Below are 72,089 nucleotides of genomic sequence, written 5' to 3'. Positions count from 1 at the left end.
CAAATTGTAAACTTATCATTTAGAAATGTAATTTGTTTTTCAGAATGGTATTCTTAATGAGGAACTTTACTGTTATTATGTTATTTCCCTAACATCCCTCCTCCACACTTTACAAAATGAATGTATTGTAATATGTTGAGCCCTGATGAAGGAATGGTGTTGCCCCTGAAATACATCGGTTGTCTTTATATATTAGAAATTGTCACTTAAACTTTTGTTATCAGGTTTGTATTGTGTGCCCTTATTTGGTTTTGATCTGGTGTTCTTTTCTGGGTTTCTATGGCTGGGTGCCCAAACCTTGGCATGTGGGAGCTTCTTCATCAGAGCTATTTAGTTTGTTTGAAGATTTCCTTCATCTGACTACACTTGGACATCTAAAAGTTCCCAGTGCCTGTGAGTATATTGTGTACTGAATTTTACAGGCAAGTAGAGATGGGTGCATGGCCTCAAATGCAGAGAATGTGCATTCTTGGGTAATGCACCCCCCTACAGTCTGTACAGCAACTACATCTATATTCACAGAAGCATGCAGCTGTGGAGAGAGCCAGGCACATTAAACAAATTACTCATTTACACTGTACAGGTCTCTGACCCAGTGTGAATCAGGTCTTATGGACTTGAGCAATGTTTCCATTTTCACTATGGGCCTGTTAATTTATTAATGTATTTGTCATTACATAGATAACAAAGTAATACATACAATTATTTTGGCAATATTGTCTGGCAACAATTATTTTATCATCTATGGAATCTACAGAGAAAATACATAAAAAAAACGTTTGTTCTATTTTGACGTGCTAATTTTAAAATAAGTAGTTTAACTTAAAATATAAAGTGTTCCATTTAAAATTACGTAAAATTATGTCTGTGGTACAAAGCCAAGCATAGTTATTTGTCAATGAACAAAGGGCACTTTTTTTAATCTGCAACACTGAAAAAAAATAACAAACAAAACAAAGGAAAATGAAAATTTTTAAATATTAATAATAAGAATAAAATAAAAAGGGAAGTGGGACTTTCTTTGTTGTCAAAAATAAATAACACATCTGTCATTTCATAAAAGATTATGAATTCTTTATTAGTACAAAAACAGAAACAAACTGACTACTTCAATAAAATTCATATAGCACCAAAATACATTGAAAGAAAAACAGCAAAACAGTTGCTTAAAGTGGTTCTCTGGTCTCTCCGACCTATTTTTATTTTCTGAGCCCAACATACACAGAAATGTGTTGTGGGTTGCAACCATTTCGTATACTTACCTGTCCAGCAGATCCAGTGGTGTCCTCCAGGATCCTCTTTGAATTCTGTCCCCACTCAGTCCCACGCCATCATCTTCTCTTCAGGTTCAGCCACCAGGCCTCACAATGACACACCACTGGGCCCGCCCTCGCTTCTTCATTCTCTGGGATCCTCTGGGACTGTGACATCATAATGGTGTGGGGACATCACCCGGCGATGTCCCTATATAAGTCGCCACGTCCCTGTCATTGTGGCCAGAGACAGCAACGAGTCAACAGCTCAAGAAGAGAAGAACAGAAGGCGGTGAAGACAGTGGCGACAGCGGTGATAGAAGACCGGGCCACCGCTTGTAAAAGAGCTAGAAGAAGGCGCGGAGGCCCGGCAAGAAGAACCGAAGAGGGGGACAAGCCCCCCGAAGAGGGGGAAAAGACCCCCGAAGTCGGAAGAAGACCCCCGGATGGCGGTAAAGAAGAAAGCCAGGCTCCTCCGCTAGTAAAAGAGCTAGCAAAAGAGCAACAGATAGTGGAGGAGTCTGGCGAGAAGACCCCCCAAGACGGACGAAGACCCCCGGAGCTGTGCAATAAACTATTTTTAACCCTTGTGTGTTGTGTTTTATTTTCATTTTTTCACAGGTGAATGGGTAGGGGTACATTGTGGGGCCGGTATCGATTCTGATATGCCGCCCGCCCACAGACCCCGACAACCAACGGCCAGGGTTGTCGGGAAGAGGCCCTTGTCCTCATCAACATGGGGACAAGGTGCTTTGGAGTGGGGGGCCACGCGGCCCCCCTTCCCCAAAACACCCCCCCATGTTGAGGGCATGCGGCCTGGTACAGCTCAGGAGGGGGGGGCGCTCACTCGTCCCCACCCCCTTTCCTGACTGGCTGGGTAGCGTGCTCAGATAAGGGTCTGATATGGACCTGGGGGGGACCCCCATGAAGGTTTTTTGGCATATGGCTTCCCCTTTAAGTCCATACCTGGTGACAGGGCCAGCGACGCTTCCTTCGCTAGTCCCGGCTACCTGGAACCTCGATCAAAATGAACGGACTTTTCTCCATGCAGGGGAAAGTCCCTTCATTTCAAAAGTACGGCGGACTAGCACACACACGACCGTATTGTATTGTATTGTATTATACGGCAGTATTACAAATTTTGGTGCAAAACTACTTTCTAAGTTCGCCGGACTTTTGGGTAAAAAAAGTCAGCCGAAGCCCACACATTGCAGTTTTCTCCTTTTATCACCAGTTATCTCCTTTGTTGGAAAACGGCTTTCACATATAGGAAACAAAAATGCCCAGACATAGCATAATACTGTATGACAATATTTATTATGTAAAAGCAGAATCTGTATATGCGTACTAAGTAAAAAACTGTTTAAGCGTTTAATAATACTGTGCCTTATTCCACTGAGTTGAATCCGTCCGAGGAGAACCGATCGTTTGCAACGTGCACCTAAAATTGTGTGCTTCCGTATTTCCTCGGATCGTTGGAACGCAGGGATTGAGGCGCACTTGTCACTTCCGGTATAGTTGAGCCCTGACGCGTTTCGTCATTTCCGACTTCATCTAAGGGCGTAACTAAAGATACCGGAAGTGTTCTTTTATTACCGTCACTAACCAATCGAAACTAAATGCCACATGATCTGCGGGGCACCGCACCAATCACAAGCCACCCACAGGACTTAACTTTACCGCGGGTAGTTACGAACGGCGCAGACCCACCGCAGAGTGCAGTAATCTGTAGATTCATCTGCACCATGTTCAAACAATATGCATCAAATACCATATTACTATTATAAATATACACTGCATAAAACACCGATCTACGAATTGATCATATTTAAGGATAATTAAGGACAATTACTAAGGTACAATTAGTCTTCATATATGAATGTCCGTATACCACTATACTTTTATCCACATACAAATACAATCCGAACGGCAAATATAATCATTTATCTTATGCGGAAATAAAAGACTATTCCCCAATCATTATAACATCATTGTTAAAATTATGAAGCTCTATATCTACATATTCTCAACTAATTACTACGCAAATATAAATATACCCATATATGTAAACTTTGGGACAAACATGAATCAAATTAACGGGACCATTAGGCATGTAGATGCCTAAACCTAGATGGACCGACATTTCCGCGGTGCCATACACGTACGATCCGTACGACCGGATCCGAATCTTACATTAATTTTCTTTCTTTAAAAACCCTATTTGAAAAGGTGAACTATGCTTCTTCTTACTAATCATTAATCTCAGGAAACATAAGGATCTGATGAACAGTGCAAAAATGTATGCAAAAAAATATAAAAAAATTTAAGAAAATGTAAAAAAAAAAAAAAAAAAAATATATATATATATATATCAAAGATCTATATATATTTAGGCTTGCCAAAAATTATGTATATCTAAAAAATATAAAAAATATGTATATATTAAATATATATATATATATATATAAAAAAAATTCTTTATATATATTGGGACAGAAACGTTTTTTTCGCTTGCCGTAAATGTAAGGCGTGTCGCGAGGTAGCAAAACCAATTAGATCCCTGGACAACTTCAGCTCACCGTCCAATAATCGCAGTTTCCCGATCAAGCAGTTTATTACTTGTAATAGTACACATGTCGTATACGCATTAATGTGTCCATGTGGTCTATTGTATATCGGCAGAACTAAAAGGAAACTACGAGTAAGAATAGCAGAGCACATACACAATATAAAAATTGGATATAAGGACCACAATGTTTCATTGCATTTTAAGCAGAAACGCAATAGGGATGCTACCGGCCTTCTATTCTGGGGACTAGAACAAGTTAAACCACATTGGAGGGGTATGAACTTAATACGTGAATTATCCAAACGTGAAACTCATTGGATATATTCCGCAGATGTTCTTAGTCCAAAAGGCCTAAACATAGAACTTGATATAAATTGTTTTATAAGTGATACTTAAAATCATACATTGAAGTCGTATTTTATTTCATTTTTTTATTTTTATTATATATATTTTTTTTAAATTTATAAAGACCATGATTATTAATAATTCTATGCACAGTCTGTGCTAATTTTTAGTGATGTTCCCTCAATAAGAGTCTGTTTTTTTATAATATATATAAAGACATTTTTTTATATATATATATATTTTTTTAATATATACATATTTTTTTATCTTTTTTAGATATACATAATTTTTGGCAAGCCTAAATATATATAGATCTTTGATATATATATATATATATATATATATTTTTTTTTTTTTTTACATTTTTTTATATTTTTTTGCATACATTTTTGCACTGTTCATCAGATCCTTATGTTTCCTGAGATTAATGATTAGTAAGAAGAAGCATAGTTCACCTTTTCAAATAGGGTTTTTATAGAAAGAAAATTAATGTAAGATTCGGATCCGGTCGTACGGATCGTACGTGTATGGCACCGCGGAAATGTCGGTCCATCTAGGTTTAGGCATCTACATGCCTAATGGTCCCATTAATTTGATTCATGTTTGTCCCAAAGTTTACATATATGGGTATATTTATATTTGCGTAGTAATTAGTTGAGAATATGTAGATATAGAGCTTCATAATTTTAACAATGATGTTATAATGATTGGGGAATAGTCTTTTATTTCCGCATAAGATAAATGATTATATTTGCCGTTCGGATTATATTTGTATGTGGATAAAAGTATAGTGGTATACGGACATTCATATATGAAGACTAATTGTACCTTAGTAATTGTCCTTAATTATCGTTAAATATGATCAATTCGTAGATCGGTGTTTTATGCAGTGTATATTTATAATAGTAATATGGTATTTGATGCATATTGTTTGAACATGGTGCAGATGAATCTACAGATTACTGCACTCTGCGGTGGGTCTGCGCCGTTCGTAACTACCCGTGGTAAAGTTAAGTCCTGTGGGTGGCTTGTGATTGGTGCGGTGCCCCGCAGATCATGTGGCATTTAGTTTCGATTGGTTAGTGACGGTAATAAAAGAACACTTCCGGTATCTTTAGTTACGCCCTCAGATGAAGTCGGAAATGACGAAACGCGTCAGTGCTCAACTATACCGGAAGTGACAAGTGCGCCTCAATCCCTGCGTTCCAACGATCCGAGGAAATACGTAAGCACACAATTTTAGGTGCACGTTGCAAATGATCGGTTCTCCTCGGACGGATTCAACTCAGTGGAATAAGGCACAGTATTATTAAACGATTAAACAGTTTTTTACTTGGTACGCATATACAGATTCTGCTTTTACATAATAAATATTGTCATACAGTATTATGCTATGTCTGGGCATTTTTGTTTCCTATATGTGAAAGCCGTTTTCCAACAAAGGAAATAACTGGTGATAAAAGGAGAAAACTGCAATGGCATTTTGAAGGCTTATTGGTTTCATATGTTTGGTGAGTGCATTCCCATAGGGGGGTCGTCCTTTGTACCACAAGTGCTGATCTATATGGTGGAAGCTGTGTTTCAATCACAAAGCAAGTGGATAGAACAAAGCACCCTGTCTTCTGAACACTGAACTGAACTTTTACGCATGTTTTGGAAAAAATGTGCATGCGCTGCTATACATAAAAAGTGGACTTTTTAGTTTGAGTTTCATGTTTTGTGTATTTTTGATATGTTTTGGTTTTTAAAGCAGCAGCTGTTTAAAAGATGATATATTGAGTAAATATTGTAGTTAAATACCCAAGAGCGCAGAGTAGTGTGCTATAGGGGCTGGCGAGAGTTATTGTTTTTAGCACATTTTTTGACATTAAATAAAATATGTCTTATGTATTTTTGGCACCAAAAACCTTATGTGTGCATTTTGATGTGTTTAGGGATGTGGTGCCTATGATCACCCACCAATCATTTTGATGTAGTAAATGGAAGTAAAATAATAGTTAAGGTGAATTAGGCTTAGCTAAGGGTTACCAGTGGTGAAATTGGAAGGCAATTTTTATAGTGGTTAGAAGGGCTAGAATTTCAGACTGTTTTTGTTTGTGTCCTGGTCTTTTTGTCCCAATGAAAGCCACATACCCATTTTCTTGCACAGGCGTTACAGTGACAGACACTAAGTGAAAATCTCTACAATGAGGTCACAGACACAAATATATATCTGACATTCTTAACTGTTTCTCACTCTATACAAAGCAAAAAAAAAATATTAATTAGTCTTCAATTCATTTTGTTTCATAAATATTTATTAAGAATGATCAGGTTCGAACAAAGATATCAACATATTACAGTGTGTGACATTTTAACAGTGTATAGATTGAAAAGGGGGCTGATACAAAGTGAGTTTGATATAATTAACATATAGAGAGTGACCAAAAAAAAGTCAGGACCTACAGGATCAAATAGGATCATTAAAAGAGGTGTAAAGCGGAAGATGTTACCTGGGTTCTAGCTAAAGGAAAAAGGAATAACTAATGTGGCACACTATAATATGAAGGAATAAACATATATACAGAATACCAAGAAGGGGGGAGGATAAGAGGGAATAGAGGGAGGCAAGGAGAAGGAAGGTTGGGGAGGATGGGTATACAAGGTCAATAGTCAATAGGAACATTCTGAAAATCAACAAAAAACAATTACAGTAGCAATATGGAGAAAATGTTTCAAGAATATTGATCAGGGGGTTTTAAAAGAATCTCATTATACAGTGGAAAAGATTTTAATTCAAACCAGTCGGCCCACATTTTAGTATGATGGTCAATTCCTCTAGGAGATAAAGGGAGTTGACTTTACACACTCATTGAGATAAAGTGGGAATCTTTGATTGCCACTATAATATGGGAATAAGGGCTTTAGCAGCATTAAGAAGGTGTGGTATAATGGAACGTTTGTATGGGCCAAATGGTTTGGCATTACAATGGAATAACACTGCTCAAGGAGTAAAGGGAAGCATGGTCCCAGTAATCAAACGAATATGCTGAAGGACATCATGCCAAAATGAGTGGATAGCCGGGCAGGTCCATATCCATGGGTGGCTCTACTTCCACAGTTTCTCCAGCAGAGGGGGTGGGGGGGGCATGGAGTGTAGCTTAGCAGGGGTATAATACCATCTGGTGAGAAGTTTGTAGTTGATCTCTGCTACTTTAGAAGATATAGAAGAGGTATAGGAGAGCTGTAGAATTTTGTCCTTCTGTTTATCAGTGAGGGTAGCATCAAATTAAGTTTCCCATTTGGTAAGGTAGTCTGGGTATGTAGATCCCTGGAGGGAAATTAGTGCTTTATAAAATTGGGAAATACAGTGTAAAGAAGAGTCTGCACAGGATTTAGGTCGTGTAAGTCCTGTATGGGTTGAGGCAGGGAGTGGACGAATTGCGTCAATTGAGTGTATCTCCATCTGTTAATGAAGGTAACAGGACTTGTTCTCAGGAAGGATTTTAAGGGTTTAATCGAATGTTTATGAATAACGTGGTGTAATAGTAAAGGACCATCTTGGTTCCATGATTTAAATCCATGACCCATGGAACCAGGAAAGAAAAAGTGATGGTTTAGAAGTGGCATTAGGGGTGAGTTGAAAGGCCATAAATGTTGTTTATGTAATGATCTTCAATTCATTTTGATTTTAATTATAATATTAATAAAACTGATTACTACTTTTAGTGGTGATTAGGTCTATTTTTTTCTACTTCCTAAGCTTTTAAAGTGGAGTTCCACCCAAAAGTGGAACTTCCGCTTTAAGCACTCCCCACCCCCTTACATGCCATATTTGGCATGTAATTTTTTTTGGGGGGGGGAGTGGGTACCTTCTTTTTAGAGAGACTTCCTGTCCCACTTCCTCCTATTGCTTCTCGGCCACCTAGGAAAATCTTCCTCTCCCCCTAGGTGGCTACTCCCTCCCTGCAAACTTCTGGGACACATCACAGGTCCTAGAAGATTGCCTGGCCAATAGCAGAGCAAAGCGTGTCTTGCACTCAGAAGCTGTCATGGCCGAGTGCCCACAGTTGCTATGACAGTGTCTTGGAGAGGAGGGGAAGAGAAAAATAGCTTGACCACTTTCTGCTTAGCCAATGTACATAAACGCCTGAATGGATGCTCTCTAGTTCTGAGGGGATGAATCAGTATGTTCTCCCAGAAGCATTTGCCCCCTCAGGTGTGCAACAGGCAATCTTGGATTGCTGTGTCCACTAGACACAGCCTATTATCAGTTACAGCACAATGCTACTGTGAGAAGCCCCGGTACCATGTGATCGCAGTGACCGATCACATCGTTTACAATTACAATAGTATACAAGACTGTTATTTATGATGCCTTGCTTACTACAGTGTTATCTCTGCTAATCACAGCAGCCCTGTACCATGTGATAACCACAGCATCAATTAATAAGCAAAGGTATAACAAAAGAAACCTATGAACAGTGCTACTGATAGCTTATAAGGCTATCATCACTGTAATAAGCAATTTGAGTGTAAAAAAATAAAAAATAAATCCCTGATCACCCCCCAGATTGTATTAAAAAAATTATGAAATTGTAAAAATTATTTAAAAAAAATTGTAAAATTTTTATTTTATTTTTCTTGTTCATACTCTTATCGGGGCAAGTGCTGTTTCGTTATGGTGACATTGTACCACTGTGGCGATGATCATGTACAATGGCTGGCTATGCCATCAGTCATTATTTCTGATCACCACCACAGCAGAGCAATGTTGCCAGATTAGTGCTGCCAGTCAGTATCCCTAATCATTGCGACCCACTTACAGTGGGCTCCATTCACATGTGGTATTTAGGTGTTTTCCCAAATATTCCATGTGATCCTGAAAATGTCAATTCACTATTGTACTATGCAGTATTTACCACATACAACAAAAATGTTTGGTAAATAACACATAAAACATGAGTTAAAGTCCATTCACATAAGGAAATAAATCAATAAATGCATGCAGTAATAAAGTAGAGGTCCTGGCATGCAATAGTTAAGGAACTGGCAGGCGCTGGCATCCTTATCAACCACAACCAGTAAAAAACCAGGTCCCCCCCAAAATCCATACCGAACGCTTATCTTAGCATGCAGGTCAGAAAATAGGGGGTGAGCGAGTCCCCCCCGAACCATACCAGGCCACCTGCCTTTAACCAGTTCCCGACCGGTGCACACCAATGTACGTCGGCAGAATGGCACGGGCAGGCATATTGGCGTACAGGTACGTCCATTTTAATATGCCGCCCTGCCATCTCGTGCGTGCCGCCGCTGGGTCCCGCAGACTCGATCGCCATGGGGATACCCACGATCGTCTCACGGGGTGGCTGAATGGGGAGATGCCGTTGTAAACAGCATCTCCCCATTCTGCCTAGCAACAAGTGACGCTGATCTCTGCTCCATGTGATTGGAGCAGAGATCAGTGTTCATTAACACAAAGCCCAGCCCACCACAGTTAGTAACACACCCCTAGGAACACTTAACCCCTACACTGCCACCCCCTGGTTAATCCCTTCACTGCCAGTGTCATTTACACAGGAATCACTGCATTTGTCTAGCACTGATTGCTGAATAAATGACAATGGTCCCAAAAATGTGTCAAAAATGTCCGATGTGTTCTGCCATAATGTCGCAGTCACAATAAAAATCGCTGATCGCCGCCATTACTAGTAAAAAAAATATATATATTAATAAAAATGCCATAAAACTATCCCCTATTTTGTAAACGCTATAACTTTTGCGCAAACCAATCAATAATCGCTTATTGCGACTTTTTACCAAAAATATGTAGAAGAATACATGTCAGCCTAAACTGAGGGAAAAAACTGTTTTTTTATATAATTTTGGTGGATATTTATTATAGCAAAAAGTAAAAAATAATGCATTTTTTTTCAAAATTGTCGCTCTAGTTTTGTTTATAGCGCAAAAAATAAAAACCGCAGGGGTAATCAAATACCACCAAAAAAAAGCTCTATTTGTGGGAAAAAAAAGGACGTCAATTTTGTTTTGGAGCCACGTCGCACGACCGTGCAATTGTCAGTTAAAGCGATGCAGTGCTGAATCGCAAAAAGTGGTCTGGTCTTAAGCCAGCAAAATGGTCCGGTCTGAAAGTGGTTAACATAGGGCGTGCTTTGGGGGCAGGTGAGTTCCCCCAAAGCACCTTGTCTCTATGCTGAAAAGTCCCTAATCACCAGCACACCAGTCATATTATCCCTAATCAACATCACACCAGTCATATTGTCCCGCATCACTGACACATCAGTTACAGTGTCCCTGTTTACTACCCCACAATTCACTGTTTTGTTGATCACCGCCACACCAGTCATATTGTCTCTGAAAGACCTGTGAAGAATGGAAAGATTTGTTTTCTTTCATTTTGGATAGATTCATTATGTTACCAATTTCATTTTGTTGCTTCATTGCAGAATTCGTTTAGTTTAGTTTAATTTCAGTACATTTTGATTATTCATTTTCTAATAAATTCCAAAGTTTTGGAATGATTCAAATTCAGATAGGTCAAAAAATGATCGACTGAGTGGAATTCTGTGTGAAGAATAGCTTATTGTAAAGGAGCGGGCTGGGAAGCTGCGCCACCTTTTCCTTAACAACCAATAAGTCACCAGCTGTCAACGGGTTTCCTTTCTAAGAGCTAAAATGTAAACAAATGAATGTCGGCAATAGAAAATTTACCAGACCCTCATCCGAGCATGCAACCCGGCAGACCAGGAAAGGGGAGGGGCGAGTGAGTCCCTCAAAATGGGGAGGGTGCTCTTCCCCCCTACCACAAAGCACCTTGTCTTCATGTTAATTGGGACAAGGGCCTCATCCCCACAACCCTGGGTGGTGGTTAGGGAGTCTGCGGACTGAGGGCTCAGAATCTTGAAGTCCCCTTTAACAATGGGGTCCCCAGATCTCACCCCCTACTTGAATGAGTATAGGATACATAGTACCACTACACAGTCACCAAAAAAATGTCTCAGAATAACCAAAAATGAGTCCAAATTTACAATTACAGGGGGCAGAAACTAATTGCACATGTCTAGTCCTTGATCACTGTCATACGAGTCATATTGTCCCTAATCAACACAACATCAGCCACATTGTCTCTAATCACTTACACACTAGCCACATTGTCCCAGATCACCATCACATCAGTTATAGGGTTATAGGGTTAGATTTACTAAAGGCAAATAAATTTACTAAAGGCAAATAGAATAGAGTGTGCACTTTGTAAAGTCTGCGGTTGCTCCAGAGCTTAGTAAATGAGGTAAAGCTTAGTAAATGAGGTAAAGCTTAGTAAATGAGGTAAAGCTTCACTTTGCAAAGAACACCCAATCAAATGCAAGGAAAATATAAAAAAAATGAATTTTTGCTTGCACATGATTGGATGATGGAAGTCAGCAGAGCTTCTGCTCATTTACTAAATGGCTTCTGCTCATTTACTCTGAAGCAACTGAACTTTCAACTGCACATTGCAAGTCTATTTGCCTTTAGTAAATCAACCCCATAGTGTCACTGCTCACTGTCACAAAAGTAACAGGGTCCCTGATCAAAACCATACCGGTTACAGTGTCCCTGATAACCACCAGCCCAATGCAGTGTTGCCTTTGCCTGTGCTAAACCTGGTTGGTTTATTAACCATGTTTCTGCCTGATGCCTAGGCTGATCCTTTGCCTATTTGATGACCATGTCTTTGCCTGCAGCCTAAACTGTAGCTGCACATCCCGGTGAATATGTTCATGTGAGACACCAGGCCAGTGAACATGACATTACTGGAGGCAGTCAAGTACCAGTAGGCTAGGTTTACTTGGCTTTTAGGAACAGGGACTGCTAGATGTGATGCTACACTACACTAAATTCGCTACCCACTTGTATAGAGGTCACTATTACAGTACATTTGTTTTGACACAATTGCTTAATTTTTGTGAAACACAAGAATATCCGGTACATAATTAGTCTAAACAGTAAAAAAAGTTAAGTTAAAGAGTAGCAGATGTGTCTTGTTGTGTAATTCTAACTATGCCCACACTGCATATCTTATTAACCATTTGTGGACTGCCCACCCGTAATGTACTGTGGATGGGCAGCCTGACCAGGCCACCAGCACATTGCTGCTGCATGCATGCACCCCCCCCCCCCCCACTGACACCTGCTGTGATTGTACAGATTGGAAGTCTGTCAGCAAGTCCCAACCAATGATTTATGTCTGAAACCTGCTGATCAACTGTGTCCAATCACAGCCCAGAGCCCTGTGTTTACAATCAACAATGGGCTCTCTACAGAGGGACCAATCTTTCTTCCCTTTCTGTAAAATCAGCACACATAACACATTGTTAGGCACACATTTAACCATTTGACTACCATATATGTTAACCCCTTCCGAGACAGTGCCATTAGTACAGTGACAGTGTATAATAGTATCATTGATCACTGTATCAGATTAGTGTCACTGGTGATGTCAGTGGCAGCTAGTCAGTTCCCCCTCAACATCAGTTAGTGTCAGATTTCTTGAGACACTATCATAGTCCCATTATGAGTTGCTGATAACCAACATTAGCAGTATAAAAATAAAATTCGAATATATACACTGTAGTTTATAAATGCTATAATTTTCATGCAAACCAGTCAATAAGCAATTATTGGGATTTTATTTTACCAAAGACATGTAACAGAATACATTTTATAAAAAGTTTAGAAAAAAAATCGATTTTTTTTAATAAAAAAAAAATAATAAAAATGTGTTTATATTGCAAAAAAAAAAAAAACAGTAAATAAAGTATACAAATATTTGTGTGAAAAAAATGATATACATTTAATTTAGATTGCATGACAGCATAATTACCAGTTAAAGTAGCACAGTGCTAAATAGCAAAACATTGATTTTCTTTCTTGCATTGATGGGCACAGGTAGCTGAATTTTATGGGCACAGGTGGCTGAATTTTATGGGCACAAGTGGCTGCATTTAATGGGCACAATTGGCTGCATTTGAGGGGCACAGGTGGCTGCATATGATGGGCAAGTGGCTGAATTTGATGGGCACAAGTGGCTGCATTGGATGGACACAACTGGCTGTGTTTTATGGGCTCAAGTGGCTTCATTTGATGAGCACAATGGCTGAATATGACGGGCACAAGTGGCTGCGTTTGATGGGCATAAGTGGCTGAATATAATGGGCACAGGTGGTGGCATTTGATGGGCACATGTGGCTGCATAAGATGGGCACAAGTGGCTGAATATAATGGGCACAGGTGGTGGCATTTGATGGGCACAGGTGGCTGAGTTTGATGGGCACAAGTGGCTGCATTTGATGGGCACAAGTGGCTGCATTTGATTGGCACAGGTGGCTGCATATGATGGGCACAAGTGGCTGAATTTGATGGGCACACACAAACAGTCCTGGGAGCCTCCTAACATACTGTGGACACTCCTGATGTTGGATTACCTTCATTTTTATGATGTTATGACTTCTGTATGTCCTGATCTTGTAAGTGTTTTCAATCCTGCTGGGGATATTAAACTGTTTTTTAACTTCTATACTTAGAGGCGCCTTTGTTTCTGCTTGTGTTTTTTAGAGACTGCTTCTATCTGTAAGCTGCAGCCCTAAGTGTTGAAGAATTATTATTATCACTACCACCATCACTGGACTCTTGCTTTTATTGTCTGCTTAGTCTTGAAGCTCTGGTTGCCCTTTTACACATTTATATTGTACCTATATTTAAATAAATATATAGATATAGATATATATAGATATATATACACACATACCATAATTTATAGACTATATAACTTTCACACTGATTAAAAAATATCCAAATGTAGCAGAATGCATTTTGCCCTACATTTATGAAGAAAGAGTATTTATCTGCAAAATTTTACAACAAAAACAAAGAAATTTATTTCCAAAATTGTTGATTTTCTATAACTTATGTATATTTAAAAAAAAAAAAAATTGTCCTAGGCAGGAAGGGGGTGAGCCTGTCCAATATTGAAGTGTTTAAAAGCATAGGTAGTGGCCAAATTTAGGAGTTTTACACTATAGTGGATATAAGATGTGGTTATGTTTTTATTGGTTTGTCTGTTGTACATAAATATTTACATTTCCCCCCACAAAATATACTGTGTATATATTATATACAATAATAGTAGTAATATTTTTTTACTTTTTTACTTTTTATTTTGAATTAACTTCCCTGACTTTTCTGGAACTCAAACACAACTTTACCAGTATTTAGCATGAGATTCCTCTTTAATAAAAGTAGCTTTCCCAAACTGCGAATCATTTTTTCAGAAGAATTTCCAAAAGGAGAGTATATATGTCATACTTTTTTTGTGTGTATGACTGATACATAAAATTAAAAGTTCTCTGATGCTACATATTTTGCATTGTACACTGTTAGCACTGCAAATAATACTGCATACTGTAGGTTTGTTTTTCAGTTTTATATGACAGATTAATATATTTAATATACTGTGCTGAAAAACTAATTATTCATAAATTATACTAATGAATGTCAAGTTGCATTGGAAATCACTTTAAAGCTAGATTATTAATTAATCGTGTAATTAGGCTCCTGACAGTGATAAATCATTTTCTTGACGCGGGTAGATGGTCTGTATAAGTTAGTGCCAGACAGACACTCTGGGTAATAGATAGCAGCAATTTAGCTAAGGCTTAAGTAATAATCCCACCTGTACTATGGGCTTGCCATCAATAAAATACATACAGAAAGTTCCCTTGTATTCAGCAATCTAAGTTCACATTTACCTCTTATATGCTTAACTCGTTAAACACTCATTAAACGCAGAAACACAGCAGCACCTGGATAGTGTACCAAGCAATTTGTGTTTTCTTAAATTAATTTATTTCCTAACCATTTTAATGCACTCACATTTAACTGTTGTCTTGACCCTATGAAATTGTTTATTTTTTTTTGTTTTGTTTTGTTTTTTATATAAAGGGTTGTTTCTAAACCTATATTTTATGTTACCTGCTTGAATACAAACAGTGATTAGCAGTGTTATTGTTAAATTATTTAACAGAATAGTGGTTATTTTTCTTTTTCCCCAGGGATTAAGGGATTACCTTTTTTATACCTCAACTACTAATATAATTGAGAGAGTTGCTGTAAATGGTGAAACATTAGGAAGATTCGTTTGTAGCATTAAAGAAGAAGACTGAATAAAAAAAATAAAAAAACAAAAATACAAACTGACCTCCATGCTGCAGTGTCGGCGAGATGAGTGAAGTAAGTTCACTATTGTGACCCAGAAATGAAGAATGGCCAAAAAAGCTTGGCTATACTTTTCTTTTAAGGGCTCTGGATTCACTATATAAAAATGTTTAAAAAAATATGTATTTAACACACATCACCATCTTAACAGAAATTTGAGTATATGTTTAACCCCTTCATGCCTAAACTTTTTTTGACATTTGCTTACAAGATAAATCCATATTTTTTGCTAGCAAATTACTTAGAACCCCAAACATGATATATATTTTTAGCAGAGACCCTAGAGAATAAAATGGAGATCATTACAATCGTTTATATCACACTGTATTTCAGTTACAGCAGTCTTTCAAATGCAATTTTTTCAAGAAATACCCTTTCATAAATTAAAGTTATGGTAAGCCCTGTTTTTTTTTTTTTTTTTTTTAATAAAAATATCAAACATGTTATACTTACCTGCTCTGTGCAGTATATTTGCACAGAGAAGTCTGGAACCCCCTCTTCTCAAATCCCTCGTCTTTGCTCCTGGCCCCTCCCTCCTGTTGAATGTTCCCACAGCAATCAGCTTGCTATGTGGGCACCCGAGCCGAGCTGCAGTTGCATGTGTCCATTCAAACTTGGAGCTGTGGTTCAGCCCCACTCCCTCTCTCTCCTGATTGGCTAAGATACTTTTTTGACAGCGGCGGGAGCCAATGGCGCCACTACTGTGTCTCAGCCAATCAGGAGTGAGAGTTCTGGATGTCCGAGACACTCGTGGACACTGTCGGACAGAAATTGGGCTCAGATAAGTATTATAGGGGCTGAGGGGACTACTACACACAGAAGGCTTTTAAGATTAAAAAAACAAAAAAACCTCATGACTTTACAACCCTTTTAAAAAACAAAAAACAAAACAATAAAATTAGCCATTTTTTTTGTATAATATGAAAGATGATGTTAAGCCGAGTAAATAGATACCTAATATGGCATGCTTTAAAATTGCACACAATCGTGGAATGGCGACATGCTACGGTACCTAAAAAATCTCCATAGGCGACAAAATTCTGCAGGTTATTATTTTAGAGTTACAGAGAAAGTCTTATGCTGGAATTATTGCTCTCACTCCATTAAGAGTGGTGATACCTCACATGTGTGCTTTGAACACTGTTTACGTTTGCGGGCACAATTTGCGTATGTGTTCATTTCTGTGTGCAAGCATGGAGGGATGGGGCACTTTAATTCATTTATTTATTTATTTTTATACACTATCCCTTTCATTTTTTTTCTGATCACTTTTTTTGTTGTCACAGGGAATGTAAACATCCCTTTTGACAGTAATAGGCAATGACAAATACTCTTTATGGAGAGATCTGGGGTCTGTAAGACCCCAACTACCTCATTTGCACTTAAAAGCATTCAAAACGACAAGTTTGTCAGTTTTGAATACTAAATTTTTTTTAAATTTGGCTCCTTTAAGTCTTCATTAAACCGGAACTGATGTCATGAAATTGCTTCTTGGTTACTAGATCTGAGATCTGATCAAAGCCAATTCCAGCTTTGTTCAGCTCTCCAGCCAGCCGATGGAAGTGCCAGCTGGTCACTCGGGCCTCTCGGTGGGACAGGACAGCCCAGGCAAGCCACGGAATGCAGCAGGGGGGGATAACAGGCGATTGGCTGTTTAACCACATTGGTTGTTATCACAAGAAAGTCAACCTGCAGCTGCAGGCATCACCCTGGTAAAACCCCTTATGAATATTACATCTCGTATGTAAAGTGGGCATCATTAATCACATAAGTCATTTGGCTGAAGTTTGAAGCATTGATCCTGTGTATTTACCAGCACTCAGCTGGGACCATTGAGCTGATTGCTCTGCTTTTTTCATGCTTCCTCCCAACTGTGTCTGAACTAGGACCCAATATAGAGATTCAGCTGTGTATGATATCAGAGAGACCTGTATGTCTGTTTGTGGTGACCACCTGTGTTCTTAAGACAATTGTCTATTTTTAGATGTATGTGGTGAAGATTTGGTATATCTATACATTTATAAACTGTTATGCCGCGTACACACAATCGGAATTTCCCAAAGACTTACTCCAGCGGACCGGAATCTGCCGGACAATTCGATCACGCGTGGGCTCAGCAGACTTTTTTTCCCCCAAAAGTCCAATGGACCTAGAAATAAAACATGTTTCAAATCTTACCGACAGACTCAAGTCTGACGGACTAAAAATCAGGAAACCGTTTGTCTGTGTGCTAGTCCAACGCACCAAATAGGACACAAGGGCAGCTATTGGCTGCTGGCTATTGAACTTCCTTGTTTAGTCCCGTTTACATCATCACGTTCAAAATGAACAGACTTTCGAACGGACTTAGTCTGGTCGTGTGTGGCCAAGTCCGTTAGTTAAGAAAGTCCATCGAACCTCTGCTGAAAGTCCGTCGGAAAGACTATCGGACCTAGTCCCTCGAAAAGTGCGGTCGTGTGTATGCAATATTAGTATTATGTGGATTTTTCATGAAAGAATTTTTTTTACCTTTGAATACCAATAGTTCCTTTTTGAAGAATTCTTTGGGAATCCTTCTCCTCCCCCCAATTTTTGCATACCTATGCAATATACCTGTGCCATGGTGGCATTCATTATTGAAGGTACCTCAACACACTACGGAAACTCAGCTGAGTTGCAATACACCGTAGTGTTCAGTAATGCATCCAATATAGGATACACTATAATATGACTCTGTAATATATAAAAGTGCTGCACTATTCTTCAAATAAATATGTATTACTAAACTTTTCAAAGGTACGTGTTTTTAACCTTTTTAAGACAGCTGTTACATCTGGAATTTATACTATGAGGAGCGTGTTTGTTTATTTTTATATCTCCCTCTATATTCTTCTCTATGGTGCTTTGTGATTGGAGGTGAGATCACACTATTTGAATATTCCCATGTATATTAAATATACATTGGAGCTCACTGTTGAATTTTGTCATTCATTGTATGAGAAGTACACTCTTCACTCAATTAACGCAGTGTTTTTCTATGTTTGTTTTGACTGTATTTTGGTTTTGAAAAGTTTGGTAATTTTTATTTGAGGAATAGAACAGCATTTGTATATTCAAAAATGTGTGTGTGCAGTTGTTTATTCCTGTGCATTGGAAGCCCATTAAAATAAATAAGCTGCACCAGAATACAAAAGTGTAACGGGACCTTATACAGGTGTTTGCATATCGCCTTCATTTCTGGCAACCATACATTTTTGGATGTATTGCCAATTTCTGTCTTGGATTACTAATGACTACAAATCCTCTGCTGCTAAGCCTATAGAGTAGACTGTTAATTGTCATCCACCCCCCCCCCCCTTAAATAAAAAAATTATATCTTCCACCATTGCCAGCTCCTGACACCTCTTCTGGTCTATTCCAGTACTTAGGCACTGTAAATGTGCCTCACAGACACTGCAGTTGGGTCCCTGCTGCCAAGTTTCTATTATTTGCTGCAGTATAAAGCTGCCAAAGAATGTTTCCACAGCTGGACCTAACATTTGCTGTAGCGTAAATCCTTTGTTGCACCCCAATGTTTACAGCATGTGCAAGAGAAATTACATTTTTTGAATGATTGAAAAGAATGTAAAGTGATCATTCATTATGAAAAAAAGCTCTATAAATTTAACCCTAACACATATGCTACCATATAATGTTTTGCTATAATATATTCAATGTGAAATATATTTGGGGATATATTTAAACCATTGATTGTATTTCTCTACATATTATTCCACTCCCAGCTTCCCAGTTGTGTTCCTGTGACACTTTCAACCACTTTCTAAAGACTTGGCCATTCATTTGTTTGCTTATCACATCTCACATGGGTTGTACACAAACTTTGTTAATGCCCCATATACATGCAAGAGGTAGTGACCAATTGATGTGCCTTAAAGTAGCCATTATATGGAATGGAGAGGGGATTTGTAATATGTAGAAAATAAATTTTACCAAGCCGGCTGTTTATTTTGAACCTGGGGCACCAAAGCATTTAGTATGACCAGATCTGAAGCTGAAAGATAAATTAATTCCATACTTGTACCGTACAGATTTTACATATACTTTTGTGTGTAATTTGTAAATATCACGTAACCCATCATATTACAGTATACATTACATTATGTTGTAAATATTATTTAGTGTGTTAACACTAAAAATAAATATATATTGCATTACTTCTACTACTACTACTAGGTGTTTTGCAAATACTCTTATGCCCCGTACATATATACACGGTTATTGATTCTATAGGGAAATGTTATAATTTCTGTGCCACGTAAGTACAGCATTACCATTAGCTGGTGTTTCAATTCGTTTTCTTATATGTTATGTAACATTTATTTTTGTCAACTAATACATATAAATATTTTGTATGAATACATGTCTGGTGAATAAATCTCTTATTTTTAGCCTGTGTTCATTTTGATTGCGCCTGTATCTTAAAAATATTATTGTTTAAAAATTACTTATTCTGAATTATTGTGCTGAAAAATTGTCAGTGTATAGAATGCCAGAATAATTTCTCCTCACATACAACAAAGTAGTACCTTATATTGTCCCCATTTAAAATTTTGCAGCAAATTGCCCTGCAAAAAAACATTATAGTGTGCTAAAATATTGGGAGCTGAAGGTTACTCATATCTATGTAGCATTATGTCCTGTATTTGACAAATTTCTGAAATCATTTAAAAATGTCTGTGTAAGATAGAACCACTGGGGTTTAGTTTATATTTAGTTCAAATATTTCCAAACTAGTCTCATCAATTTTGACAAAAAAGAAAATGTAGTCAGCACTAGCAAACCATGCATAATATTTGTTCTGCCAAAAGAAAAACCGCAACACATTGTACTGATTATATTTATATAACATCAGTTCACTTTTTTGTTAGAATTACACACAGTTATTGTTAAAACATGTACAATGTGTGCTCATGCATCTTTCTTTAGAACAAACCCTTGAAGGTCACAAATCTGTTTTATACAGTCCTTACTTTTCAGTTTAGTCTGAAATTCACACACTTGTGCAACACAGACAAAAATGTATTCATTTTTTTAGCATAAAAAAAAGTTTCAATGAATTTGCTTTCAATATTGTTAAAATACAACAGTCCTTGGCTTTAAAAATGAATAATGTGTGCACAGTGTTTTTATAGATTTCATATGAAGCTTCTGCAGCATGTTCCTCCACGGTTCTTATAGAGACCCATTTCACCTCAGTATAATAACCATTTGTACTTTTTTCCCCCTTTTTAACTATAGACATAATTGTTGTTGCGACCAAGCCGACTACCCTTGAAGAAGAGGTTCACATATCAGCACCTCGAAACGTTGTGTTCTATCTTTTGTATACCACTATGTTTCAATAGCATAGTCCTTCATTTTTGTCCATGTATCCAGTGTAAATACTTTATGTTGGATTATGTCTTGGTCCCTTATTTTATATTTTTCTAAATAAATATTAATTTTAATATAAACTCATTGTTTTCTACTTCTATTATTTTTTTGCAGTAGCCCTGTTTAAATTCCCATTAGAGGATATGCACTCTTTTTGAGTAAAATAATTTTTTCATTGGTGAAAGAATAAACCTTGGCATTCTTAAAAATTTTATATTTCTGTGAGATCATTTTAATAGCATTTCTTTAATAAACCTATTTTTTTGCATTTCTCCTTTATAAAAGGTATTGAATGCCAGGGTCATACTAGCTGAATTGGACAGGCTAATAACACCTGCAGTATTCAGTTCAGATAATTACAGTTCAGGTTAAAGCAAAATTCCAACAAAAAAAATATAAATGTCAAAATGTAAATTCTATTCAAAAATAGATTTAAAAATTTGAGTTTGTGCTTCAATATCCATCTTCAGACCAGAGCTCCCCTTCCTTCCCAACCCAGTATTTATTTTATATAACACAACGTCATCCAGCTTCATTCAACCTAAGAAATATAAAATAGGGCAATGCCGATGTATTAATCAGTATCAAATAATGCAAATTATAAGCAAAAAGTCTATAGTAAATAAAGCAGTCCATGTGTACAGAAAATAAATAAATCTTACACCATTCAAAATATTCTCCAAGTGTCAGCACAGTTATTAAAATTTAGTAGAGATGCGCACTCAACAAAATATGATTTGTATTAAGCCCAACAAATGCATCATGAATTGTAGTCACAAGCCATCCACAGAAAAATGTGTTTCTCCTTCAGAATGCCACCGCTTACACTGGCAGCAGGAAGTAGTGTCACTAGAATCCCATGGAGCCAGCAAAGAGCCCATTATGGTATAGCATTTTAAATTAATACATGTTAGCTAAGCGACGGGGCAGATACCATATAAAGCACATATATTAGGGTAAAAAATGCATCACTCACAATGAAAGTTGCTGCTGACCCAGAATCAGTGGCAGTGGTGTGACATGAGCACTATGTATCCTTCCAACGCGTTTCATTGGATCAGACATTCTCAAGGGGTCCTCTAGTGTATGATATCTGCCATATTTATATAGTCTACTACACCCCACCTAGAGGAAGGAGGTAGAACCACTCAGCCATCTTGAGCATGTACTGTATATAAACTGAACAAAATCTGCAGCATTATGATGTGTACGCATATTTTTTTTTTTTAACCATATCAGTATAAATTAAATAAAACTAACAGAACCAAATAAAATCAATGCTACATTAAAGTACATTATACATATATAGATACATATCTCATTGTGTTAAAAAAATAAAAATACACAAAAACTTATAAACCCAGTCAATATAAGTGCTTATCAAGCTAAAGATATAGCTCAACTATATGTCACATTCCTCCATAGCCTCGCATCATGTGTCATATATGTCCCCACACAAATCACGTATGGAAGAATACACCCGGCTGAGCAGAACAAAAGACAAAAAAAAGTCTACAAAACAAAAATGAAAACATTTGCTTAAAATGAGGACATTTAATGTTTAGAGGAAAAATCCATACCAACGCATGGTATGCGTTACCAAGCTGAATTTACTGATGTGGTGATCGTCCTTATGTTCACAATGAGAATATGCATTTCAATGGTAACAACACTGATCCTACTTAGAGAGCTGCTTTGGCAGTTTTGTCATACTTTTATACAAGTTGCCGCAGTGGCATATTTGGAAGGTTTAGCTGTTTGAAAGAGGTTATATTATATTAGGTAGAAGAAAACAAAATAATGTACATACTTGGGCCAGTACATGGTGAGGAACGTTGTCATTAATTTTAAAAATAAATAAATAATCATCATCATATTATTATTAATATTATGGCTTTATATAGTGCCATCAGTATGTGCAGCACTTTATAAAATAAAGCTAAATGGTACCGTTACAATACAATTCACGATAAGAGGGTGAGGCCTGCTCATAAGAGCTTACAATCTAAATGTACTTTAAGTAGGTTAATACAAGTATTTTACACATGCCAAACAGCATGTCCCCTGACCCTTGTCTAAAGACTGTTACAGTTAAAAATACACATGGTATCATGCTAAGCACAAATCAGTGCATCCCTGACATGTTTTGCTAAGAAGACATCATAAGAGGTTATGCACAAAATCAATAAAAGCCCAGCTCAACATAAATTAAAGTCATTTGAAATGTCACAAGACTTGTCCTATAAGCCCTTTCATGCGCTCCACAACCCAGACATGCCAGCCCAGAAGTGAAAACGAAAATTGCAGGACCACCACTAGAGCTAGTAGCCCTAAAATGGGAAGAGAGATATACAAAAAATTAAAACACTGATGCACAAATAAACTCAAAAATGACCTAATTACCATATATGAAAGCTTAATGTTATAAACATGTCTATTGAAACCATGTTATGCTGTATCTAAATAATTAGGCATACCGCACAGTACAAAAACTAATATTAAATTGGTATTAAAAGTGAGCAAAACATTTTCACAATTTAATTTTAATTACAAAAAAATAAAGCTGAAAAAGTAAATGCTGAAAAAAAAAACATATAATATATTTAACTTGGTTTAGAACCCCCAAAAAACCTGATAATCACATTAACACTTTCAGGTCCTAAGACAGAAATGATGTCCCTCAGTAGAGTAACCCTTGTACTCCATAAATAATTAAACTTTCGGAATGCAATCAAAGAACTGTGCCCAAAAACATGAATGATAGATCATCTGCATTGATTCTGAGCTGATGTACCAGTAATGAAACTGCATGTTTTTGCCAATTACCAGCACAGGGAAAGCAGTAATGAAAAAGACTGGATTCAGAACACAAGCTTTGATTTTTGGTGTGAAATCAACTCTGTCAAGAGTTGTAACTGTAAAAGCAGATTGCCATGAAGCAATAACGTGTTTGTACAGAAATGAGGTCAAGACCTCAGTTGAGTATTTAGACTAGAAAATATTAAAGTGTAGTGCTTCAGCTGTAGAAGGAAATAGCTGGTTAGAAGGAGAAGCTGTTTTTAAATCAATCTGGCCCACCTTACAAAAAAATGAGAAAAGCTATTCAAGTAAGCTGTCAATCTTGGGATAAAGATAGCAAAGAAAATACGAGTTATTTGACTTAACACTAATCTAAGTTGGCTTCAACTGATGACTGAACAATACTTTAAAAATGTAAAGAAAGACAAGATATCACAAAATGGTACATTTAAAGACATGCTGAAATTCTTTTCTGACAAAAACATATAAAGGAGCATAAACTGATGTATTTATGACATTATATTTTAGCCAAGCTGAAGAGGCTTTCATCATGTGTTGTCCCTTTTTCAAAATATAGTACTGAGGTTTAAAGCAGTTTTTACCCTCATGCCCAATGCCTATATATATTATGGGGGTTATTAACTAAAGCTGGAGAGTGCAAAATCGGATGCACCTCTGCATAGAAACCAATCAGCTTCCAGGTTTTACTGTCAAAGCTTAATTGAACAAGCTGAGATTAGACGCCGATTGGCAACCATGCACAGCTGCACTAGATTCTCAGTGCACCAGCTTTAGTAAATTTCCACCTATATTTATTTCCTATTTTTCTGTGTGAATTTGTGTCCTGTATCTCTTTTGCTTTGGGAAACTGTTCCTGCTTTGTGCTCTTATTGAAAATCAGCTTTTATAGTATTTAAAGTTAAACTAAGTTTTGTTGAGGAAAAAAAATACAGTAAATATTAACTATACCCTTTACAATAATTTTATCAGCTACTATTGTGTTTTCATGCTCATACCTTTCAAAATCTGTGTTGTAGGGAATGCATTGCAGTAATGTATGTATTTTCTTGTTTTATTTACTATGGCCAGAGTTAAAAAATAGTCAGGTGGATATGAAGTTTTGCATATGAATACTTTACATTTTCATATCAAACCAGCAGGTGGCGTGTGTGACTATTTTTCTAATTTTACAGGCTCTCTTTATTTTCTCTGTTGAATAAAAAGTGTGTTTTTTAAAACTCAATAGTGCAAGATAAAATATGCATCCACAATTGAATAAGCTAGAGGAGTGAGCTATCTCCTTTTTTTCTTCCTTGGCAGCCTCTCTACATAGTGACGAAGAACACTGTCACATGCGCGAAACATGTTGACATAGGCAGCACCAGCATGGCCCTGCGCTCCAACATGCGTTCCACCAACATAGCAGCACTTTGATGGCCGCTTGCAGGGCTGTAACAGGCACCGTGCACCGGAGTTTATTGGCCTCCCTCACACCCGCATTAAGGATCTAGTGGATTGCTGCTTGGACCATTGCGGCAACTTCATGACTCCATACATGCGGATTGCTGAATCACATTCACTGGCAATACAGCGGAGGAGAGCAGAACAGTAGAGGTTGGAAATATGGAATGCCGAGGAGTGGTGAGAGCCTCCAGGCAACCCCCCATACTACCTTTTCCATATGGAACTGTGATGCTAATTTTCAATGATATTTTTTAAATCAATGTTATTCCACACTCACTGGGGCTGCCTATGCCAGCACTGAGCAGTAGACATGTGCATTCGTTTTCGTCCGAATGCATTTTCGTCCAAATTTCAGGTATTTTCATTTTAATTTTGACAAACGATAACGAAAGCACAGAATCCGAAAAACGAAAGATCCGACATAAATAAATGCTTTATGTTCTTTTTCGTTGTTACAACAGTTTGATATAGAATAGGAGATTTGACGTGACTCTGACAATAACAATCTGTGTCTATTGAACCTGTGGTCGAATGTGCCTAATCTTACCTCTATTAGTTCAAGATTATATAGAGAAAAGATTTGACAGAGAGCAAATATTTGACATAGAGAGAAAAGATTTGACAGAGAGAAACGATTCTGGAATTGAGTGGGGGAAGTAAAATAAAAATAATGATGATGATGAATGTTATTGGCTGATTGTAACCAAAGAGGAGGAGCAGTAAAATAGCTAGAACTAAGTACACACGTACAGCCAACTTACTTTCACTTACGATTGCTAGCAGAGAGAGACACACACACTGAATCATTTCAGAAGACAGTCAATCTTAGCTGGTCCATTTGAATTATCACTTGTCAGAGAACCCAAATTATTATTAAGCATAAGCACAGCAGCAGAACAATAGTGAAGCAAGCTACAGTTGAACTTACTACAGTTGAACTCAACTTTTTCATAATAATCTGCTGCTATTGTGTTATTTTGTGAACCTTATAGTGATACTAGTGTTGCTGCTAGTGTTGTTGTGATAGCCTCAGAGGCTGCCTGTTGTTTGTTATTATTATAGAATCTTGTTACCTGTCTGATCAGTGATCGCTATCACCAGTTTCTGTTTGAACGAGTATACAGTATAATATATATACAGAAACACTTGTAGATGGCCCAGGAACATCCTCCAATGCCTCCATGTCGCTCTCACAATGGATTGCCGCCATATTCGTTATTATCAGTCACTCACTCTCTGACACCTGACACTGTGAGACTTAGACCATTCATTCAACATGAACGACGGAGATTCGACAAAGCAATGAAAAAACACACAATAATATTCGACCGAGCATCGAAACTGTACGACGCTGCAATTGTACATTTCCGGAGTCAAATGCTCCACCTATAGGCTATATAGAGTTTAGCAGCTCCGTTGAATCTTCTTTATACATTCAACAGACACCATAAGCCTTCAAAGACAGATTCGACCGTAATTCATGTGGATTTTCGGACAAATGCAATTTTTGAACGAAAAACGAAATAAATAAAAACTAATTTCGGGAGTAATTAAATCAATTTATTTTTCAGATGAAAACGAAATTCCGAAACAAAATATTTCACTCTGCACGTGTCTACTGAGCAGCAGGAATCAGTACCGCACTGTTTAATGTCTACTCTGTCAGTGCCAAAACAATTAGACTGATGCACATTTCAGTAGTCTGCTACCCTATATTGCTGGTATTTTTGTAGAGCTGCTTCTATCTGCTAGTCCCAAACCACGTTGTGCGCTAGGCTGGAAGTATTGTGGCCTAGAGTAGAGTCATGTACACTACTGTTCTCAGCCATTACACACCCTAACATGACAATCTATTGAGAGACTTGTTGTGTGGCATTTTCCTGCATAGTGGATGCATGTGAGCGTGGGGCCTCAATGCACTGTATGTAAGTGACAACATTGTCAATAAATTTTTAATGTGGGTGCTTAGAGGGTAAGAGCAAATTAACTCTACATCATTCAAAAAAATTCATTTTTGGTGTTTAATAAAGAATCTTTCTAAATTTGTATACTGTGGCTGGTATTCCACTTTCAGCTCTTTGGAAGAGTAACCAGTTTTGGTTTTCCCTATTTTAGTTTTGACTGCTTTAGCAAGCTTAGAAGACTAACTGCTGAATCAATAACAGTTATTTCCAGAATTTGGTTAAGGCTCCTGTGTGCTTTTTATCTCACTAGCCTCTTTACATAGCTCCCTGTGAAACTTCAGTCAGGGACAGGAAGGAAATAGCATCTAGAAACATAGAAGAGTTAAAGAATTCTTCTATTCATTAGTCATAAAACATCAGCTTAAAGTGGAGCTCCACCCAAAAGGGTAAGTGCCACTTGTTCACACACTCCTCTGTCCACTGCCATATTTGGCACTTTTTAGGGGGAGGGGGGAGCTTGTACTTTGTTTTGACAGGTATTGACTCCCACTTTCTGGTCAGATTGCCGCACAGTGATCTCCACAATTTCTGGCCCGCTTCCTTCCCCTGCTGCCTTCTGGGACACACAGAGGTCCCAGAAGACGACTGCACCATTCAGAAAGTGCAGCACAACTTTCTGTTTCCCTTACTACAGATGTTGATGCCTGCACCTGAGCCGATTGACTAACCAGATAGGGGTGCTGACATTGCAGTATCCCTGGACAGTGTCCTTATAGTAAAAGTTAAAAGCTACAGTATTTGTAGCTGCTGACTTAATTTTTTTTTACAGACTGGAACTCTGCTTGAAATTGTTAAACCTAAAAACATAAGATTAGGGATAGATGAACGGTTCAGCCCAAGCATGAGTTCGGCCAAACTTTTGCCTGTTCGGCCGTTATTTTAACACCTGAATTTGCAGGCTGTTCGCCCCGACAAACACCTTACAATGCACTGAGTGCTGCACTGTGCATTCTGCTCCCTGATTGGGGAAAACTTTCCCCAATCAGAGCACAGTGTAAGCTGGTTGTTACAGAGAGGGGCCAGAAAGCCAGCCGCAGTGTCATCAGCTGTCAGTGGGTTTCCACACTGACAGCTAAATAATAAAAAATAGTGTTGGGGGCGTGGTCTGGACATGGCCGGGTGAAGCTGTGTTTCTCTTGAGCTCCCGGCCTCCTTGTATCCAACCTGGCTTTCTACTGCTATTGCACCCAGCATAATGTCCTCTAAGAAACGGGCAACCCAGCGCACTAAACTGCTGCATAACCGAGCTGACTCTTCCCAAGCCTCCGGCGACCTGCAAAGGCTATTTCAGCGCTCGAGTGCAGGGCCCTCGGAACCCAAGATGGCGGAGCCGCGTGGCTCGGGTTCTCCGGTCTCGGGAATGGCGGAGGAGCCACCCTTGTCGGAGGGATCGAGGAGCCCGTTATTGTACCCGGGCTCCCCGGCGGCGCCGTCCGCGGAGATGGGTGATCCCGGGACCGTACCGGTGTATCGTGCAGATCCGGAATTGAGGGCCATTCTGCAGGCACTACCAACTAAGGCGGACATAGAAGCTATCGTTGGAAGGGTGGAGGCGGCGCACAGGACGGAGATGGCGGCCATCCAGCAGGAGGTACAGTGCCTTGACACCCGCGTTACGGCGGGCGAACAATCAGCGACATCCCTGGCACAGAGAGTGGCTTCGCTTGAGTCGCAACAGAGGGACCACTTCCGCGCTGCGGTGGAGATGCAGCTGCGTATGGAAGAGATGGAGGACCGGGGCCGCCGGAATAATGTGCGGCTCCGCGGCATTCCGGAGGCCACAGGACCGGGGGATCTCTTGGCCACGGTCACGGCGATATTCCGTCAAATCGCGGGTGACCAACTAACGGACAGAATAGAGGTGGACAGGGTCCACAGGGCCCTGGACCCTAAATCATCAGACCCAGCCCGACCCAGAGATATACTGTGCCGTGTGCACCACTATACGCACAAGGAAATCATTGCGCGCAGATCCTGGGAGACGGGTGACATTGACTTTGATGGGGCTCGAGTCAAGATTTTACCTGATATCTCCAGACCGACCCTGTACCGACGGGCCTTACTGAAACCCCTTCTGGCCCTGGCCAGGCAATGCAATGCTACCTACCGCTGGGGGTTTCCTATCTCGGTGACCTTCATTAAAAACCAGCGCTCTTTTCTGTTGCGGTCACCGGAGGCCCTTCCGGAGCTCTTCTCTTTTCTCGGCTCGGACCCAGTGGAAGTTCCGAATTGGCTGGCCTACCTCCCCCACACACAAGGACGACCGACTAGCTCTGGATCCTCTGCCCCACTGCCGCGGAGAACGCAGAGGGGAAGCAGACGTCCCTGAGCCCTCTCGCAAGAAGACGACTGTGAGGTGTAGGGGGTCCCAGCCTGTTATCCCTGCAACGCCATACACCTGACCGGCCTATCCAGTTCCTGTGCTGCTACGTCCCTCCCATTGTGTGTGCTCCCGGACCCACCGCCGCGGAGGCTGCCTCTATCACCTTCTACGAGTGGACTTTGGTGGTGAAACGGTGGGCCATTGCCCACCCACTTTATTATTATATTATTTTATTTTTGTTTTTTCTCCCCTCACCGCCTATACCGGACCTGACCCCCCCTTGCTCCTGTGACCGGTTTTCAACTGCCCAGGCTTCTCGGTCCCGTTGGAGCTGCTGGCCGCCCATCCTCCTCATCGACGGACGACTCCTCGGCACCCCCCGCAGGTACTTTGACTCTTCGCACTGTTGCTTGGATTGCCTCCTGTTACCTTTACTGGGAGTCCCTCATTGTTCCCCTTCCTGGACTTTATAGTGCCTTATGTTTTGTGTGGGGAGATGGGGGGCTTTGCGGGGGGGGGTGGGGGGGATGTCGAGGCAGTGGTGGTACTGAGGGGGGTTTTACTCTCCACCGCGAGGTATTCTCTGGGCGGGTTGTGCCATGGGCCTGTGACAAGCATCTCTACCTCACCTGTTGAACTGGGACTGGTTACTGTCGTACCACCTGTAATCCGTTTATGTGACTGGGGGGTCCTACACTGCGCTACAGGTTGGCAGGGTCGTTGGGGTGACCCACCAGGGGGGGGGGGGTTTCGGGGGGTGGGTGATGGCCGTCCCAACATGCAGGTTTCTATGTTCAACCACCGGGGGCTTCTCCTGACACTGCTCTCTTGGGGGGCCGCTGCTGCAGTGGTGGGGGGAGGGGGATGTGCTTCTCACTGTCCTCTTCTGGGCCGTGATCTGCCAATATCGATGGTGTTGTGGGTGTCGGGACACCCCTGTTCTTCCCTCGAATGTACTGTTGTATATTTGGGCCTATAGGGCTGTAATGTTGTTTGTTTTCTGCTGTCTGCTCCTTGCCTTTACCCTCATATTGCTCACAGGTTACCTCATTATCGACTGTTATGTTTTGTATTGTTTGACTATTTTATGCTGGCAATTTTACCATTCTATGCCGGGATGGACGAGGAGACCGGGACCTCAACACCGGTCCTCTGTCTACCCCCACCCCACGTAGGCCGTAGTGTACCCCCGGGTTGCCGTGGTGGTGCACGTACGAAGCTAGTGTCTTCCATTTAGTTTGCTACCCCATCCCCCACGCGGGGTGCGGAGGCGCTGCAGGGGCTCAGCCCTCCGCCTCTCTACCACACAACCCTCCCCCTCCTACCTCATCTCTACCCTCTCTCTCGCACCCTCTACCTGTCCTTTCTTCCCCTCCTATCTCTCTTAGTTTCCTTCCCTAGACATGGCGGTGGATTCCTTTAAATTGGTATCTTTAAATGCTAAGGGCCTGAATACCCCCGAGAAAAGAAGGATGTTGTTACATGACCTTAAAAAGGCTCATGCGGATATAGTCTTTATCCAAGAAACTCACTTTCGGGATGATAAACTTCCCCTGCTCCGAAATAGACATTACCCCAAGGTATATCACTCAACGAACCCCACCTCAAAATCTAGAGGAGTGTCCATCCTGGTCTCTAGTAAGCTGCCTTGGCAATGCCAGGCGGTTACGGCAGATCCCGAGGGACGTTACCTTTTTCTGACCGGCCTGATTGGGGAGCTGCAATTTACGCTAGCCTCCCTCTATGCACCTAATGTACTACAGGACAGGTTCCTTAAACGTACCCTAACGCACTTAATGAATGTTAAGTCGGGCCAGCTGATCCTGGGCGGTGACTTTAACGTTCCGTTATCTCCCTCCTTTGACACATCCTCAGGACAGTCCTCCCTATCGCCCGCTTGTCAGAAGCGAATTGCCCTAACACTCCACGACAACCAGCTGTGGGATGTATGGCGGCTACATCACCCCAATGAGAAGGACTACACCTTCTACTCTACCCCACACAAAACCTATTCCAGAATAGACTCTTTTCTAGTGCCACATGACCAGCTCCACTTGGTATCCACCACCTCTTTGGGGCAGATTACCTGGTCGGACCATGCCCCCATATCTATGACTTACTCCCTCAGTGACCATCCCTCTCCGAGATCTCTTTTTTGGCGGCTCAACGAGAGCCTCTTACAGATACCCGACATTCTTACAGATATTACTAAAGAGCTTGGCCTGTACTTTAGAGACAATGACACTCCGGGCTGCGATCCTGGGATTCTCTGGGAGGCTCATAAAACGGTCATCCGGGGCGTATTTATCAAACACGGGGCCCTTATTAAACGAAAGCGGACTGAACACCTTAACCTTTTGCTTGCCAAATTGGCTACGGTGGAAGCCCAACACAAACGTATCCCCACGCCGCAGTTAGAGACGGAACTGCTGACCCTCCGCACGCAAATAACCGAGGTTCTCCAGTATAAAGCAAAAGCAGCGGTACAATTCTCCAGACGCATATCCTATGAAAGCGGCGACAAATGCGGGAAAACATTAGCCAAGGCGGTCAGGGATATCAAATCAGCATCCTATATCCCGCAGGTAGTTACCCCGCAAGGCCTGAAGGTCTCTACCCCGACGCAGATTTCTAGCGCCTTTAGAGACTTCTATATGGGTCTCTATAACCTACCTGACTCCACCCGTAGCCAGTCTCAAATGGACGAGTACATTACCAATTCCCAGCTTCCCTCACTCCCGCTGGAGACGAGGGCTCTTCTGGAGGAGCCCATTACTCTAGCGGAACTACAACTGGCAGTTAATGTTTTAAAAGCTGATAAGGCTCCAGGGCCGGATGGCTTTACTGCCCAATACTATAAAACTTTTTCCCCGTTGCTGGGCCCACGAATGGTGACCTTCTTCAATGCACTAGGTGCAGATACCTCCTTTCAGAGAGACACTCTGAGGGCACATATCTCCCTGATCACTAAGGAAGGGAAGGACCCTAGCCAATGTGGTAGCTATAGGCCGATCTCGCTCTTAAACCTAGATCTGAAGCTATTCTCCAAAATTGTGGCCACTAGACTAGCGCACCACATCCAGTCCCTTGTACACTTAGATCAAGTGGGGTTCATACCCAACAGAGAAGCAAGAGACAACACCATTAAGGTGTTGAACCTGCTTCACATTGCAGAAGCCCAAAAAGTCCCCTGTGTGTTGGTAAATACAGATGCCGAAAAGGCTTTTGACAGAGTCAATTGGCGCTATATGTTCTCTGTCCTACGCCACATAGGTTTGGGAGATACAATGTTGCGGTGGATCTCCAATATCTACTCTACCCCTACAGCTCAAGTAAAGGCGAACGGAGTCCTCTCAAGTCCCTTCCCCATTGGGAACGGAACGAGACAAGGTTGCCCCCTCTCGCCCTTGCTTTTCGCCCTCTCCCTGGAACCGTTTCTCTGTTATGTTAGGCGGAACCCGGATATCTCAGGCTTACGAATTGGTACCTCTCACTATAAAATATCAGCTTATGCGGATGATCTTTTATTTTCCCTGACTAATCCCAGAATCTCATTACCGAACCTCCTCAGAGAATTCCAGCTCTATGGTGCGATTTCCCACCTGCAAATAAACTTTACTAAGTCCGAAGCAATGGGCATAGCAGTACCACCTCGAACCCTCTCTGATTTATGGGCCAATTTTAGCTTTAAATGGACGGACAAAGCTCTGACATACTTAGGTACGAAAATTCCGGCTAGCATTGCCCAGACATTTGATCTTAACTTTCCACCTCTACTGACTAGGTCTCGGTTACTTCTAGAACAATGGCAGGGAGGTCTCCACTCCTGGTTTGGGAGATGTAACCTCCTGAAAATGAATATCCTACCCAAATTTATTTACCTCATCCAGGCCCTGCCCATACATGTACCACCTCTTTTTTTTAGACAAGTGCAGTCTCTTTTCACCAAATTTGTCTGGGCACATAAGAAACCCAGGCTACGCTATGCGCAATTGACACTCCCCAAACATTGGGGGGGCCTTGCACTTCCCGATGTACGTAACTACTACTTGGCGTCCCACTTGGGGAGGATCATTGACTGGAGGCGTAATGGAGCATCCAAACTCTGGGTACAGCTTGAACAGGCCCAGACCCGCGTACCCTTGAAAGGAGCGCTGTGGTGCTATAAGGAACTCCCGTCACCCCTGAAACTACACCCCCTTATTGGCACAATGCTGAAACACAGTCATGGCGCCGCCGCCAAGACTGCCCTTATTTCTGAAATCTCTCCCCTGCTTCCCATCTTAGGTCATCCGAGTTTTGAACCGGGTCTACACTATGCTACCTACGCATCTCTGGTTGACGCCGGCCATGACAATGCGGCCAATTTCTTGACGGAGGGGAGATGGCCCTCCTTGACGGAACTCACTGTAGCATCAGGGACATTCCGCCTACCGTTCTGGACGGCTTTACAATTACATCATTTCCTACAATCGCTACCACACCCACGGGACTTTGCACAACACCTGACGCCATTTGAGAACCTGTGCTCAACGACTGACCCATTGACCCACGTACTTTCCCAGACCTATGCCCTGTTATCCTCACCTGTAGACCCACCTGTACTACCCTGTTTACTTAAATGGGAACGGGACATTGACCGTGAATTCTCACCGCTCCAAACAAACCGTATTATCACTCTAGCCCTCAAATCTTCTCTTTGTACCAAGATGCAGGAAACCAACTTTAAAATCCTTACCCGTTGGTACCTAACGCCTTCCAGGCTGAGCAAGTGCTACCCTTCGTCCTCGGATCGGTGCTGGCGCTGTAATGAGGAGAAGGGTACTCTGCTCCACGTGTTCTGGTCCTGCTCCAGGCTGCGGTCATTCTGGGTGGAGGTCCGTCGTATATCCCAGAAGTTCGCGGCCTACCCCATCCCAGAAGATGCCGCTTTCTTTTTGCTTCATCTATCAGTGATTCCCCTTAAAAAATATAGGAAATCCCTTATGTGTCACCTTCTCAATGCAGCTAAGGTGTGTATTCCCCTTTACTGGAAGCACAGTGCCCCGCCAACAGTGGCGCACTGGTTGCGGAAAGTAGAAGACATACGGAAACTGGAGGACCTCATACTTACTGCACAGCACAAACAAGAAACATATAAAAAAACATGGGATAGCTGGTGCTTGTTTATATTCTCCGTGGAAGGTCAATCTTTGCTAAAGTCCTGATCCTCCCTTGGTCCCATTTGTGGAGCGGATGACCTGAACCACCGCCATGTCTGTCGGTCTACTCTTTTTCATTTCTGTCCCTTATCTCTTTCCCCCTCCCCCCCCTCTTCCTCTCTACCCCCCCTTCCCGCCCCTCCTAATCCTTACCCCTATCCATCTCCGGTAACTCTGAGTTTCCTCCCTGTGGTTAGTCGGAGGAGGCTCGGAAATTGTACCCCACTCCTGTAGCATTTCACGGAGCTTGCAGGTTCACTGTTCTTACTTTCTGCGAAAGCAAGGATCTCCTATATATCCTGTTGTTTTATTGTATCTTGTTCACTGCACTGTTTGAGTGACTACGCGCTCTTGATACCACATTGCTTTCTGTATTGATGGCTCTAATTGTTTTTGTCTTTCTACTGCCTGTATTGTATGGTATTCCCTACCGGAGTTAAATAAATAAAATATATATTTGAAAAAATAAAATAAAATAGTGTTGATTAAAATTTTTTATAAAAAATGGCCCTTTGAATCTGCTATGGATTTGGAGGGGAACCCCACACCAAAATTTTTGAAACAATACCAGACCCTTATCCAGGCATGCAACCCAGCAGGTCCGGAAAGGAGGGGGATGAGCGTGTGCCCCTCCTTCTCCACCATACCAGGCTACATGCCCTCAACATGGGGAAGTGGGTGCTTTGGGGCAGGGGGGCTCTGCAAGGGCCTCATCCCCACAACCTTGGTCAGTGGTTGTGGGGGTCTGCAGGTGGGAGACTTATTGGAATCTGGAAGCCCCCTTAGACAAGGGTGCAGCCAGACCCCAGCCCCCCCATGTGAATAAGTATCAGGTACATAGTACCCCCACCCATTCATAAAAAAGTGTACAAAAAGTAATATAAATCCTTTATTAAAAACTAAAAAAACAGTGTCTCTCAATGTAAATCCATCATCAATCGACACCCACTGACTAAAAAAAATAAAATACTGCCTTCTGGGACGGCCTCTCAATGAATGCCTCATCTGACTTTGACATTTCTTATATAGGTAAGGGATGGGCCACCGGGCAGTGTCACCTGGTGGTCCCACCCCATTGTGACATCACAGGTCCAACATGCACCAGTTTGTGATGTCAGAAGGGGGCCATGCCACCAGGTGATGTAGCCAGGAGGCCCCACCCCTCACCTATCTAAGAAATGTCAAGGTGCAGAGGAGGCATTCGGTGAGAGGCCGTCCCAGAAGGCAGAGCATTTTTTTTATTTTTTAATAAAGGAATTTTTTACACTTTTTTGGTGAATGAGCAGGGGTATTATGTACCTGAAATCCATTCACATGGGGGGCGGGATGTGGGGGCCCTCTTGTTAAAGGGGGCTTCCAGATTCCGATAAGCCCCCCTCCCACAAACATCCACAACCACCGGTAAAGTTTGTGGGGATGAGGCCCTTTTTTCAACATGGGGACAAGGTACTTTGGGGTGGAGGAGGCAAAGCACCCACCCCCTTGTTGAGGGCATGTGTCTTGGTATGGCTCAGGAGGGGGGGGGGGATCGGGCGTCGTCCCTTTTACTGACCTGCCAGGCATGCCCGGGTAAGGGTCTGGTATGGATATTTGGGGGTCCCATGCCATTTTTTAAAATTTTGACATGGTGTTCCACTTCAAATACATACCAGACCCCCCCCCCCCCCCCGCCGTTTTTTTCTTTATTTTTTTAAATATCCGGGTGTCGGCAAGTCGTTTAAATGGGATTTTTTTCTTTAGCAATGTCATTTTTGCTGCAGCATGTTTTCATGCATGCAACAGATATGCCACTTTACAGGCACATTAAGGGGTCCCCGAGGCACTATATTTAAATATGTTTTTCATGTTTATTGTTGCACTTGAGGCATAATTAAAATAACTGCTCCTGAAAAAAGGATTGCTTTTAAAAAAAACATTTTGCATTAATACATGTCCCCCAAGGCATATAAGCCTTCAAAATTGGCACTTTGATTGTTCCTGTTTGTCCCATAGCTTTCCATGGGGTTTGCATGCTCAGATAAGGGTCAGATATGGACCTTGGGGGGACCCCCACGCCGTTTTTTTGGCATAAGGTTTCCCCTTTAAGTCCATACCAGGTGACAGGGCCAGCGACATGTCAATCTCGCTGATGGAGGCAGCGACATTGACCTCCTTCACTAGTCCTGTCTACCTGGAGCCGCATTCACAATGAATGGACTTGTGTGTGCGGGCAAGTCTGTTCATTTCAAAAGTCCAGTGGACTAGCACACAGACGGGCGGTTTGTGACAATTTTGAGTCAAAACTTCTTTCTAAGTCCGCCGGACTTTTGGGGAAAAAAAGTCCGCTGGAGCCCACACACGGGCGGATTGTCCAGCAGACTAGTGTATGAGGGACTAGTGAATTAAAAGCAAAACTCCAACTAACATTATTTAAGACATTATATATTAGAACAGCGCTATAAAATTCTGAATGTGAACAAAAATGTTCCTTAATTATTGTGATCCTTGGGTACCGAGTCAATTTAGCTTCCCATTGAATGTACATGGGGGGGTGCTCCCAAGTCTGCTTTTGAATTTTAAGTGTTAGGATGATGGTACCCCCCATCTATTCATTTATAGTGTGAGAGAGTAACATTGAGAACTACCTTATACTTATCTCATCAAATATGGTTGAACTGATAGAGGTTATACAATTAAAGTGGTTGTAAACCCTTACAACCAACTTTGACCTACAGGTAAGCCTAGATTAAGGCTTACCTGTAGGTCCAAGAAATATCTCCTAAACCTATACGGTTTAGGAGATATTTACCCGAAGACAGCACCTCTGTCTACAGCGCATGCGCCATAGACAGCGGCGAGCAAGCGCACTGGGGCAGGCCGCAGATTGTGCTGATATGACGCGAGTGTCGGCTCCGGTGCGCATGCGTGGGAGTGACGTCATTGCGGCTCCAGCGAATCACAGCGCCGGAGCAGTGAGACCCGGAAGTCGCTCCGAGATACATGGCAGCGGCGAAGAGGAAGACGGAGGACCACTTCGGGGGCTTCGTTCTCAGGTAAGTTATTCATAATGAGCTAGTATGCTATGCATACTAGCTCATTATGCCTTTGCCTTACAGGGTGTGCTTTTTTTTAAATAAAGTTTTGCCTTTACTTCCTCTTTAAGATAAAAATATATCTGTGCATAAACTGTAAACATGACAACATTACACAGTATATGGTAAAATTTGGAAAGTGTGTCAAATTCAGATATTTTACACAGTGATGTCACAAAATGATCCTTTCAGAAACATAGATTTCCCATTTGGCCCTTACACCTGCAGAAATATTATTACATTTTAAAGGTTAGGGATTCTTAAAGTGATTGTAAAGTCCTGTTTTTGTTTCTCTAAAAATAACCAACATATTATACTTTTCTGCCCTTTTGCACAGGGCAGCCCAGATCCTCTTCTTCTCTGGTCCCTCTACGCCTCTCCTGGCCCCTCTATCCTGTTGAGTGCCCCCACAGTAAGCAGCTTGCTATGGGGGCACCGAGCCTAATCACAGCTCCCTGTGTCCATTCAGACACAGGGCCCCCATTCAGCCCCATCTCCTCTCTGTCCCGATTGGCTAACTGACTTTGATTGATAGCAGTGGGAGCCAATTGCACCACTTCTATGTCTCAGCTAATCGGGAGGAGAGTCCTAGATGGCTAAGGGACTTGTGGACATTGCTGGAGACTACACAACCTGTTTAATTTCATGCACCCTGCGTCAAAAAAAAGGCAAGCAGCCCCATATATGCAAAAAATACACAAGTCAAATAAGTTACCTCTAATGATGATTTACCCAGGTCTGGATCACTGTAATTTAGGCTAGGTTCACATCACATCTCACATCACATCGTTTTGCGGTGCATCTTGTGTTTTTTTTTTCTCCTTAACAAACAGTGAATAGCTGGTTGTTGAAGAATGGGTGGCTGCTGTGTCCTTAACAGCCCATGACTCATAAATACATGGAAGGTGAGGTTGAAAAAAGACACAAGTCTATCAAGTCCAACCCATGTGTGTGATTATATGTCAGTATTACATTGTATATAAAGTGAGAAAAAACACATTGTATATCCCTGTATGTTGCAGTCGTTCAGGTGCTTATTTAAGCCCTTGTACACACGGTCAGAGATTTCGACAACCAAATCCATCGGATTTTGTCCGAAACTGTTGCATACACATGGTCGGACAAAGTTGTCGGAAAATCCAACGTTATGACGTTATTTTGTTACGACTGGACTACGTTCACACTAGTAGCCAATAGCTTTGGTGTAGGAATTTGATCTGAGCATGCGTGGCACTTTGTCCGATCGGAATTCTTTACACATGATCGGAGTATGTCCAATCGGAGCATTTTGTCGGAAAATTTTACCAACAAGTTGGAAAACTTGGTCCGTCGGGTACTCCGACGGAAACAGTCCGATGTGGACCACACACAGTCGGAATATCCGACAAAATGGTCCGATCGAACGCATTCCATCGGAATCTCCGACCGTGTGTACAAGGGCTAATAGTTTCTTGAAACTATTGATGCTCCCCGCTGAGACCACCACCTGTGGAAGGGAATTCCACATCCTTGCCTCATCCTTTTGATGTCAGCATTGTTTGGTTTACATTCAGCTGTCAGCTGATGAGTCATCAGTTGTTAAGGACGTAGCAACCACCCACTCCTTAACAACCAGCTATTCACTAAAAAAAAAGGAAATCTCATGCAAAAACACGTGTCATCTATTGACACTATTTTACCACATTTTATTGCCCATTATTTAACTCTTAGTAAATTGACCCCATAGAATTACCATTGTGCCATCACCTCATGGAAAAAGCACAAAGCACTCATCAAATATGGCCTTCCAGATCATATGAAGGTCAACATTAGTGTATACTATCTAATCCAATCAAGCTGATAATATACACTACATTGCCAGTGATTCCTCTTTAAATTTTAAAACTAGTATGTCAGCTCTGCCTCAAAACTTGGCATTGTGCACCAAGAAAAGAAAAGAGAAAGCTCCCCTAGAGTAGTAACATTGATGTTAGAGCAAAATCTAAGTGCTCATATATAGAATTTTAGACAGGGCAGCCGATAGGGGGACCACTGGTCCTCTTTTAGGGGGCCCGCCACACAGGTAGGCCCAGAAAGGGAGGGGGTCGGTGCAGCACCAAAACAATGCACTATGTGGCTCTCTGCAGCAGCTAAACACCTGTTTCTCCCCCCTCCCACTGGCTTTCAGCTGCTGTAGGGAGAGACTACACAGGGCGGTCTGTAATTAACTCCCAGAGTTGGCATTCATATGTAAATCGACCGCTATTCACATGTAAATCGCGTGGGTAAATTAGGTCGGCAACCTGCCAGGATTCATATGCAAATCATGCCCTGCCTCTACATGCCGCCTATCTAGAGGATGTAAACATCCTCTTCTACTATCATTGACCCTGCCACCACATACTGCACTTGCAAAGTGATTCAGCCCTGCTGCAGAGGTGAGTAGAGTAAAGAGGGATATTGCTTGGAATGCAAAGGTACACAAAGAAGGGATCACCATTTCACCCTCTCACACTGACAGACAGATCAGGTCCCCCTGTCAGTTTTGTCAGGTGGACCCAATCAGACCATCCATAGGTCTCTATAGAGCTGAGGACATCAGCGGACACGTGTCTGCTGACACCTACCGGCTGGCATCAGATCCTGTCCACTGTCCGACCCTGTCTGGTGGATTGGATCAGATGACAGTCAGATGGAAATGGACGGGTAATCCGTTTCCATCCAACCACCCCATAGGGAACAGTGGGCTGGATCCATGCCCACTCTGCATCAATGGAGCAGGCACATCATCTGCCTGCTCTGTGGGGATCAGCGGAGATATCCCCTTCTGAGCAGGCAGATCCACTTGACATGTAGGGGGCATCTAGAGGTAAACAGAGAGGGGGGTTTGGGGTGCAGAGATGAAAAGAGGAGGTATTTGAGGTGCAGAGTTGAATGGGGGTTGGAGTGCAGAGGTTAGCAGAGGTGTGATTTGGGGTGCAGAGGTTAGTAGTGGTGGGGTTTGGGGGGGCAAAGGTAAGCAGATGTGGGATGTGGGGAGCAGAGGTTAGCAGAGAAAGGGTTTTGGAACAGTGGTTAGCAGAGGAGGAGTTTGGGGGCATAGTTTAACAGAAAGGGATTTGGAGTGCAGATGTTGGTAGAGTGGGGGGTTGGGGTGTAGAGGGTAGCAGCTGGGTTTGGGATGCAAAGGTGTACTGAGAGGAAGATAAGAATTCAGAGAATGGGGGGTTATTATAAATACACCTGTTACATTTCCAGTCAGTGTAGATGTCTCAGTTACATTGGGGATCAGTGTAGATTTCCCCCTTATATTGGTGGTCAGTGTTGAAATCACCTGCTTAAATTGGTGGTCAGTGTAAATTCCCCCTTACATTGGTGATCAGTCTAGAAATTCCCCCTCACATTGGTGGTCGGTGTAGAAATCCCCACTTACATTGGTTGTAAGTGTAGGGCCCCCTTAAATTGGTGGCCAGTGTAGAAATTTCCCCCTACATATGTTGTCTGTGAAAATCCATGGCTGTCTGAATACCAAGACAGTGACAGCATCTGAGTGGATGTAGTCATTTTTTTGGCTGATAATTTTACACCCAGCTCCTTCGATTTTGAAGCCGGATTTGTTGAAATGTTTAATTTGGCAGGAATTTTGTAAGTTATTATGCTTGTGTCCGCTAATAATGATTTTATTGAAAATATTGTTTTGATATTTTCGGGGGGGGGGGGGGGGGGGGCTGTCCAATAGGCTGTATGGAGTCCCATGATTTCTAACAGCAGTTGAAAGCTCCAGCTATCATACATGCTTTCACCCTTGCTTTCCTATTAGCATTATCTATTCACAGAATGCCTTGTATTCTTTTATAATTGCTTTGAACAGCAGGGTCCCTTCACTGTATGAGAGCCGTAGCTCTCAGCCGCAGAGCTAGAAGAAGAGTGCTGTCTGTTGTATCTGGCATCAAGGAAGTTAAGATTCTTTACAACAAAACATTCACGTGTGGTGCGTTTCCAACCCAACCGTCTAAGGCCAAAAATGTATCTTTCATTGCTGAAAATTAAAATTTGAATATAAAGGTAAGAAATAGTGTAGCGCTTCTGTAATGGTGAATGTGATCAACACATACACAAAAAAAATTCCAAATAAATGGTCACATGAGAAAGTCCATATACATAAAACAAAGTCCAATGGAATGGGTATGAACTTCCATGATGTAACTGGTACGAGGATGGTTAGGCCATTTCAAGGAAAGAGAAGGATCTTGCTAAACAGATATGCCCATGTAAAACAGCTTGTCTGTAGACATTAGGGAAGTAAATAAATACTCTTACCAACTGTGTTGGACTCACACGGTCATATGACTGTTGAGTCTGTAAAGCTTGGGGTCCCAATCAAGGGCCAGGGGGTGGATCGATGAGGGTCCGTCAAACTGGTGAGAGAACTCCAACCGACTGTGTGCCAAGCGATGTGTTTCACGGATGGAACATCAGGATGGTTTCTTATCCAACTCGGACGTAGCACGATCAACACCGATACTCCGATCACCCCAAAATAGGGTGAAAGATGTTAGAGGTTTTTTAGGCCAAAAAAGAGAAAGGAAAAAGAGAGCTCCACATGGTGCGGGTCAGATGGTATAAAACTGCAAATTTATTTAAAAGTCAAAAAATTATATAAAATATTTTATGACTTAGTGATCACAAAAAGATTAGATAAAAATGAAAGTAAAAGCAATGTAGGGTGCCAACAGCTAGCCCGACGCGTTTCGACACATATGTCTTCGACAGGGGCCCTCAACATGCCCCTGTCGAAGACATATGTGTCGAAACGCATCGGGCTAGCTGTTGGCACCCTACATTGCTTTTACTTTCATTTTTATCTAATCTTTTTGTGATCACTAAGTCATAAAATATTTTATATAATTTTTTGACTTTTAAATAAATTTGCCGTTTTATACCGTCTGACCCGCACCATGTGGAGCTCTCTTTTTCCTTTCTCTTTTTTGGCCTAAAAAACCTCTAACATCTTTCACCCTATTTTGGGGTGATCGGAGTATCGGTGTTGATCGTGCTACGTCCGAGTTGGATAAGAAACCATCCTGATGTTCCATCCGTGAAACACATCGCTTGGCACACAGTCGGTTGGAGTTCTCTCACCAGTTTGACGGACCCTCATCGATCCACCCCCTGGCCCTTGATTGGGACCCCAAGCTTTACAGACTCAACTGTCATATGACCGTGTGAGTCCAACACAGTTGGTAAGAGTATTTATTTACTTCCCTAATGTCTACAGACAAGCTGTTTTACATGGGCATATCTGTTTAGCAAGATCCTTCTCTTTCCTTGAAATGGCCTAACCATCCTCGTACCAGTTACATCACGGAAGTTCATACCCATCCCATTGGACTTTGTTTTATGTATATGGACTTTCTCATGTGACCATTTATTTGGAATTTTTTTTGTGTATGTGTTGATCACATTCACCATTACAGAAGCGCTACACTATTTCTTACCTTTTGATTGTGGAACTTTGTTTGTTTTAAGTGTTGGCAGCTGCTTTTTTGTTTTACATTCAGTTATAGCGCAGTGTTTTCCCCTACTTTTTTCTAAAATTTGAATATAGTTTCGTAAATTTTAGTAAGCAAGTCAATTTATATGTAGGTATTGTATTTGTGTTTTGTTGTGTCTGAGATATGATTTTTTTTTTTGTAATACAGGATACATTTTATGATGATGCAATATGTTTTATAATTCTTTGTTAAATTAATAAAAATACATTAAAATAGTAAGAAAATTCTATTATATTTAGGTAAGTAAATTCAAATAACAAATATGTCTTTTAACTACTAACGGAGGTAGTACAGACTTAAATGGTCAATCAATAACCTCACCCACCTCACTGGTATAGTAATACACATTTTGTAAATTTGAGGGCATTTTTATTTTAATTGACCCCTTAAGTCTGTGCTCCCTCTGTTGGTAGTTAAAGGCACATTTTTTATATGAATTTACTTACAGAAATATAATATAATTTAAACTTTCAGTAATAAAATGTAATGAATGTGTTAACCCAACATTTCATATTCATGATATGTACCTGTTGTACCATGTACTTTCATGAAAAAGTGTTCTGTTCTCTTTGCATTGCTTCCTTTGTGTACAATACCTGGTGTGCCTGCCAGTCTCTCTGCTTTCCTATTAAGCGCTAACCATACTAGGCATGGAGAGCACAGTGTCGTCAGTTTTCTGTCTGTGTTAGGAGCTCAGCCTGCTCTTCTCCAATGGTCAAACTGGTGCTGACGTGCCCCACCCTGCCCTCACCTGCACACCCATTCATTTAGAAAGATCATTGTAGTGTACACAAATATTTTGCCTTAGAAATGTACTCTAAACTGAATGGGTTGTTTTACAAGGTAGAGGTTGACATTTAAGTTTACTTTTTAGGGCTTAGAGTGTTAGATTCCTGGGTTGAATAAAATATCTCCCTGGATGTTTTGTTGTTATAAGTTCCCACATTATGGCCATTGAACACCGCATAACAGATCGGGCTTTATCTATTATATTGAGTTTTTGTACAGTGAACATCAGTTATCCAGACCTAGGATAATCAACAGTAAAAGTAACTTACTTGACTTGTGCTGTGTATATTTTTGTCCTGGAGTTCTGCTTTAAGTGCTTTCAAATGTCAACGGATGAGTTCATAATTGCTTCTGCTCCTGACCTTTACATGGCCGATATTTTACTAGGGACACTTAAAATGGCTGCTTGAATCACGTCACATATGAAATTCTCAAGACTGTGAACTGCGGAAGACCTCTCTGTGCTGATGGTAACCAGAAATAAGAATTGGAAAAATCTAAATTAAACTGAATTTCTGAAAGTAGCAGACTCTTTACAATTACAATGATTAATTTATCTGCAGTGAATTTTTGGTAAATGTCACATTTACTATTGAATTTAAGCCCTAATAACAGAGCTGCTCCCTGCTGCACAGTATTTTTATGATTTTCTTTTTTTTACATTGGTACATGTCAACCTGGCAGTGCCCAGCTTCAAATGCACTTTGTTTGACAATCCCTTGCCTGGAATTGAGAGAAATGATCTTTAAGATTTTCCTTCCATTAACTTCAATGGGGGTTTGCATTAAAGTTAACACTTTGCAGATAGATTATGTTGGACATATTTGTTGAACCCTCCTGCAAAAAGGGAATTAATGACTTGGTACAAATACTTTGTCTTATGCCGCATACACACGATCGGACTAAGTCCGCCGGACAATCCGCCGTACTTTGCAGCGGAGGTCTGCCAGACTTTCCGAATGAGCAGACTTGCACACACACACGAACAGACTTTCCAGTGGACTAGGTCTGGCGGACAATCCGCAGGACTTTTGGTGGAGATCCGCCAGACTTCCCAAATGAACGAACTTACACACACATGGACTAAAGTCTGTTCATTTTGAACGTGACTTCAGGTACAACAGGACTAGAGAAGGAAGTCAATCTCGCCGCCTCCATCAGCGAGATTGACACCTTGGGAGCCCTGTTGCCTGGTATGGGTTTTAAGGGTAAATGGCATGGGGGTCCCCCAAAGTCTATACCAGACCCTTATGCGAGCACACAGCCCAGCCGGTCAGGAAAGGGATGGGGACAAGCAAGCGCCCCCCTCCTGAACTTTACCAGGCCGCATGCCCTCAACATGGGGAGTGAGTGCTTTGGGGAAGGGGGTGCCCTGCGCCCTCCACCCCAAAGCACCTTGTCCCCATGTTGATGAGGACAATGACCTCTTCCCTACAACCCTGACTGTTGGTTGTCAGGGACTAAGGGGGGGGCTTATCGGAATCCGGCCCCCACCCTATGTGAATGAGTATGGGGTACATTGTACCCCTACCTATTCACTTGGGGGGAAAAGTGTCAATAAAAAAACACACTACACTACTGTTAAAAGTAGTTTATTAGGCAGCTCTGGCAATCTACTGTGCTTTTTCCGGTTCTTCTCGCCGGGCTCCTCCGCTATCTTCTGCTCTTTTGAGGCTCTTTTGCTAGCAGAGCAGCCCGACTTTCTCCTTCATCATCATCACCGTCTACGTCTTCTTCTTCCTTCTTCTGTTCTTCCGATGTTGACACAATGCCTTTCTGCTGTAATGCCGTGGACATGGTACATGGCGGATTATATAGGCATAGGGGAGGGGTCACCAGGTGATGTCACATGGGGACCCCACCCATTATGATGTCACAGTCCCGGGGGATGCTGGGACTATGACGGCATAATGGACGGGGCCACCACGTGACATTACCCGTGACCCCACCCCATATGCCTATATCAGTCGCCGCATACCGTGTCCACGGTATTACAGCGGGAGAGAACATCATGTCAACATCGAAAGAACAGAAGAAGGAAGAAGAAGAAGAATACGGTGACTGTGAGGATGACAAAGGAGAAATCCGGGCTCCTCCGCTAGCAAAAGATCGGCAAAAGAGCAGAAGATAGCGGAGGAGCCCGGCAAGAAAAACGCGGAGAAGACCCCGAAGCTGCCTAATAAACTACTTTAAAAACCTGTGCAGTCAGTTTTTTTATTGACACTTTTTCCCCCAGGTGAATGGGTAGGGGTACGATGTGCCCCATACTCATTCACATAGGGTGGGGGGCCGGATCTGGGGGACCCCTTATTAAAGAGGGCTCCCGAATTCCGATAAGCAACAGCCAGGGTTGTTGGGAAGGGGTCCTTGTCCTCATCAACATGGGGACAAGGTGCTTTGGGGTGGGGGGGCCACAGCGCCCCCTTCCCCAAAGCACCCACCCCCCATGTTGAGGGCATGCGGCCTGATATGGTTCAGGAGGGGGGCACTCGCTTGTCCCCACCCCCTTTTCTGAACGGCCGGGCTGCGTGCTCGGATAAGGGTCTGGTATGGACTGGGAGGACCCCCATGCCATTTTTTGGAGTATGGGTTACCCTTAAAACCCATACCAGGTGACGAGGTTCGCAAGGTGTCAATCTCACTGATGGAGGTGGCGAAATTGACTTCCTTCTCTAGTCCCGTCGTACCTGAAGTCACGTTCAAAACGAACAGACTTTAGACCATGTGTGGGCAAGTGCGTTCATTTGGAAAGTCCGGCGGACTAGCACACAGACGAGCGGATTGTGAGTTCGAAAGCCGAGTCCAGCGGACAATTTTGAGTCAAGTCTTCTTTAAAAGTTTTGGGAAGAGAAAGTCCGCTGGACCCCATACACGATCGAATTGTGTAAGTCCGCCGGATAGTCCGATTGTGTGTACGGAACATAACTCTCTTTTTCATATATGCTACCGGAATCATCAAAATATAACGTTTATTGGCTAAAGATTAATGTATATACATTATGCATTGTCAATTTACAATGCATAGTGAATATGGTAAAGCTATGTTCACTTTGAATACCAAGTAATTTGTAAGAGAAATTAAAAACAAGATTTTTTTGCGTGCATATGATTATATGGTTGAAGTGAACAGATTTTCACCCTACTTACTCAAATTAGTGTATGCTAAAAGCTTATTTTAAAACTGTAAAAATACTATAAATTCCCTTTTAGTAAAAAATAAAAAATGCATTTTCTTGCATCACTGTGTTTATTTCATATTCAGCAAAACATGCATATGCAGAGTTGATTGGAATTAGATTTTAAGCATCTGCTAGCCTTTTTTTTTTTTTTTTTTGCTTTTTATTGTTTATCTATGCTAACAGAATTGTAAAAAGTGCTTCAAAGCCCACTCCCTTTTGTAAAATTTGTAGCACTATACACACAACTGTATATGCAGTTTTATGTGTACACAGGGCCCTTAACACAGACCAATCTAATTAGTTCTATAGGATTTTCTCTTGAGGAGAGGTTACATTCACCCTTACATTATTTATATATATTGGGCAATCACTTTTTAGCAATATAGTTAGACTCTCACTCTATAGCTTTAACTGCATAGTAATTTCAGTGACTCCAACTGAGTTTAATTCATTTTCATTTATCTAAGTTACCAGAAGAGTTAGAAAGTCCTGATGTAACCACATACTGGCATTAACCCGTCAAAGTGTATTATGGACAGATGTTCAAAATAATAAAACAGCATGTAATCAGTTCTCAGAATGAACTGCTAATAAAGAAAATATACAGCACGTAAAGACATTGCTGGTAGAATGTAACACATTTTTGATTATGTCTTCTGAAGACAACTTTGTCTCCATCAGACCAGCTGCTAAAATGAATGAGAAATTATCATGTGAAAGGAGAAATATATATATATATATATATATATATATATATATATATATATATATATATATGTGTATGTGTGTATATATATATATATATATATATATATATATATATATATATATATATATATATATATATATATATATATATATTATAGCATTTATACAATATGTACCTCAAAATCGATGCTCTGTTATTACTGAACAAACTGTACTTGCACTGTTACTTGTTTACTGTTAAACCCACTTACTGAAACAAATATTGTTGTCTATTAACCACTTCCCTTCTGGCTCACATAGAAAAATAAACAGTAGTAAAAATACTGCGCTACTTCAAAACACGAAATATAAGTAAAATATAAAATAAAAAAAAGGTAAGTAGCCACTAAAAGTGAGATACATACTAAATAAAAAAAAATTGTAGAAGCGCTAAGACATATACAAAATACAAATATAAACGTGCAAAACTGAGTATAAACCTGTTAATGATGTGTGGTTATGCCAAAATATATCGTAAAACAAAGTCCATGAACACAGGTGTGCATAAATAGATGAATAATCAGCGACTAATTCCTCCACCGCAAACAATGTTCTAATACCAGACAAAATGCATGCTTACCACAAGGAAAACTTGATGAGCTTGCGGCGAATTACCCAGCTGGGGCCTTTATCCAGGAGGGATTTGAACGGTACCTCCAAATGGTCGGTATGATGTAAAGGATATATCTAACAGACAGCCAGGATACCCCGTTCAGGCAGGTCCCATAAGGAGTGGTCAAATGATACCCAGAATGAAAAGGGAACTCGCCATAGCATAATTTCGATAAAGTACCATTTAATAGAAATTTAAACTCACAGAAATGATTGTTTAAAACAGCAAAATAGCAGGCTGGCTTTGTGAATGCCCGTCCGCTTAGACAGATGCAATGACGTCAGCGCGTCAGCTCCTGCCGATGCCTGTTTCATAATAAAATGACTTTGTCTGGGGCACCTGTTACTTGTTTGCTGTTAAACCCACTTACTGAAACAAATATTGTTGTCTATTAACCACTTCCCATCTGGCTCATATAGAAAAATGGCTAGACGGGAGTAGAGTTAGTGAGGGAGGGTGTATCTATGTGGCCTCCAGCATCAGAGACTCGTCCTTCTAGAGCACATAGCAGCATGCTCTGTGATCGCTGTGTCCTTCAGACACAATAATTGGCATGTGGCAGCCTTTGAATGGGTTATTTTCGCAGCAATTGGCTATGGTGACATTGTAATGCTCTGTTTATTGATCAAAGAAAATATGGTTGATTTACTAAAACCAGATACTGCAAAACCTGGTGCAGCTGTGCATAGTAGCCACTCAGCTTATAATCTTAGCTTGTTTAATTAAACATTGACAAAAAAAAAGGAAAAAAGTTTTAGTTTTCGTAAACTAACCCCACTAATTTGTGCATTGATTACACTGTATGCCATTGTCTCTGATTAATAGCCACAGCAGTAAAATTTTACTATAGTGACATTGGTAACAGTATGTAAAAAAAAAAAAATATATATATATATATATATATATATATATATATATATATATATATATATATATATATATATATATATATATATATATATATATACAGTATCTCACAAAAGTGAGTACACATCTCATATTTTTGTAAATATTTTATTACATCTTTTCATGTGACAACACTGAATAAATTACACTTTGTTACAATGTAAAATAGTGAGTGTACAGCTTGTACAACAATGTAAATTTGCCATTAATTAGTGCACAGTCATGTTGGAACAGAAAGGGGCCTTCCCCAAACTGTTCCCAAAAAGTTGGGAGCATGAAATTGTCCAAAATGTCTTAGTATGCTGACACCTTAAGAGTTCCCTTAACTGGAACTAAGGGGTCAAGTCCAACCCCTGAAAAACAGGCATCCCAATACTCTTGATAATATAGTGTGTGTGTGTATATATAACTCTGTTCTGCCGGAATGTGGCAGAACAGAGTTCCACCACCTCTGGCACCGGCTCCATTCCTGTGTCTCCAAGTGACAGCACAGCTCTCCCACACAGAATCCTCCCTGTCCTGCATACTGTATCTCCTTAAATGTAAGGCTGACCACAGCTTTTTGTTTGTTTTTGTAGACAGAGTCAGGCCGCATAAAGCCTGCCCCCCTCTGCCTCCTTCCCCCTGTAGTTGTAGCTTCTAATATAGCGACCTGTAAAACCTTAAATCTGACAGCAATATCCACCAACCCCCGCAGACAAATACAATCCTTTCTTAATCATATCAATCTACCCTCTCTATCGACTGACCAATATTACCGTATTTGAATACTCCCTTCACATAAACTAAAATACAATTGGCTATTGAAAATCTTCCTAACTCTAAATCCCCTGGGCCACACGGATATACTGGGGAATACTTTAAAGTGTTCAATACAATATTAACCCCACACTTATGGCATTATTCAACCATCCTCCTCCTTATTTCCTACTGAAATGTTATCTGCGCTTGTGATCACCTTACCTAAGCCCAGTAAAGAACCTAATACTCCTCAAAATTTCTGCCCCATATCACTACTGATCCTAGATCTCAAATTATACGCCAAATTATTAGCAAATAGACATTCTTCCATCTCTAGTTCACAAGGACCAAACAAGATTCACCAAAGGACGTCAAACATCAGATGCAGCCAGAAGACCGATTAATATTATTCACCACTCTAACATCAGCACCTTCTCTGCTTCTGTCTTTAGACACAGAGAAGGCGTTCAATACAGTAAACTGGAATTACCTATCCATGATTCTGCAAAAATGTGGCTTTGAAGGATGTATCCTCCAGGCCATATAAGCCCTCTACACCAATCCATTGGCATGCGTATACACATCTAACCTCCTATCAACTCCATTCCACATAACCAACAGAATGAGGCAAGGCTGTCCTCTATCCCCCATAATTTTTTATCTAGTAATGGCACCCCTAGCTGAGCATATTAGGACTAATATCAAAATAACTGGCATCACCATAGGAAATACAGTTAATAAAATAAGCCTATTATGCCCTGTGTCCACCATGCCCCAGCCTAGCCTCTTTTTTTGGTGACCCCAGATTCCCAACAGCATTTTCATCGCCTGAGAGCTTTGAAGGCTGGTCTCAGAAGAACCTTACTACCCTAGAGGCGTTATCCCAGGAACCCCCTTTTAGCTCCTTTGCGCATTTACAGGAACAGTTTGGGATACCCAGGGGGGATTTCTATAAATATTTATAGGTTCGGCATTTTTACGCCTCTCATTACCAGACGAAGGGACTTCCCTCACCTAACGCCTTTGAAAGGGTCTGCAAGTCCTCATCCAGAGATCAGGGTACCATCTCTTTGTTATACCAATCTCTCAACGAGGTGCTGCTCCCTGCTAAGTCTCAAGCCATGCTGGGTTGGGAGAAGGAAATTGGTTTTGAACTAACCCCAGAGGAGTGGGTAGATATGATCACAAATATGCGAAAATGCACGAAATCTCTGGCAGTCAGAGAAACAGCTTTGAAATTGCACACAAGATGGTATTACACCCCCTCCAGATTACACAAGTTTAGCCCACTGGTCCCGGGGAGTTGCTTCCGTGGATGTCCAGAGGCTGGCACTTTCCTCCATATATTTTGGGGCTGTGGAGTTCTCCAGCCCATATGGCAGCAGGTGGCTGAAAAATTGTTCCATGTCACGGGAGTTAGGATTGATATCACGTGCCAGATGTGCCTCTTATTCACCGACATCCCGGGACTAACCCCCCCAGCCCAGAAATTAGCCCATACACTTGGCAGTGCAGTTCACTGGACAGTAGCATTACATTGGCGTTCCCCAGCAGTCCCCTGGGAGCAAGTTCTGCGACGTATGGAATCGATCAAACTTATGGAAAGTCTACACCACACATTGATGGATTCCATGCATATCTTCGATAGCAAATGGGCCTCATGGTCGTCCCTTCAATGGACGGCCCCCAGACCTGACAGGGTGGTTGGGCGCACTGCCTAATGGCAGGATCCATGAACATAACTGGTAGCACTCACTTGTGGTTGAGTTTTTGTTATCTTTTGGTTTTTATTTTCTTTTCCTACTTTTCTCTCATTTTTGTTTTCTTCTCAATGATGTACTTATGACCTATATGCATTTCTATATCACTCTGATGAGTTTAGCATTTCAGCTTCTCTACGTATTGAATGTTTACTGAAGTGTTTTTTTATGCTTTTCTCCATGTAAACTATTGTACACATTGGCTCTTTCCTTGTACATGTCTTCATTCCTTCTAATAAAACGTTTGTAAACAAAAAAAATAAAATAAGCCTATTTGTGGACGATGTAATCCTAATGCTTACTAATCCATCATCATCCCTTCCAGAAGTCCAAAAGCTCTTAACCTGGTTCAGAGAGGTCTCCTACTATAAAACTAACCCAACAAAATCTCACATACTTGACTTAGGAATAGATGCACTACTACAGAATCTTTTACAACAGCAATACCCATATACTTGGGCAGAAACAAGTATACCCTATCTGGGTATCCATCTTACAAGATCTACAAAATCTCTATTTTCACACAACTACCTGCCCCTACGAGACAAAATTCAAACTGACCTATACAATTTGTCCAAATATAAGTTTTCCAGGTGGGGCAGACTAGCTGCATTCAAAATGATCCATCTCCCACTAATTCTTTACATATTTAGGACTCTCCCTATCCCTATACCTGTCAGCTTCTCTAAATCGCTCCAAGTCATGCTTTCACAATATGTTTGGAACGGAAAAAAATCCAGGTGCTCACATTCCAAACTCATTAAACACAGAATGTATGGTGGAATGGTTTACATAGATTTTCAAGAAAACTTCTCGGCCTCCATGCTAACCCAGTCAAAGGAATGGTTCCTTCCCTCTCCTACAACTATTTGGGGCTCCATTGAGTCCACGTATGGCACCTATGGACAAACAGACTCTTTCATACTTACCCCCAACCATGAAAATATCCATTAAAACCTGGCTAAGCCTACTGGCCCACAACCCTAAGAGCATGCCAAATATCACATCGGAAATTCCTTTATTGGCTCTAAACTTCATTATAGACCAGATATCCCTCACCTCCTGGACTAAAAAAGGCATAAAACGCCTGCATAACTTATACTCCGAGTGCTCTCTCAAAACCTTTTATACCATCCAGAAAGAATACAGCATTCCTCAAACTGACTTCTACCAATATTTACAAATTAAACATTGTCTACAGAAAATCCCAAACATCCCTCAAACCATACACGCATCAGCATGGTCCTTCCTATCATCTTCTGCTCCACTCTGAAAGGGAATCACACTATTTTACAACATCTTCCAACAAAAACAAACCTTCGTTATATCTCCTTCCCACATCCAGTGGGAAACAGATTTACAACAATCTGTTACACCAATTCAGTGGCACAAAGCATGTAAAATCATACAAAAAGCTTTGAGTTGCTCCACTCTATGGGAACTTTTGGTTAAAATAACTCTTCGATGGTACTACACCCCTGCCACAATGTCCAGATTCAACCCTCACTTCCCTGATAGTTTTTGGAGACATTGCGGTACATGAGGTGACCTCCTACATGTTTTATGGAACTGCCCTAAACTGCTCCTATACTGGAGGAATGTATTTAATATCATCTCCGACGTGGCTCAACAACAGGTCCTACTGAACCCAGCACTGGCAATCCTCTCTCTTGGGATAGACCAATTTACCTCCTTCTTGCAACACATAATTGTGCAAGTACTGCTAACAGCAAGATTAATGATTGTGCAAGTCCTGCTAGCAGCGAGATTAATGATTACCAGAAATTGGAAAAACATTATTCCTCCCACAATAGCTGATGTAATAGATTTAACACACCTACACTGCACATATGAATGGATGATGGCATTCTCCGCAGGACATCTCCACATCTTCCTCAACCACCGGTCGCCTTGGATCTCCTGGTACACAAACAAAGAAACTGATGCCTTATCCTTAAGTGTGTATAACCAGATCATAAATCACGATGAGGTGCCCGCGCTCCTTCTCGGACACAGATTGCTCCCAAAGGGGTTCCGAGGGGAGCGGTGGCAATTACGCTACTACTGGCCAGCCCTTCCATCTTTTAAGATGGAAGGTGGAAGCATACTTGAAACAAATAATTTCAGGACTGAACATATAAGTTTGATGCAATGTTTCCCTGCACAGTTTGATATACCGCCTATATCGTTTCTTGTTCAAGTTACTGTGTAATTGATATGCAACTGCTAATTTTATCTTACTTCTGCCCTTATTTCTGTTGTTATTGTACTGAAATACCAATAAAAATGTATTGTAATAAAAAAGCAATTGTGAAAGAGGACCTAATTTATGAAGAGCTGGGATTGTCAATCCATCAATCGCAGTGACAGGGGGGTTACAAAGAGATCCCCAGGTTGCCGACACTGTGTTTTCCAGCTTCATAGCGTGCAGGTGCTCACTCAACCAATTCCAGCCTGCAGAGACAGCCCGTATAAAAATGGAAAAAGTTGAGCTACTATATAAGATTGAAATTTATACAAACCTTAAGTGAATAATAGTAATGTTCATAAACACAAATTAATAAATCTGAAAATAAATAACAGTATAGATACATGCATAAACAGACCACATGAGGTAATCTAAATGAATAAAAATCACATAATAAATGCAAACATATATGTGTGCAAAGTCCACATGAAGTGATCTGTAAATCCAATCCAAAGATGAAAAGGGATTACAAGAAGATGGGAAAATGTTCAGGATGATCCACTGACACCGAAAGGAACTTGAGATGACCCTCTCCTTGGGGTATACACCGGAAGAATGAAAAACTCTTACCAGATAAACAGGACCTCTTATTAGAAGCGAGGTCAGCAGCTCCTGCAGATATAACCCTCTGTGGGGTCTAGGATGAGTCCAGAATGCCGATCCCACCAAAATCCAGGCATCCTCCTCACTCCAGGAAGGGGTCTTCCGTCCGCTGTGCCCAAAGATGCGATCTCCCAAACGGGAGCGTATCATGTAGAAAAATAAAGAAGGCCTTCAATAGTGTGTTATAATTTAAACACAGTTTATTTATTTGTTCAAAACGATTCCAATGTAGTATAAAAAAAATTTCCTTAAGATTTCCTTAAGGGGCCCCTGGAAGACATCACATATGATGAAACATGTCAGGCGGAGCTACGTGTTAACGTCATTATGCCCCACGTGACCCCAGAAGTGCGAGTGTTCATTTATATTTTTATTGCCGGTAAATCTTAAGGACATTTTTTTTAAGCTACATTGGAATCGTTTTGTTTAAATTTCAATCTTATATAGTAGCGTGACTTTTTCAATTTTTATACACTTTGCTTACATGAGTTTATCGCATGTTTTTGTGTTACTGCTTCTTTTTCACTATTAGTTTAAATGTATTTTTCATTAGCGTGGTATATACCCCACTTGTTTGCAGAGAAATCTCCCCATCATATGTGCAGCTGCACTGGGAAAGCCTTGGAAATAGCTTGGGAGGGTTTGGACTTGGCCCTCCTGACCACACTGCACCATTCCCTCCTGACCCCCCAATACCATGCCCTTCTGGGCCCTTAGTAATGTATTCTCTTGACCTTCCTTCACTGAGCCCTCCTGACCCCCCAATACCATAGCCACCTGGTCCCTTAGTACCATACCCTCCTGACCTTCCTGCACCGTACCCTCCTGATCCCCCAATACCATATACTGCCCTACATACTACTGAGCCTTGAAACTAGTCAAAAAATCAGCCTGCAGTACCAGATGTTCTGCTTCCATAATCAGCTCCAGCATCAGCCTTTCATACTCAGCATTAGGGATGAGCCGAACACCCCCCATTTCGGTTTGCACCAGAACTTTCGAACGGACCGAAAATTTGTGCGAACTTTAGAACCCCATTAAAGTCTATGGGACTCGAACGTTCGAAATAAAAAGTACTAATTTTAATGACTAATATGCAAGATATTGTCCTAAAAAGGGTTTGGGGACCTGGCTCCTGCCCCAGGGGACATGGGTCAATGACAAAATTGTTTTTAAAAACTACGGTTTTTTCGGAAGCACTTATTTTAATGACGATTAACCACTTCAGCTCCGGACCAATAAACACCTTAAGGACCAGAGGTCTTTTTGCAATTTCGCACTGCGCTGCTTTAACTGGTAATTGCGCGGTCATGCAATATTGCACCCAAACGAAATTTGCGTCCTTTTCTTCCCACAAATAGAGCTTTCTTTTGATGGTATTTGAGTGCCTCTGCGATTTTTTTTTTTTGCGATATAAATGGAAAAAGAGCGAAAATTTTGAAAAAAAAAGATATTTTCTTCTTTTTGTTATAAGAAAAATCGAATAAACTAAATTTTAGTCATACATTGAGGGCAAAATTTATTCAGCCACATGTCTTTAGTAAAAAAAATGTCAATAAGCGTATATTTTTTGGTTTGCGCAAAAGTTATAGCGTCTACAAACTAGAGTACATTTTCTGGAATTTACACAGCTTTTAATTTATGACTGCCGATCTCATTTCTTGAGGTGCTAAAATGGCAGGGCAGTACAAATCCCCCCCAAATGACCCCATTTTGGAAAGTAGACACCCCAAGGAAATTGCTGATGGGTATGTTGAGCCCATTGAATATTTATTTTTTTGTCCTAAGGGATTGAATAATGACAAAAAAAAAAAAAAAAAAATTTTACAAAAAGTTGTCACTAAATGATATATTGCTCACACATGCCATGGTTATATGTGGAATTGCACCCCAAAATATATTCCGCTACTTCTCCCGAGTATGGGGATACCACATGTGTGGGACTTTTTGGGAGTCTAGTCGCGCACGGCACCCCGAAAACCAATCACCGCCTTCAGGATTTCTAAGGGTGCAAATTTTTGATTTAACTCCTCACTACCTATCACAGTTTCGAAGGCCATAAAATGCCAAAATAGCACAAAACCCCCCAAAATGACCCCATTTTGGAAAGTAGACACCCCAAGCTATTTACTGAGAGGCATGTTGAGTCCATGGAATATTTTATATTTTGCCACAAGTTGCGGGAATATTACAAACTTTTTTTTTTTTGCACAAAGTTGTCACTAAATGATATATTGCTCACACATGCTATGGGCATATGTGAAATGACACCCCAAAATACATTCTGCTGCTTCTCCTGAGTATGGGGATACCACATGTGTGGGACTTTTTGGGAGTCTACTCGCGCACGGCACCCCGAAAACCAATCACCACCTTCAGGATTTCTAAGGGTGCAAATTTTTGATTTAACTCCTCACTACCTATCACAGTTTCGAAGGCCATAAAATGCCAAAATAGCACAAAACCCCCCCAAATGACCCCATTTTGGAAAGTAGACACCCCAAGCTATTTACTGAGAGGCATGTTGAGTCCATGGAATATTTTATATTTTGCCAAAAGTTGCGGGAATATTACAAACTTTTTTTTTTTTTGCACAAAGTTGTCACTAAATGATATATTGCTCACACATGCTATGGGCAGAAGTCAAATTACACCCCAAAATAAATTCTGCTGCTTCTCCCGAGTACGGGGATACCACATGTGGGGGACTTTTTGGGAGCCTAGCCACGTACGGGACCCTGAAAACCAAGCACTGCCTTCCGGATTTAAATATAAAATCGCTGCAGTTATGTGTTTAGTGTTTTGTAAGTGACAGTGATCGATCGATACTGCACTTGGGTGGGCTGGGCAGAGGGGCAAAACGCAGATGCTAGCAGGTATCTGGGCTGATCCCGCTAACAATGCGTTTTTTTGGAACCCTAAACTGCTGGGGACGCTAGTATAGATCTGATCAGATCAGATATTGATCTGTTCAGATTCTATAGCACTACGGGAGGTGTATGCTTTGCGTGTGGGTGTTAGCGGTACTGGCACTAACCTAGCGCTGCCTGGGGCGATGCAGACCCTGACCCTAAAACCTAATTGATATCACCCGCCGGGTGATCAGGGGGTTAAACCTTTATTGGGTAATAAATGGTGGGTGCCCTGATGCTATAAAAAACAAACTAACCAGAGTCACCCGTAACACTTATACGGTGATCAGTGGTAAAAGGGTTAACTAGGGGCAATCAGGGGGTTCAAATTTTTATTAGGTAGTATATGGGGGTCCCTGGCGCTATATAAAAACCTGACGGGGAACCTAAATAACTAACTGGCTAACCAGCGTCACCAGTGACACTTATACTGTGATCGCTGGTGAAAGGGGGTGAAAGGGTTAACTAGCAGCAATCAGGGGGTTAAAACCATTATTGGGTAGTATATCGGGGTACCTAGCGCTATAAAAACCTGGCGGTGAACCTAAAAAAATAACTAGCTACCTAGCGACACTAGCGACACTGATGCAGCGTTCAGAAAAATTATCGCTTAGTGACACTGGCAAAAGGGGGTGAAAGGGTTAACTAGCGGAAATCAGGGGGTTAAAACCATTATTGGGTAGTATATCGGGGTACCTAGCGCTATAAAAACCTGGCGGTGAACCTAAAAAAATAACTAGCTACCTAGCGACTGTAGCGACACTAATGCAGCGATCAGAAAAACGATCGCTTAGTGACACTGGCAAAAGGGGGTGAAAGGGTTAACTAGCGGCAATCAGGGGGTTAAAACCATTATTGGGTAGTATATCGGGGTACCTAGCGATATAAAAACCTGGCGGTGAACCTAAAAAAATAACTAGCTACCTAGCGACACATGCAGCGATCAGAAAAATGATCGCTTAGTGACACTGGCAAAAAGGGGGTGAAAGGGTTAACTCTAGGGGCAATCAGGGAGTTAAATCTTTATTGGGGGGGTGATAGGGGGCTACCCTGGACCTAACACTAACTGTCCTGACAGTTTTTACTGTCACAACTGACACTGAATGCATTGATCAGTAAAGAAATGATCAATGCAATCAGTGACACTGTGACTGGGGGGGGAGGGGGGGCGGGGGGGATCGGGTGGCGATCGGGGGGGGATCGGGGGGGGGGGGTTTGTGTGCCTGTGTGTACCTACATGTCAGTGTAGTGTTGGTGCACACTTACTATTAGTCTTCTCCTCGTAGTCCGGTCAAAAAGACCGCCCCGAGGAGAATGACATCACTTCCTCCCCACTGTGTATTGTTTACACCGGAAGAGGAAGCTTCTCATTGGCCAGGAGCGATCCAGAGGGGGTGGCTGAAAACCAACGGCCATACCCTCATCACGGAGCGCTCCCGGAGGGAAACGGACCGTCGTATCCAGCGGGAGGGGGTCCGATCGGACCCCCCACCCGCTGGAAGGCATTCGCGTACATCTACGTGATTGTGCCTGCCTGTGCCATTGTGCTGACGTACATTGGCAATACGGCGGTCCTGAAGTGGTTAAAGTGAAACAAAAGTGAAATATTCCTTTAAATATCGTGCCTGGGGGGTGTCTATAGTATGCCTGTGAAGTGGCACGTGTTTGCCGTCTTTAGAACAGTCCATGCACAAAATGACATTTAACGGAAAAAAGTAATTTGAAACTGCTTACGGTTTTAATGTAATATCTGGTTCCGGCAATATGGATGAAAATCATTGAAAAAAATGGCATGGGTAGCCCCCTTTCCCATTACCAGCCCCTTTGGGTCTTGTACAGATATTAAGGGGAACCCCGTATCCAAATTAAAAAAAGGAAAGGCGTGGGGCCCCTAGGCCCTATATACTCAGAACAGCAGTATACAGGCGGTACAAACAAGACAGGGACTGTGTAGGTTTGTTGTAGAATCTGTTTGTAATTTTGAACTGGTACATTTTAAAAGTGTAGCTCCAGTCAAAAAAATCTATTTTTAAGATTTTTGGAAAAACATAGGGAAGGGTTATCACCGCTGTATAATTTTTTTGTCCGTCCGTCATTTTTCATCTCACTTCCTGTTGTCTCCTTCCGTTTGCAAGTAGGAGACGTTTGTAAGTTGGATGTTTGAAAGTAGGGGACTGCCCTTTATGCTCTGCAGAAATGGCAGAAGAAGGTGTTGGTGTTGCCACAACACCGTAAGCCCTCAAAGTAACTCTTGGTGGGCGCTGGAGCACCCTGCTGTGAACAATTATATCAAGAATTATAATTACATGCCATTGTTGAACAGTGGTAGAAAAAGTGGGTCTTTGGTGGTTGTGGTGGTGGTGCTGGTGCCACAACACTATAAGTCCTCACAGTTACTCTCGGTGGGCACAGGAATGGGCCCTACTGTGAAATATTATATACTAATAAGGTGGCGGGAGGGGGGGCATCACACTGCTTGTAATAATAGCTGTGCAGCTGTTTAAAATTTATTTAAATATAGTGCCTGGGGGTCCCCTTAGTCTACCTATAAAATCACATTTAAAATCACATTTAAATGTACTTGCTGTTGCAATTACCAGCCAGCAATATAAAAAAAAAGAAAAAAATGGTGTGGGCCCCCCCCCCCATCCATACCAGACCCTTTGGTTATGCTATAGATTTTAAGGGGAACCCTTAAAATATAATTTTAAAAAATGGGGAGGGCCCCCCAAGATTCATACTAGACCCTTATCTGAGCATGCAGCCTGGCAGGCCAGGAAAGGAGGGGATGAACGAGTACCCCACCTCTGGAACCATACAAGGCCACATGCCCTCAACATGGGGGATGCTTTGGGGCCCCCACCCAAAAGCACCTTGTAACCATGTTGATGAGGAGAAGGGGCCTCTTCCTTACAACCTGTGTGGTGGATGTGGGGGTCTACAGGCAGGAGGCTTATTGGAATCTGGAAGCCCCCTTTAAGAAGGGGGTCCCCAGATCATGCCCTTCATACTCACTCACCAAAAAAAGTGTAAAAAAAAAAAAATACTGGACAAGATTTTGACATGTCCTTTATTTAAAAAAATATTTTTAAATAAAAAAACAATTTTCCCCAATGTAGATCCATCATCAATCACGATGCCTGCTACATCACCGGACCTGAAAAAAACAAAAAAAGCTCTGCCCATGACGAAGGCTGACCAAATGCCTCCTCCACTTGACAATTCTTAAATAGATAAGGGGTGGGGTCATCTGGTGATGTGACCCCACCTACTTGTGACATCACTGACCGGCGTAGGCTGGGTCGTTGATGTGACAAGATGGCGGGGCCACCAGGGAAGCCCACAGAAAGCTAATGACTCATCTGTTGTTAAGGGTAAAGTGGCTAGCTTCCCAGCCCTGCTCCTTAGCAACATATTGACTATGCGTTCGCCCTTTCTCGTTTTCTTGGGCTGAACCATTCGCCCAATAATAGATATGGACCTCTAAAATGTGAGGGTGGTGGGAGGACTCAATAGGGAATTTAATGCCAGTAGAAATGAGGGCACTAGGCACTACTCTGCTCTACGGCTTTTGTAACATTGAACAGTTAAACCATTGGGTCTGGCCTTTTAACCAGCTTAATCAGTTTTAATGCAAATTTAAATTCCTCTAGTTCTTTTGCCAGTTGTAAATAATGGGGAGGTAGGGGATTATTGCAATGAAAAATTCATGATCCTTTGGTTGTTGTTGAGGGGATGATACCTATTGTCATATCACAATTATACAACTATTGGAAATATTTCTGCAATTGTTATGCAATGTCTGGAGTAGCTGAGTGTATCGTGCCTGCCTTACCCTGAATGTTCCCTATGGTAAGGATACTTGCTTGGCTCAGATCATTCTGGCTAAAAACAGGCTGTTGCTATGCTCATAAAAATGTATGGCTTAAGGCAAATGGCTCACAGAGAAAGTGAAAAAAAGAAGAATGATAGGGTCAGAATGAGTAGTTCAAGAGCAAAGAGGGAAGGTGATGTTGTGGAAAACAAAAAGAGGAGAGGGGATTTAGAGAAAACAGTGCAATTTCTCATTGTTATGTAGGCATGGTGCATTAGACTGTGTAGGTCAAAGCATCAGGTGTTTATGTAGGCATAATAATATATTAATGCCTCTTGAACATTTTGGATGGAAACAGATAGTAGGCAAGTTCTACTAAGCTAGACAGGTAATGTGTTTTACACAAAAACCAAGCTGACATTGTTGTTAAAGGATTAGTTCACCTTTACCAAAAAACTGCCTATACAGGTAAGGGGTGTTTGTAGATAAAAGCAAACTGTGCAGCGCTAAATAAAGTTGAATAATGTCCTTGCTGTTGGTGTAGGCTATTCACATCCCTCCCAAAGCCTGACTGAAAAATACTACAAAGATATTGCAAGGGCGTTGCTAAGTGAGGCCTAGTCATTACTGCTCACCCCCACCATCACAGGATTGAGTTTTTTTTATTCAACCCCCTTCACATGCTCTTTCTCTCCACTGATGCAGTAGCTCTGAGCTCAGTGGTGACCAGTAATGACTAGACCTCGCTTAGCAATGTCCTAGCAACATCCTGGATTATTCCAGTCAGGTTACAGGTGGTACATAAATGGCCTATAAGTATACTAAATGCTGGGAGGATTTGCCCCCTTAATGACCAGGCCATTTTTTGCGATACAGCACTCTGTTACTTTAACTGACAATTGCGTGGTACCCAAACAAAATTGATGTCCTTTTTTTTCCCCAGAAATAGAACTTTCTTTTGGTGCTATTTGATTGTCTCTGCGGTTTTTAATTGTTGCGCTATAAACAAAAAAAGAACGTCAGTTTTAAAAAAAAAACAATATTTTTAACTTCCTCAATTCTTCCTCAGTTTAGGCCAATATGTATTCTGCTACATTATTTTGGTCAAATAAATCACAATAAGCATATATTGATTGGTTTGTGCAAAAGCGTCTACAAACTATTGAATAGATTTATGGCATTTTTATTATTATTATTTTTTAGTAATGGCTGTGATCTGCGATTTTTAGCGGGATTGCGACATTGCGGTCGACAGATTGAACACTTTTGAAACTCTTGACAGTTTTGTGGGACCATTGACATTTATACAGCGATCAGAGCTAAAAATAGTGACTGATTACTGTATAAATGTCACTGGATGTGTATGCGCCTGACATACAATGGTGGCGATTCACACAGGGGAGGCAACCTGCCGCAGTACAACTGTGGCAGGCAGTCCATAACTAATTAACTTTAGTCATAGCTGCACAGTTTGTTTTTATTTACAGACGCCCCTTATCTAAAGACAAAATTTGTTTAACCAAACAATTTGGATAACAATATAACTACAGTATTTCCTTGGTTGGGGGGCTTATATTGTGCAGAGACCCAATCCTTGAATGTAGAGCAATCAACTAATTATGGAGAAAAAACTGAAGGGCCACGAGCAACCTTGAGAAATACAGCAAACCAATAGAGGCGACCTAATTCTGGAGGATGAAGGTGGAAGTTTGTGCTATATCAGCCTCACACACCAACAGTCCCCCCCCCCCCCCAATGTAGCATACCACAGATTAGGCTAGTATAGTGATCAGGCCAATTGTAGAGCAGGGTGATTCCTTTGTAGTGTATCACCACAAAAAGAAACTCCTCCGTGAATTATGACTGTTAAGTCGAAATAAAGATACTTTGCAAACCTATGTCCCTATGAGGCAATCATCAGAGTAATCTAAATGTTAGCTAATCATGGTCAAACTCATTTATGTAGTAACTGTGAGTCTATGTGCACAATTCAGACAGGAGTTTGATGATATCTTGTGTAGAATAAATGTATTTTGCTTACATGCTGTTATGGCCAGTGATGAATAACATACGATTGCAAGTCAGTTTGCTTGGAAGTTCAGGCAAGTCAACATCCATCACATACCTAAAAGTGGTGTAAAGCAGCTCTGGTGAGTCTACCGTTGTTGCCTCAAAAGGAGGAGTGTAAGAAATAAAGTGGTATTGCAAGGTAAATCTCAATTAACCCATATTGCTGTTTTAGTGCTACAGGTATTGTACTGCTGTATATGCTGCTACATAGGCAATAGCCTAGTTAAGCGGAGGACATAAAAATCCAGCAGCAAGCTAGTGGTGCACAGAGCTTGTGTGGCAGCTAAATTATTCTGTTAAACAAATTGTGCAAGTAAAAAAGAGTGTAGGAAAAATTAAGCAACACCTTTTGGAGTTCAATTGTAGTCCCATTTATTCTACATGCAAGGTTTTTGGAGAAAAAAGTATCCGGTTTTAGAAGGCTCCACTGATTATGACAGCTATTAGGGGCTGAAAAACAGTCTCTGTCAGTGAGTAAGGATGGGCCGAATACCCCCCGGTTTGGTTTGCACCAGAACATGCGAACAGGCACAAAAATGTGTGCAAACATGCAAACCCTGTTAAAGCCTATGGGACACGAACATGAAAAATTGAAAGTGCTAGTTTTAAAGGCTTTTATGCAAGTTATTGCCATAAAAAGTGTATGGGCACCCGGGTACTGCTCCAGGGGACATGTATCAATGCAAAAAAAAGTTTTTAAAACAACCGTTTTTTCAGGAGCAGTGATTTTAATAATGCCTAAAGTGAAACAATAAAAAAAGAAATATTCCTTAAATATAGTGCTGGGGGGGTGGGTCCCCTTAGTTTGCCACAGCAAAATTTCTAAAAGAAACAATGTCATCTAAGCTTGCCTGCTGCTGTAATGTATTGCTGGCTCCTGGCAATATAGATGAAAAATCAAGGAAAAAAATGGCGTGGATCACCCCCCCCCCCCCCCAGTCCATAACAGGCCCTTCAGGTCTGGTGTGGATTTTAAGGAGAACTCCATGCCAAAAAAAAACAGCATGCCCTCCCAAATTCATCCCTGGACCTTTAAGCATCCTGGCAGGCCAGGAAAGGGGGGATAAGTGAGCACCCGCCCTCCTGAATCATACCAAGCTGCTTTCCCTCAACATGGGGAGGGTGCTTTGGTGTCTCGTCCCCACAACCATGGCCCGATGGTTGTGTGGGTCTGTGGGAGGGGGGCTTATTGAAATCTGGAAGCCCCCTTTAACAAGCCGGACCCCAGATCCCTTTATGTAATTGCGTATGGGGTACAAAAATAAATAAATAAAAAGTGTCCCGCAATGTACATCCATCATCAATTATGCCATCCAATGGACTCAAAAAATAGAAAAAAAACTGAAAAAACTTTGCCTCCATGGGAGGCCTCCCGGCGATTGCTGTCTTTTGGCTGTGACAGCTGTATATAGGCAAGGATGAGGCCACCCGCTGACATTACATGAGTGACCCTGTAAACCTCTGACGTCACATGATGTCTGAAGGGGGCGGGGTAACTTGGTTATGTCACCGGGTGGCCGCACCCTTGCCTATATAACAGCTGTGACAGGCAAGAGACAGTAGTCGCTTTTTTTTAATCAATTTTCAGGTCTGTCTTGCGCTGGAAGACTTATACGCTTGCTGTTACAAAGACTCTTAGAAATACACAGTATATGTACAGTTACATAGTTCCCAGTAGGGATGAGCTTCGTGTTCGAGTCGAACGTACGTTCGACTCGGACATTGGCTGTTCGTCCGTTCGGAGAAATCCGAACACTTGGTCCGTTCGCGTCAAAATTCGCATGGCGCTCACGGCCCACAATGCACTGCGATGGCGCAGTGCATTGCTGGCTCATGATTGGCCAAGCATGCACTGTGACCCCGCATGCTTGGCCAATCGCAGCGCCAGCAGCGAGGAGAGCCATGATTGGCCACAGACAGGATGCCTGTGGCCAATCATAGCTGAGGCTGTGTAGTGCACACCCCACACTATATAAGGCCGCCATTGAGGCGGCCTCGTGTAGTGTGTTAGCATCTGAAGCAGTGGGTGTTCTGTGTACCTTCAACACAGTACACACCGATCGCTTTTGGCTGATTTCCTATCTTGCTGTTGTGTAGTGGTTATTGTCTGTGCCCTGACCGCAGTATACACCACTATATTCACTATTCACTTCACTATATTTATATATCTTTAATAATAGAGCTTGCAGTCAGTAGTGTTAGGAGATAGTGCGTGCTGTCTGCGTGCTCTGTACCCAGTACATACCGCTTTAATCCACCTGCATAGCTGTTCTCTATTTGAGCCCAATTGCCATCTGCAGGAGTTATTGGAAGTTGTGTGTGCCTCCAGCACAGCACAGTATACATCTGTATATACCCCTTTATCTCTGCTGTTTTCTGGTTATTGTCTGCGTGCCCTGACCGCAGTATACACCGCGATATTCACCTAACCTATATAGCTAGTGATCTATCGTTAATAATAGAGCTTGCAGTCAGTAGTGTTAGGAGATAGTGCGTGCTGTCTGCGTGCTCTGTACCCAGTATGTACCGCTATAATCCACCTACATAGCTGTTCTCTATTTGAGCCCAATTGCCATCTGCAGGAGTTATTGGAAGTTGTGTGTGCCTCCAGCACAATATAAACTACCCAACTGCTGTTTTACCCAACTCCCTTCAGGCCATTACCATGTCTGGAAGGCCAGCAAGGAGAGGCAGACAGGCGCGAGCCGATAAAAGAGGGCAAGCAGGCTCTGTGTCTAGAGACAACAGTGCTGGTCGTGGACGTGGTGCATTGTCATCAGCACGTGGCCATGGGACATGCTTGTTCTTCTTTTCGGCAGCTGGACATGTTGAATCGCAACATGCCAACGACTTGGTAGAGTGGATGACCAAGCCCTCTTCATCCTCCTCATCCTCTCTCACCCAGTCTCAGGGTAGTCGCAAAGCAGCTGCCAACGCATTGTCTTCCCTCCTCTCAATGTCATCATCAGTGACTCCTTCCCTAGACCCACCACGTCCTCCTGAGGAGCCTCCTGAACTCTTTGAGCACAGTGTTGGGTACATGCTCCAGGAGGATGCCCAGTGTTTGGTGGGCTCTGATGATGACACTCAGCTAGAGGAAGGCAGTAGCGTGAGCGCAGAGAGAGGGGATGCTCAAGAAGGACAGCAATCTGGCAGTCATGTTCCACAAGCTGCAGCATACTGCCAGGTTTGGTACAGCGATGAAGAGGGAGGGGATGATGAGGGCACTGACTCCACGTGGGTGCCTGGAAGGAGGGAGGAGGAGGAGGAGGAGGAGGAGGAGGAGGCACATGTCCAATGAGGCAGGATGCCCTCCGGGGGCCAGCTTAGGGGCAGCACACCGACTGAATCACACCGCAGAGCTCCGCCTGTGCAGATCGCTGCCTCTGCGCGTTATTCTAAAAGTTCTTTGGTGTGGGCCTTTTTTGAGACGAGTGCATCAGATCGCACCGCTGCTATTTGCAACATATGTCTCAAACGTATCTCACGTGGCCAAAACATCAGCCGCTTGGGCACCACATGCTTGACCAGACATATGTTGACCTGCCATGCAGCTTGTTGGCAAGCGTACCTCAAAGACCCATACCAAAGAACAAAGCGGACCTCTCCTTGCTCCTCATCAGCTGGCATCTTAAACCCCACTAGACCTTCAGTCCTCTCTGAAACCTGCTCTGAGAGGAATGAAGGTGTAGAATTAGGTGTGTCACAGCCAAGTGCTTCCGGGAACTCTGCTAGCGGTACACCCACGTCCGATTATAGCAGGCAAATGTCCCTGCCCCAGCTGCTGGACCGGCGGAAGAAGTTTACTCCCAGCCATCCACATGCCCAGCGGTTGAATGCTAGCTTGGCTAAATTGCTAGCACTTCAACTGCTGCCTTTTCAGTTGGTAGACTCGGCCCCCTTCCATGAGTTTGTACAATGTGCGGTTCCTCAGTGGCAGGTCCCCAAACGCCACTTTTTCTCACGGAAGGCGATTCTGGCTCTCTACCGGCATGTGGAAGGCAATGTCCTTGCCTCGCTGGACAGGGCGGTCAGTGGTAAGGTGCATATTACCGCTGACTCATGGTCCAGCAGGCATGGACAGGGACGTTACCTGTCTTTCACGGCCCATTGGGTCACTCTTCTGGCTGCTGGGAAGGATGCAGGACAAGGTGCAGTAGTGTTGGAGGTTGTTCTGCCACCACGCCTCCAAAATGCTACTATTGGTTGTGACACACCTCTCTCCTCCACCCCCTCCTCTTCTTCTTCCCCCATGGCCTCTTCCAGTGCTCTGTCCTCAGAACCAGCGGTGCTCCGTAGGCGTTGCAGGGGCTACGCAAGTACGCAGGCAAAACGATGCCATGCCGTGCTTGCGCTGGTTTGTTTGGGGGACAGGAGCCACACTGGGGCGGATGTTTTGTCAGCTCTGCAGGGGCAGGCCGAGAGGTGGTTGACGCCACGCCAGCTTAAGCCAGGAATGGTGGTTTGCGACAATGGCACCAACCTCCTCTCCGCCCTCCGACAGGGACAACTGACCCATGTGCCCTGTGTAGCTCACGTCCTTAACATGGTGGTGCAGCGGTTCTTGGGCAGGTACCCCGGCTTACAGGATGTCCTGAAGCAGGCCAGGAAAGTCTGTGTGCATTTCCGCCGATCATTTAATGCCTGTGCTCGGCTGGCTGAGCTCCAAAAGGAGTTGAACCTGCCCAAGAACCGCCTTATATGTGACATGCCCACCAGATGGAACTCAACATTGGCCATGCTGCAGCGGCTGCACACGCAGCAGAGGGCCATCAATGAGTACCTGTGCGACTACGGCACCAGGACAGGGTCAGGGGAGCTTGGTTTTTTCTCACCACGCCAGTGGGGCATGATCAGGGATGCATGCACTGTCCTGTCACCGTTTGAGGAGGCCACAAGGATGGTGAGCAGTGACAGTGCATGCATCAGTGACACTGTACCTCTTGTCCACCTCTTGGAGCATACGCTGCGTGGAATAATGGACAGGGCACTTGAGGCAGAACAGAGGCAGGAAGAGGAGGACTTCCTTGCCTCTCAAGGCCCCCTTTATCCAGACAGTGTTCCTGCTGTGCCACCCATCACACAGGAAGAGGATGAGGAGGAGGAAGAGGAGGAGGAGGATGATTGTGTCAGCATGGAGGTGGAGGCTGGCACTCAGCATCAGCAGCAGCAGCAGCAGCAGTCTTATAGGGATGATTTACAGTCCCAAGAAACACGTGGACTTGTACGTGGCTGGGAGGAGGTAGCTGCGGATCATGTTGTCCTTAGTGACCCAGAGGACTCCGGACCGAATGCCTCAGCTAACCTACGCTGCATGGCCTTCCTGATCCTGCAAAGCCTGCGGAAGGATCCTCGTATTCTTCGGATCAAGGAGAGGGACCATTACTGGCTGGTCACTCTCCTTGATCCACGGTACAAGGGTAAGGTTGCCAACCTTATCTTGCCATCGCAGAGGGAGCAGAGGATGAGACATCTCCGGGAGGCCTTGCAGAAAGCTCTGTACAACGCGTTCCCAGAGACTGGGAGGTTACAAACTCCTGGTCCTGGACAACGTGTTGCTGAGGCATCGGTCAGAAGGAGCGGTGGAGAAGGTGGCCGTCTGACTGATGCTTTCAGACAATTTTTTAGTCCGCAGCCCCAAGGTATGATTGGTTCCAGCACCCATCGCCAGCGTCTGATTTACATGGTGCAGGAATACCTAGGGGCAAGGTCAGACTTGGACACCTTTCCCACCGAAAATCCTCTGGCTTACTGGGTCTTGAGGATGGATCACTGGCCAGAGCTTGCACAGTATGCAATTGAGCTACTGGCCTGTCCTGCATCCAGCGTTCTTTCGGAACGCACCTTCAGTGCTGCTGGTGGCTTTGTTACCGATCACAGGGTGCGCCTGTCCACCGAATCAGTTGATCGACTGACCTTCATCAAGATGAATCAGTCTTGGATCACCCACAGCTACCAAGCACCTGAAGCTGATGTAACCGAATAATTTTTTTTGAAATACCACATCCCTTCAAGACTGCCTATGCTGATGCTGAGTGACTGTCCTGTTATGTTGATTGTCTATCCTCTTCCTCCTCCGCTGATATGTTGGAAGAACATTTTTGGTTCTGGGTGATGCCAGCAGCCCAATTTTTCTGCCCCTGTTTAACAGGGGCGTTTAATTACAATTTTTGATGCAATGCTTTGCAGCAGGGCTAATTCCTGCAATAAAACTAGAGTATATGGCAGAGGTTGCAGTGTGGTGGCACCAGCACCAGTGCCTAAGGCCCAATTTTTCTGCCCCTGTTTAACAGGGGCGTTTAAGTACAATTTTTGATGCAATGCTATGCAGCAGGACTAATTCCTGCAATAAAACTAGAGTATATGGCAGAGGTTGCAGTGTGGTGACACCAGCACCAGTGCCTAAGGCCAAATTTTTCTCCCCCTGTTTAACAGGGACATGTAATTACAATTCTTGATATAATATTTCACAGGAGGGCCCCTTCCTGTGCCCACCCAGAGTAACGGTGAGGACTTATAGTGTTGTGGCACCAGCACCACAACCACCAAAGGTCAATTTTTCTACCACTATTCAACAATGGCATGTAATTACAATTCTTGATATAATCGTTCACAGCAGGGCGCTCCAGCGCCCACCAAGAGTCACTTTGAGGGCTTACAATGTTGTGGCAAAACCAACACCTTGTTCCGCCATTTCTGCAGAGCATATAGGGCAAGCCCCTACTTTCAAACATCCAACTTACAAACATCTCCTACTTGCAAACGCAAGGAGACAGCAGCAAGTGAGATGAAAAAAGATGGACGACAAAACAAATTATACAGGGGTGATAACCCTTCCCTATGTTTTCCAAAAAGTTTAAAAATAGTTTTTTTGACTGGAGCTACACTTTAAAAATGTACCAGTTGAAAATTACAAACAGATTCAACTTAACACAACAAACCTACACAGTCCCTGTCTTGTTTGCACCGCCTGTATACTGCTGTTCTGAGTATATAGGGCCTGGGGGCCACACGCATTTCCTTTTTTTAATATGGGTACAGGGTTCCCCTTAATATGCGTACAAGACCCAAATAGGCTGGTAATGGGCAGGGAGGGCTACCCATGCCATTTTTCTGAATGATTTTCAACCATATTGCAGGAACCAGATATAACATTAAAACCGCAAGCAGTTTTAAATGGTGTTATTTCCGTTAAATGTCATTTTGTGCAGGGACCGTTCTAAACACGGGAAACGCGTGGCACTTCACAGGCATACTACAGACACCCCACAGGCACCATATTTAAAGGAATATTTAACTTTTTTTTTTTCACTTTAATCGTCATTAAAATCAGTGCTCCCGCAAAAACCGGCCGTTTTTAAAACTTTTTTTTGCATTGACCCATGTCCCCTGGGGCAGGAGCCAGGTCTCTAAACCCTTTTTAGGACAGTATCTTGCATATTAGCCGTTAAAATTAGCACTTTCCATTTCGAACGTTCGAGTCCCATAGACTTCAATGGGGTTCTAACGTTCGTAACGAACGTGGGGTCCGTTCGAAAGTTCTGGTGCGAACCGAACCGGGGGGTGTTCGGCTCATCCCTAGTTCCCAGATGTGTATAGGTTCATAATTTTTTTATTTGTATGTTTTTTTGGTGTGTTTTATTCTTTGAATATTTATAATTATGTTTAATTAGTATGGTGCGCCGTGACCCTGTGAGATACGATATTTTGTTCTAACGTGTGTCCTCACGCATAGTAGAATGACAATAAAGCTTGACTTGACTTGACTTCTGGGACCAAACAGAAACAGAAGAGTGACCTAGAACTGTTCTGTTCTATCTGACTTCAGCACTTCTTTAACCCCCCTGGCGGTATTCCCGAGTCTGGCTCAGGGTGAAAATTTTGTACCATTAGCGGTGACCCCAAGCCAGACTCGAGACCGTATCACTGGATCCAGGAAGAGGTTACTTACCTTGTAATGTCTCCCCGCAGTGGGAGCGAGCCGTCCTCCACTTGATCTATCACGGAGCCGGGCTCCGTTCCCTGTGAGCGTTTCGACGCACGGAGATGGAGAACGGCGCCAAATTCAAAAAGTAAAACACACACATTACATACAGTATATTGTAATCTTATAGATTAAATTGCTGTGTGTAATTATTTCACACCCCCTTTGTCCCTAGTGGTCTGCCCAGTGTCCTGCATGCAGTTTTATATTATAAAAACTGTTCTTTCTGCCTGGAAACTGGAGATTGTCCATAGCAACCAAAACTGTCCCTTTACATCAAAAGTGATTTTAGACCCGCTAAAAAACAGTTATAATAAATTAGAATCACTCACAGAATTGAGAGATAGTGATTTGTGGGGAGATCCATCATCAAACACTGAAAAGTACCGTATATACTCGAGTATAGGCCGACCCGAATATAAGCCGAGGCCCCCAATTTACCCCCAAAAAAACTGGCAAACTTATTGACTCGTGTATAAGCCGAGGGTGAGACATGCCTGTCCATCCCTGTGTGTGTGTCCGTCCATCCCTGTGT

Source organism: Lithobates pipiens, unplaced genomic scaffold, assembly GCF_037356315.1.
Source record: "Lithobates pipiens isolate NorthernLeopardFrog02 unplaced genomic scaffold, aLitPip1_a1.2 Scaffold_16, whole genome shotgun sequence".
In the NCBI taxonomy this organism is placed as follows: domain Eukaryota; kingdom Metazoa; phylum Chordata; class Amphibia; order Anura; family Ranidae; genus Lithobates; species Lithobates pipiens.
Note: the sequence above shows the minus strand (reverse complement) of the source record.